Source organism: Vanessa atalanta, chromosome 14 (genome assembly GCF_905147765.1).
Source record: "Vanessa atalanta chromosome 14, ilVanAtal1.2, whole genome shotgun sequence".
Lineage (NCBI taxonomy): Eukaryota > Metazoa > Arthropoda > Insecta > Lepidoptera > Nymphalidae > Vanessa > Vanessa atalanta.
Window position 1 is genome coordinate 5,541,947 of NC_061884.1, and position 72,089 is coordinate 5,614,035.

Here is a 72,089-nt window from a genome sequence, read left to right on the forward strand (position 1 = left end):
CGTAGTTCCATTTGTAGCTGTTTCCTCCTCAGCATTAGTATTCATAGGAGTCAGTCGATTGAGAAAAGAATTTTCTCGCACCCGATCTTGACGGAACGGACACTGAGTGGTCCCATTTCCTCTCCCTTTATTTTCCCCCAACAACTTAATGGTAACGTAAAAAATGGGCTGATGTTTCATTATAATGTATTAACGTCATCCGTTCCCGGACCGCGTAATAACTTCTAAAACAAAAAGGAATGGTGCCTTAATTTTGGTAGTATTTCGAATTAAAATAAATATGTCAATGGAATAAATATTCAAAATAAATGTATAATAAATAAATAATACATGAGAACATGAAACTTTTTTGCAATACCTAATTGAAAATAATACTAAACCAATATACAATAAATAAATAAAACGTATACCGGAATATGCGATGCAATTTAGAATATCAAATTTTGATGTTTGTGTACTTGCTTAAGACCTTCAATTGTTTTAGGCACTTTATTGCTGTAATTTAAAATGTAATTCAGTGTAATGTGGTTCAGTATAAAGAACAATTATTTCGATGGTATAATTTCAGAGGAGTATCTTGAAACCATTAACATAATATAAGTACAAGTATCCTACTAAAAGATAAAACGAATTAAACGTATAAAACGTCAACAGTAAGTGAACATCGGTTTACCCACTTCACGTTGAACTAAAGCAAGAATGTTTCAAAAGCAAATCTCACAGTTGAATCCTGGAAACGTGTGCAGAACTCGCAAAGACAAATTTCCATTGACTTGATTAAACTTGTCAGGTTTGAACGAGAGATGCAATTTGCTAACCTGCAAATATTATCGAATGAGTTCGATTATCAGCTTCCGCAACCTATTTAGAGACGATGTCATCGAATTTGAATGTCAGAAGATCTTATTTCCTTTGAAATTGAATGTCGTAAATTGCCGATTTGAGCAGAACTTTTTGTTTTATTATAATTGATTGGATTTAAATGTTAATTTTTGATCCTAACATGTTATTACTACAAAGCCAATAGTAAAAAAGTATAAAAGATATATAGTATAAGCTTAATAATATAAACAAACAAAGATATTCGTTTAAAACAAAACTATTTCGATGTATTTTTATTTATCATGCTGCTACAGATGTTTTAATCTGGTACATCCTTGGCACGCGCTGGGAGATTACAAATTCAAATAACGCATGCGATACTCTACACTGGTGTATTCCCTATTAGAAACACGGCAACAACTGTGTTACGTTGTGATGAAATAATGGCAAAGTTATATTGAAACGGTGTGAACACAGAAGCTGTGTGTCGGTTGTTGGAAACACAAGTCGCCTTGAGTAAACTGGTATTCAGCCCAATTTTGGGGCTTACGTTTTCAAAGGTTTGCTTGCATAGAAACGACTCGGATTGTCATGCACGTATGAATTCGGAGCTAACAAATGACAACAACTGTTGTTAACTATATAAAATATTAAGCTTTGTACAATTCAGTGAACAAATAACTGTTTCTTGATGTTGATATTCATTTATATCATAAATCAATTGATCGAATTTTTAATTTGGTGATAGGGATTTGTGTGCGCCCGTGTGTGTGTAGGTATCACCCTAAGTAGTAGTAATACTTCTAAATACTTAGTATGAATGTGTTCTGGATTAAAGAATGAGTGAGTTAGTGTAACTACAGGCACAAGGGGCATAACATCTCAGTTCCCAAGGTGGTTGCGGCGAATTAGCGATGTAAGGAATGGTTAATTTTTTTAACAGTTCCAAGGTCTATCAGAATTGGAACCGCTTGTCATCAGGTGGCCCATACGCCAGTCCGGACTTATGACATATATAAAAGATTAATAATTAGAATTATCCTTGCTAATTAATGATATATTGATAATATATTTATATATATTGATAAAATACACTTAGGTCATACAATAATATTGGATTAAACATTTTGAATAAATATTATAACATCTTGACAATAGTAAATATTGATAGAATTACTTTTATTTTATTATTATTTTAATACAAATCATTACTTCAAATATCATACATATATTTATTTTTTTAAACTTTATACCATTAAAGATATTATACTGTATACATATGGTACCGTACTATAAAAAAACATCATCCCACTGCTGGGCTAAGGCCGCGGTTTTTCTTGCCGTGAAGGCTTAGAGATTTATTCACCACGTTGCTCTAATGCGATCTGCATGTACTGGAATTTCATTCAACACATGCAGTTTTTCTCACGATGTTTCTCCACACCGCCGAACACGAGATGGATTTAAACACAAATTAAGCACGTGAAAATTTAGGGGTTGTTACCGCGTTTGAAACCCCATTTTTCTATAAAGATTGACATGTTTTGGTCAACGGGAGACAATCAGTCAAATTGCCTTTACTAATAGAAGTAAATCAAATATATGTCATTGACAATTAGTCACTTGTTTAATTTGATCTAAATCAATATCAATTTACTATATTAACAAAGTACAAGCCGTATTATATAAAAGAAAACATCCAATAGCTCTCGACGTATATATATAAATATAAATAATACCCCCTACGTTTTATTACCCCCCTATATATTATACTGCTTAAAATCCTAACGAATAAATCGTTCAGCAAGCATTTTATATTAATAGTCAAAGTTTTAAAGTATGCTACAACTATAACAGACAGGTTTAAAACAATTGCTATCGTTAAAGCTAAATCAATAACTGCGTAAAAACAGACGTTATTTTATCGGTAAACTCCTTAGATTAAAATTGAACAGAAAATGACACGTACGTGTATATTGTTTGAAAATAATACACGACTTTTGTATTTAAAACAATTGCATTAAAATTTAGTTCTTCTATATTTATCTGATATAATTTTTTTACAAGTTCGATTTTTTTTCAAATCAATATTCGCTTACCCTTACGATGGAATAATATATAATTGACGACAATATATATATATCATATGAAATCTATGACAAAAACTTTTGTATCTAACACTCTAAAACGCTTTTCCAAATGCTGTTTGCCGGCTATCATAATATTGAAAATTATTTATGTACGGAGGCTGGACCCAACTGGATTCGGGATGCGCAGAACAGTTTAGCATAGCCTGAGAGAGGTCTATATCCAGCAGTCGACTACCATAACTAAATGACGAATTAAATGCCTAGTTGACGCAATACAGTGTTCAATTAGTGGATGTGATTAAGGATTAAAAAAAAAATTCAAAAAAAATTCAAAAACTGTTTTTTGTAATAATGACGACGAAGAGATATAGGTTTATGCCTATAAACTAGAAATTCCTTTAGTTCTCAATGTAAATAGTATGTATTAGCAATTCGCATTCAAAAGTCGGCATGACAAAAAACCACATAATAAGTAGAAATATAGATTTATTACATACCATACCCAATGATGATTACTCTTGAGAAAAAAAAACTTTTGTTTAATAATAGCAATTTCTGGAAAATGTGAATATACCATTTCTAAGGTGTTATCATCTGTGGTAAACCCAAACACGGACGTTCATCGGTGATTGCAGTCACGTTGCAATAACGAAGCAATTGAGTGACAGACCCTACACTGCAAGACCTATAATAATGTTACGTGCACCCCTCTGCGCGATTAGCACACCATTTTAGGTTTTTTGTTAATAGTAATAGGTGTCATATTTCAATATACATACCTTAGTCTGAATTTATTGCATTGTACACAATTCGCTATACTCATAAAAATGTACAATGTAGGCTTCAGTTTATTGCTATAAAGTCCCTTAAGTAATTCTCTGATAAAATTGACATCACATATTGCGACATTAGGAACTAGTTATTAAAAACTTTTTTGATTTAATTATTATAAATGAATATTTTTTATAACTTCCCTTATTTTTAAATTAGTCATCTCACGCGCACAAAACATCTTATAAGCACGAGCGTTACTCGTACTAATGCCTTTGCATTCGCTTTTGATTTTGTATTCGCTTTTCTTGCTTCATTATAATGTTTCGCGTCCTTACTTTTATTATGAAATCTGAATGCTTAATATTCTACTTTTTAATTCGTAGTCGCTCATAAATGATACAATAAGTACCCTTGGATATTAACAATGCTCTTTTGGATGTAAATACATACCTATTATATAAAATTTAAACAAGGAATAAACTATTCCTATGTTTATTTCCGTTTAATTTTATAAACCATGTAATACCAATACACCATCAATATCAATTTCTGAAATTCACGCAACAATATAATAGAATTTAATCGCTCGAATGACGCCGTAACTGGCCGTCTGAATATTGCATTTTCTAGAACACACGACGCCTATACCCATCTATTTGTCACCCATTTAATAAAAGCAATTGTTAAATGTTAATAAGTTATACTCGTATAGTGTAAGACTTTATATATTGTGTTACAAATTGAATATTTATATCTTTTTTTAGAACTGAGATGGCTCAGTGTTTAAGACACGAGGATCTTAAACAAGATTGCAGTTTAAGCTCGGGCAAGCACATGTGCTAATCTGTATACTCTCGTGCTCCACAGACAAGACAACCTGCATGTATCTGATGATATTCTGGCACATTTGTATCAACCACACCACATTAAGGGTTTGTGTATGAAATATATTTTCGAGAATCTGTATTTATTCTTAAATATAGTAACTAGTTCGGCCAATCTTAGCGTTTAATTAAATCAATTATCGCTTAAAATAAATCAAATAAAATACGCGTTCTAAACACTTTTAGCCTATCAAATATTTCAACAAAATTCGTGGTGAAGCCTGAAAATATTTCAATCGCTAGGAAAATGTATGATTAATACACTAAACGACCTCTAACGGTGGTTGAACTAATTAAAATTACGATATTAATGAGAAAATATTTTAAGAGAAGTTTTAATTTTTTTTTTGTTGTGAATAATTATTTTTTAATTGTAAAATATAAAATGATGCATAAAAATAATAAACTAATTCAAATGTCATAGAAACTTAAAATGTTCCAATATCTATTTATGCTTCGTATTATTATTGAAAAGTAGTAGGTATTTTATAATATTTCATTTAATTCATTATCGAGAACAAAACTCTACAAAGAAGTGCAAAACGATGGTAAAGTATTTTGAATATGCGTCACAGTAACCGCATTTAATTTAACAAACCTTAATACAAGAGCCAAAGTTGGTAACTAGTATTTTATAAAAAGCATATTATTTTTTAAAGTTATCTTCTGCATACTGGCAATGTATACTGGACGGCGTATTGCAATTTAAAACCACATTCATAGCTCTGCGGATAGTGTTGCCAGGCCCATTAGATTTCGGGGTGAAAGATTTTAACATCATATTACTACAAAAAGAAAAATATTTTTAGATTCGATAACATTTAAGAAAGACCTTTACATGAGCTTTACATTGCATATATATTATAGTACATTCGTGTTAATATTAATTTAAAATAACGTAATTATATGTGATGGAAACATTAATTTTATGGAATATTATTTTGGTGTCATTAACTATAAATATTTTATTTTTCTTTCAAAGCAAATTTAATGTTTATGCGTGTGTCAATGCAATAAAGTATATTTTTATCTCATTTCGATGATAGATAGGTGAAGTTAATTGTGATGGCATACACCGGTATACTCTTATTGCAAAAGATGGTATGTAAAATAATAGTTACAGTTTAAATCTGCAATATTCGTATGTTTTTTCTTTTTTTGCTTTGTCACGCATACATCACATAAAAATAATAATTTTATACGTATAAAATACATAAGGTAAACATTTTTATATTCTTCTGTAAAGAACCAATCTTTTGAATTAGTTCATTTCGAGCTTGTCCATGTAGAGATTAATATTTTACTAACAGCGTAAGGTTAGTCAAATTTGACCTTGAATTTCAACTCTCAATTCTTAAAAATTCTACTGCAATCAATCAAAATCAAAATATACTTTATTCAAGTAGGCTTTTACAAGCACTTTTGAATCGTCATTTAACAAACTATATTAAGCTACCACCGGTTCGGAATGTAGATTCTACCAAGAAGAACCGGCAAGAAACTCAGTAGTTACTCTTTATCAACATCTAAAAATACAGTCATGTTAGTTAAATACAATTATATATGTATGTTATATATCCTGCCTGGAAGTCAACAAGTATTAACTCCACACTTTTTTTCTATCTATGTAAACTTGTATCGAATAATATGCCTTCTTTACCAATGTATTTTTACAAATGATTTGAATTTATGAAACGGTAAAGTTAAAAATGTCAATATATGAATAATGTTCATATAATATGATAATGTTAAAAAAAAGTACGTAAATATATTCAAAACGTATTACAAAATGATAGCAGAGGTCTCGCAGTGAACGGACGTTTGAATGACAGCGCAAATGGCCGCTTCAATATGTGGCATTCGACCGGAATTTTTCCGCCCAATACTTTCAACGACCTATATTCCGTTCGACCCTTTAAAAAGTATCTTTTAATATTGAAATATTGCAATCGTATATTTATTTATGTTTATTAAGTTAAATCAGTTAATATTCACGTTTCGGAGGTTTTAAAATTATTTTATTTACTAAATTTGTTTTAATTTACTATGTCGCTGTTAATGTTATTCAAATAGATACAACATTCTTAAAAGATAAAATTTTATCAAAATCAAAAGAATACTTTTTATATTTGCACCACTTGTAGAAATAAAACCTTTTCAGGATTTTTAAAAAGTACTTCAATTTGACTAAATTTTCTTTACAGAATATACTTAGACTGTTTCAGTTCAAAGCGTAGACAGACAAGTTGAAGCAAAAACTGGTAAATTAAAGAAAAACACGAGACTGAACCTCTAAGGCCTAATTATTCTTTAATTAAAGGCAGCTTGCCCCAGATAGCTGTTGCAACTTGTTCCTAATTGTGGATTTTATGTTCTAACTAACTTTTATAGTGTACTTTTGTTACATTACAACCAAATATTTTTGAAAAAATCAAAAAAACTCATTATGAAACGTCACTGTGTATTATATAACAAGTTACTTCCTTGATGAAAAAAACGATCGCCTCTATGCCCTTTCACATATACATATGAATAATAGTAAGTAGTAGTAAATACAAACAATGGAAAAATATATTTGAAAAAAAAAAAACAAAAGTCGCGCAGAATTTCTTTGAAAAATATATCTCTCCGATCTAGTAGGTACATCTTTTGACAATGAATAAGTAAGTGTAACGCTTCTTGGATATTTTTTTTTACTTTGACTTTGTAAAACCAAAATTACGCAACGACTGTTTTCTCAATATTTAAATGACCACAGTGTAAATAAATATTTTAATTACCACTTGCTACAAATGACGGAGTAGATTAAAAAATAAATCTCGTGCAAAGAAAATAGCTTTTACGTCACTAGATTACGTAAGTAAACCCAATTTTGTTAGCGAAAATATAAGCGAATCACATTAATTAACCCTGTATCTGGTCTCTGATTAAGAGTGCAGTAGCGGAACGTAGTGTGGGGTCAACTTTAATTGGTCTGCTGTTGTATTTTAGATGTGCGATACGGCGCCCGAGGGTTAATGAATAGACTCTATGTGGACATGTGTTATTGAAGCTGTCCGATGTTTCGTTTCGTAATTACATGCTTACATTTATAAGATTTCGTATCGGCTAAATGCGCATTCAATGAGGTTTTAATGAGGACGAAGCAATTGTTGTTACAATTGGCCATTGTCAATTCCGTTTATTGAAAACAGTATCGCAAAAAAAAATCTAAATTACTTATCGTTTTAGGATGCATTAGAAGTATGATAGTTGTTATAGGATTATCGAGTTGATCCTAACTCACTTTGAATGTCCCATCCACACGTATCGTGTCACGTCCGAAGTGCGTTAGAAAAGTGCGTTTTCGAGGAAAACGTAGTCTATCCTGAAAGCAACGTCATGTCGACGTGAAAATCGTCACACCTAAAATACGCGAGCAAGATTAACTTTTCTCGTGTCTCTTCCGTTATAAACCAACCTGCTATTGAGGGAGTTTAAATTCAAGAATATTTTATTTTTAAATAGTTAAATTTTAATTGGACGTTCTCAACGTGAGAATTAATGACGAAAGCTAAAAAATTTCGTCTAAAAATGAAAAACGAATGAAAAAAAGACAGTAATTTGTGGGGTAAATGAAATTTTTACTGAAAACAGTCGAAACAAGTACCCACGGCTCTCGTCGGGTTGTGTATTTAACGCGGATGTGAAATTCACCGCATCCGGCCAAAAATAAATGAGCTTTCTTCCGCTTACTTAATTTACAGCCATGGCCGCAGCGGGCTCAGTCTGAATATATTAAAATTAATATTTTACACGTTTTAATGTCGTTTTCCGCAGGTACGATTTGTTAACACACAGTCCTGATTGCTAAGGAATATTCGCGCTACACTGCGACACCTTTGAAAAGCAGCGAAATTTGTTATAACGCTTAAAACAGTGTAAATAACATTAAAATATTGTGTTTCGTCTTCCCTTTGAAGTAAATTCTGTAGCTCATCTCGGAGATGTCTTACTTAACATTTTGCTTACAAATGCGTTAAATTTGAAACAAAATGTTGCTTTACATGGAATTTATCATCACCTCAGTACCTTATACATAATAAACAGGTATACATAAAAGAATAAATCATATCTTATTTACTTAAAAATAAATTCGCGGCACAGAAATACGTAGGCTGCTGGATGTCAGAATCTGGTATACGAAATTTAAATAATTATTACTATTTACTTTCAAAGGCACTGCGTTTGTTTTGTACATAAATTTTATCAGATTAAGTAGCTTTAAGTAATGCGTATAAATCATGATAATCGAAACATTTGCAGCCAACAATAATTTCTGATTCGTTAGCCAAATGTAATAACGACTATTAATTCGTATTGGAGCATTGGACGAGTGGTCTGCGCCCACGTGACGCTATCTACACTCTCAAATTAATGAAACATTTTAAAGCATTGAGCAATTACCTTGGACATGAAAAAACAAATCATTGAAACATTTTTTGAAATAAAATGTTTGTTAATTTGTTTATATCAATAACGAATTCTTTACCCTCAGTAGTAGTATGCATGAGTATATTTATACATAAATGGAATACCTATAATAAACTAAGGTGTTAACTATCGCTCTAGAAGGTTTTTCGGCTTTTAATTTAATCACCAACTTATAATTAATTAGTGTATCCCCAAATATTTTATTTAAGCAATACATTTAAGCCGAGATAGTTTAGTGGTTAGAACGCATGTATCTTGACCAATTATGATTGCGTGTTGAAACTCAGGCAAGCACCAATGAATTTTCATGTGCTTAATTTTTGTTTATAATTCAACTCGTACTTACCGGTGAAGGAAAATATCGTGTGAAAACATGCATGTGTCTAATTTCAATAAAATTCTGCCACATGTGTAGCAAACGCATAGGAGCAGCGTAGTGGAATAAGCTCCAAAACTTCTCTTTAAAAGCGAGAGGAGGTCTTAACCCAGCACTATGACATTTACAGGCTGTTACTTTTTAATAAATATAAGTATATTAATAATATAGAATTTGTCAAGTTAAAATTCATATTTACTTTCATGATTTCACAACTCATTAACGTCTTTGATTAGAATTGGAAACCATCGGTTAGTTTTTAAGTTAATTCACTTCGAGCGCTGAGTGAGTAAAGTTGTGCAAGCCTTGTACAAAGTAAACTGTTGAGGGCTGAGATTGAGGAACTAAAAAAGTGTATCAGTATTTAATTAAATTAAACATCTCTATAATTAGGTATAGTGTATATCAATGAAATCCTCCAAAATGGCTATGCAAATTTCAATGTGTTTTTGTGTATGTTTGAGTCCCTTAACGAATTACATTGAGTTTAAATTAGTCTCGGCTGGTGGCGCTACGAAAGGTTTCGAGGACATTTTTAGCAAAAAAAAAATTAAATTCCACCGTGGTTGTGCATTTGGTAGGTATTTATTTATAAGAATATTTTTAGTTATTAAAACAGAAATGTAAAAAGCCAATGAATATCGTCGAAGTATTTCAAAATTCACTACATTATCCAAAATCAGAATTCAATATCTGCGAATAGCAGAACGAAGCATTTAAAGCAGCGGTATTAAAATCAATGAACTATTACATAACAATGCTCCAATTAACGTTATCTGCCGTGCCGATGGGATATTGCTCGTAAATTAATGAGTGCCGTTGTAAGACAAATGTTCAGCTACCGGACACGAGCATAAAAGGCACATACAAGAACTAGATGTGACAATGACTATTTCTTTTATTTCATTAGAATATTTTATATATATATATATATATATAAAATCCCGTGCAACTCACTCAGAACAGTAGGCCTTGTAGGTAGGTATTGTGCTTACGTATAACGAACTAACCACAAAAAACGATTATGAAAAGTGATTAAGAAAGTGCTATACGATATTAACCATAGTAAATAATTTATCGTTTAAACGAGCTGTGCCCGCGACTTCGTGCGCGTTTGAATTCAACAAAAAGTTATTATTGTAGGCTAAGTTACTCCTTATTACATCAGCTATCTGCCAGTGAAAGTCCCGTCAAAATTGGTTCAGCCGTTCCAGAGAATAGCTGAAACAAACAGACAGACAGACAAAAAATTAAAAAAAAAAAGTTATTTTGGTATATGTACCGTGTATACATACAAATGCATTTAGTTAAAAAATAGTTATTTAAATATTACAAACAGACACTCCAATTTTATTATGTGTATATAGATATAGAAGACACTTGCTTCAAACTAACGTTTCACACTAATAAGGTTTTACAAATTTCACGAGAAATATCTATACAGGTGACAGAAATAAAAAATATTGCGTTGCGGTATTGCAGATACCAGAGAGAAGATATAAATATACTACGAATCACTTATTCTAGCGCCAAACAGCAATACTTAATACTGTTGTGTTCAAACCAGATGAAGATTGATCCTGTGTATCTGCAGGCATATGGGACATAACAGTATTTAAAACGGGATATTTCGACATTATCTACGAATGTCTTGTTCACGAGACTGAGAGTCTGAGCTGCACTGAGTCTCGTGAACAAGACATTCGTAGATAATGTCGAAATATCGAGCTCCAACAAATAAAAATAAAAAACATGGTAAATATCCCGTTTTAAATACTGTTGGTAATAAAAATAACCATGTTAATTTAAAATCTTATATGGGACCTACCTGTTCACACTTAGTTCCCAAGGTTGGTAGCGCGGCTCACTGAATGTAAGAAATTGTTAATATTTATTTTAGTGCAAATGTATATGTAGTTACCAACAGGTGAGTCAAGATTCAGTTAAATAATTAACACACAAAACATTTCAATAATTTATTATTAATTCTATACTAGAAATATTAATCTTTTCCAGCTAAAATCAATTTCTGTATATATGAAAAGGAACAAGTTTTAATTAAGGCAAATATCTCGCACGGAATTGCAATGTGGATTTCCTGTCAGTATTTAGTTGATTATAATAAAAATCATCTTTTGTTATAACACTATTAAAGATTTTAATAATCAATTTTGAAGCTTAGATTTAATAAGCGACCTACATTACGGAATGACGTCTACAGTTTGAGAAGTTAGTTACTCAAGTACAATGTTAAATTTGATGAAAATTTTTATACTCTTTTTTTATGATATCGGTAAGCGGACGAGCAAATGGGCCACCTGATGGCTTGGAAGTGGTCACCACCGCCCATAGACAATGGTGTTGTAAAAATATTAACCATTCCTTACATCACCAATGCGCCACCAACCTTGGAAACTAATATGTTACGTCCCTTGTGCCTGTAGTTACACTGGCTCACTCACGCTCAAATCAGAACACAGCAATACTGAGTACTGCTGTTTGGCGGTAAAATATCTGATGAGTGGGTGGTACCTACCCAGACGGGCTTGCACAAAGCCCTACTACCAAGTAAAGTATGTATAGCATAAAATGTACACGTCAAGTAATAATAAAAATCTTTGAGAAGCATATTTTCTTTTTTTAAATACACCTAGTATTAAAAATATATACCCGTGTACCTGATGGGATATCTCATCGGAAAACATTGAAACGTTGGTATTTTACTTATGTCCACTTTTTTACTTGTTCCTACCTTAAAAGTTAAGACGAACTTGCATATAAATACTCTCCTAAATTTCACCCTCTTGCGTGATAAATTTTTAGAAACGCTTTAACAACTGTATTTTAGTCATAAACATAAGCCTAAATAACGATTTCTCAAGCTTTTATTCCATGCTTTATTCTCTTAAGTGATTAATTTTCAAAAACCTTTAACAACTGTTTTTAACTTATTAAAATAAGTCTAAATGTCGATATCTATATTTATAAAATCAAATACCCCATTTAGACCCTTTTGGAAGATTCGTTTTGAAAAATCGAAAAATCTTTTAGCGCTCACCAACGTCCCATAGGGATTCTTGTACAAAATTTCACACTCCTAGGCCAACCGTCTTAGGCAATCCGTTGTATGTAAGTTAGGTATTTTTAAATTTCATTAGGTAAGTATAGAAATAAATTTATTGCAATTTTTTTTTATTGTTTTGTGTCATTTATTTTCATTCATACTGGATAGACAAAGAATACTAACTTCTTCCCCCCCCCTTCACACGCGGATAAAGCTGCGGGCAGTAACTAGTATACAGTAAATAATTTTAATGCAAAAACATTCAATTACAAAAAAAATGGTCCGAAATTAAAGAAATAATGTTATTTAGATAATTGAAGTACATAATAAGAATGATCATTTCTTATATTTCTGTAGCATAAATATATGTGTGTATACATGAGCAGTAATGTTTCAATCTGTATCCATTTAACGGATACGAAAGAAAATCCAATTAAAATTGTTCCTATACTATTTCTTTAGCTAAATATAATAAAATGATGTGCACTTATAATGTTGAGATAAAAATATTTAATAAGAAGATCTGAGGGAATAATCTCTGGTATTCCGTATTCGCTATGGTCTCTTCCTAAAATTCGTCGTCCCCCTCGCCCCTCGTCATTAGGAGTGGGCACGCAAAGGGAAATTATCCTCACTTAACCCTCCTGGAGGCGTTAACTGGCACCTCGCAGGAGAGTACTTGGCGGCGATTACTTTATTATACGAATTGGAACAATTTTTCTTTTGGAAATATTCATTTAAATGCCACTCGCTACAAATGGTCGTCGCTTTTATCAAGGAAACGCTTCAGATTACTTTGTTTAAATATTCTACTTATAAATTTTAAACATAATTACGTTGTGAATATACTTTATAAATTATTTTCCTATTTTCAATCATAACCCTATAGTCGTCCTAGAGTCGTCTCGAAACGAGACAGAAAAATGTCAGTTGGAGTTTAAACGTTTAAGTTAAGAAAGCAGCTTGTTTTTGAGATTAAAATTTTATCCAACGAATCTATAGACGATATAGTTATAAATAAAAAAAACCGAAAACACTCAGTGGGCAGAACAGGCAAAAACAATTCTTTGATTGAAGGTGTTTCCATTATTGATTTGTCTTTAATATCGTTATAAAAATATGACTTTTATATTTAATCGATCAACAAACAAAAAAATTATACGTAAATTAAAAAAGTGTTATCTTCGAAATAAGTAAGAAAAAATAATCGTAGCGTAAGCACTCAAGACGGTTAGGGTTGGCGACAAACCAATTTGTTATTTTGAGGTGTTCGTTTGGAAAATGATTCGCAGAGTTCGTAAATAAAGGGGACTAAATTAAAGAGTTATATATTAACATCGATATAGCTTTTGAATATAAGGAAGACCATTACTTCAACATTAAAGCTTGTTCCACACCTCTGTTCCACTTGGTTTTGGTGCCACAAGATGGACATGTAGCAGGATCTCATTCGACATGCAGAGATTTACTCACAGTATTATCTTTAGCATAGGAAAAATCTTAAACACAGATCAAGCACATGAAAAAACAGTAGCCTGATTTAATGCTTGTTTGCAATTGATATTTTATTAAGATCCACGTGTCCATTTCCGTTTTTTAATGAATTTAGTTTTTTTTTATTTATATTAATTTCTTGGGTTTGATTACAATCACTTATACATTCATTAAATTATTAAATAGCAACGTATTGCCTAAGTAGAGTAGAAGTAGAGATTACTTAAAAGTAATAATAACACAATAATACATGCAAATAAAAATTCATAAAATAGTGCAGAAACAAAATACCTACAAAATACTCTTAACTATTTATCGTTCAAGTGAATAAACATACTTTCTAATGTTGTGAATGGAATCTGCGTTAATATCAACAAATGAACACTGGATCCAGAGCTTACACAGTCTTGGGACAGGGTTAAATAGCGCTTACAATTAGAACAGCTATACGTAGAGGTGGAAAAAGAGGTGTTCTCGAAGATCACGGATATCTTTTAAATGCCAACTAATCATAGAAATCTAGACGTAGCTAGTCATACATACGAGTAATTAGATGTTGTCCATAGTTTTATATAAAAACAGTAGATCCTACCGTCCTCTAAATTTAATCAAATTTATCAATTCGTCACGTTAGATGGTCTTTGAATTGTAAAAAAAAATCACTGGCGCTTAAGTTCAGTTAGCACTTATAGATTTTATAAAGTATCGATATAAAAATATCAATGATATTAACTGGGTTGTTCTGTATTACCGCATAATGAGTAAACACTGGAGTTGAGAGGCTGAAATCAGCATACCGACCAACAATCCCATTGACTGCGGTTTCGTCATCATGCCTCTGTTAATATTTGTACGAGCGATCGATTGAAATGTACGAACAATAACTATTAGTATTGAGTTAAAACATGTGTTTTGGGTATTGACACTTTAATCCTTGACACAAGAACAAATCTCCGTTTATACCTTCTTGTATATACACATACATAGATGGAAAACAATTCGGAAAGATTGGTAAAAGAACCAATTGTTATCCACTGCTGGAGAAAACCTCTCTCAAAGTGTTCCGCGCCAGTTCGGTCGCGCCATCTTCTTCAGATCATCCAATTCATAAAGTTTCTAATTAAAACTGAATTATTCCTCAATAACATTTCTATAAAATCTTATACAGTAATAACAATGCATTATTTGTTCCAGTCGTTTTGACAAATGAAAGGATAGTGTAGCTTTTACGACCATAATGCTTCATAGCGTATTAGTTAAATATATATACGGCTGAATTTCATCTGACACATGCAAGTGTCTGCCGAGAACGAAATGAATATAACCAGAAATTAAATGTAAATGTTAAGTAATGATTACCCGAATTGAAAACTGTAGTCATATTATTAATGATTGTAAAAATAGCTGTCTGATATACGTGTAAAGCAAATATATTCCCCAATTATAAAAGCCTAATTGTATGGCATTGAAGTTTAATAATCGAAACCAGTATACAAGCCAGCTGTCAATAATCTGCGGTTTCCTTATAATAACAAAACAAATATTTGCATAAGCGATTGATTGAAATTCGTGTAATCCGTAATCATATACAAATTGTATTATTCTAGAAATTTCTAGAGTTTATACGTTCGTTGAGATTTAAAAGTTACACTAGTCAGTCTCTACTGTAATTTTATTTCTATTAAAAATTGTTAGACATGACAATACATGAATTGCGTGCCGTTTGCGACCAGCAATCCCCATTCTGCGGTTACGTCATTATGCCAGTGTTAATATTTGCATATGCCATCAGTTGTTATGTAACGTGCTATGACGTCGCGCTATTCCGTGATTATGAGGTATGCCGTAATTTGGGAAATTGGTATTTCGTTTCGAGGGACCATTCACTAGCAACGATTATGTTGTAAAATTAATTTTAGTAATTATATGGGGTAACTCTGAGGTAGCTGTTAAAAATTTTTAAAGAGAATAAAAACATCGGATCAAAACCCGCTTTTCATTTTATAGAAAAGAAAAATTAAAAGTTCAGGCATAAAATAAAATAAAACGATTAGTGCTCAAAGCATTTTATGAGATATACTCTTATACATTAGAAGTGTAATATGAAGTATGAAACAACAATACTACGTTCAAGCGGCTTTATTTCCCAAAGTGATACAACATTCCTTCGATCCACTTTCGCCTCAAGAGGACATCTACGGATCTTTATACCTTCGCATTTTTACTCATTCGTCACGCGTTGCGTCTCAGTACCTCACTCACGTACGACGCCTTAGAAACTTTTATTACTTTACGTTCAGTAATTGTGCTTTCCAATATAAACTATTCCAAAATAAAACACCGTAACAAAACATGTGATTCTTAGAATTATGTGTGTCCATTACTTAAATGCAGATTGCGTATTAGACAACGTATTTTTAAGAAATTTAAATACTAAAAACACAATTAAATTGATTTCATTTCATTACGGAATTTTAACTTCGTTTTCGCTTAAGTAAAAATGATATTCATTCCTCAGTGGTCAATCAAGAAAAAGGTTTTATAAATATAAAAAAAAATTATACCTTGATCTATATTAAAATCTTATAAATAAATTCCATCTATTGTATTTCATATTGTATTCGAAGTTTGTTTTCGTCTAATGAATACTAATTTTAATTGCCGAGGAAGAACCGTAATTAAAGAAAATACTTTGAAAGTAATAGTTAAATAACCTTCGAGGCAGTGGAGCAAATGGCTGGGACTCATCTTAGGAACAATAACATAACCGAAATTTGAAATAATAGCAAGAGTTCCCGCAGCCGTCTGTCTAGAGCGTTATAGATATACGTTGTATAATAACAGCGAGTCAACGGTTCGGTTGAGCGACGGCATACTCTTTCGAATAAGATGGCAAGTAATTTTGTGAAAACGCGGTTCTAAAATAAATTATTCATTGGCGACGAAACGCCTGAAGCCGTATTCATTTCATTTCTCAATCTGAATTCTACTTTTCTCTTGCGCCTTTTTCTTTATCGAGCCTTTTCGATAAATTTTAGATAAGTGCACAAATTAAACTCTGTTCTGTAAGTGGATTTCGTTTCGAGATTTTTATTGTCCTTTATAATAAATTTACACATGACTAAACTTGACGTTGAATTTTCGGTTAAGGGCTATAATAGCGTTATTGTTATTAATTTCGGAGCTGTATAATTCAAGACTTGACGAGCGCGATATAAAGTTAAGTACCGCGAAGATTTATGACGTGAATTAGCTCTGAGCCATTAAAAGCGACCTAAATTAGTCACCTAAAACACAAATATATTCGAATCGGATTTATATATTTGAGGCAAACTTTGGTTTGTGTTATCAGCAGACCGTAATAACTAGCGATCGGTTCTCGAACCAAAGTTGCTCATAGCGTCACGAAATATGAAGGCTTGAATGGTGGATCAGGATAAGATAACAGTATGAGAAATGTAAATCGCTGTTTTGAATAGCTTTTATGTGCCGACGGCTATAGAAACATATTGTTCGATTCAGAAGTCATATATAATATATTGATGCGACTTTCAAAATAACATAATATCAAATCGTTACATTTGAATATTATATAATTCTAAGACAGTACGATTAAATAACGTAAACTTACTAAGAATTGCTGAACGATAATGTTATGTTAAAGAAAATTATTTTAGAGAAAACTTGGGTAGTATCGAGCCTTATATAAAAAATTAAATAAAGAATCGTCTTGTTCTTAATAAAATATTTTCGAATTCCCATATGGAATTTATTCCATTGATTTCGATTTGTATATGTAAACATTCAGACACTCAGTATTCAATATCTAGATGGATGAATGTGAGGAAATATATTTGTATATAAAAAATATTTTTTATCGTAATATATAACTTGGAATATAAGTAGGTACCGATTTCAGACCATTAACTATAAACATGATGATTAAAATTCGATTCAGATTTTTATATTTATAATTAGAACTGCAATACCTACCTTTACCTTTAAGTATATTTTCTATAAGTTTAAAGCACGACCCACATTCGAATGTACTACTTATATGATGTTTAATGAACCGCAGTACTTCATTAAACATAATATTATATAAACATATATAATCTAGATCAAATTTTGCTCCATCCATGGGCCACCAATCACAGCATGAATGATTTCAAACATACTTTAATATTTTTAGCTACACCCATCTAAACTAGCTTAAATAACCAAAATTTAAAATAATGACTTTATTTGTTTTTGTACTATACAATGAATTTTTAGTCTAATCAAAATAGACTGAAGCTTTGTTTTAAAATAATGGTCACTATAATGCTTTATTTAAAAATATCAACATACAATAGAGTCGTAGTAGCCTAGATGTTAAAAGACGTGAATCTTAACAAACCCGGTCAAGCACCACTGAATTTTCATGGGCTTACCTTATAAATATAAGGTGCTCGGCTGTGAAGGAAAATATCGTGAGGAAGCCCACATGTGGCCGACGAGAGGTCACGAGTATCCACTAACTCGCATTGGAACAGCCAAGAAGAGTAAACTCCATAGTCCTTAGCCCAGTAGTGGGATATTTACAAGCTTTTATTTTTACTAATATCATAAATATATGAAACTACTGACACTTTTTTTCATATACCAGCTTGTTCGATGTCATTATTTCACTTTCTTTTGCCATCGACCAAAAATATTTACTTCGATTACGTATACATAATGAGTTGTATAGCTCAGTATTATGTCCTCCCAACTAAGTATTGGAAACGGTCACATAACTGACTAACCATCTGTGCAGGATATTTTATATGATATTGGCCATGTTTGTGGCCAAACAAAAGTTCCGCTCATAATGATGGAACTTCGAAATACGAAAAGTATTATCAAAATTCCATATTTTATAAATTCATGAATTCAAAATAGACCAAAGTATGGAGCAAGTAGCACGTGTATGTTAATCGAAAATCGCTGGTTCGAAATGAGGTTCTACTGAGTTTCATGTGCTTAATTTGCTGTCGACAATTTATCACGTGTTGTGAAAGAAAATCTCTTGAGAAAATCTACATGTATCATGTTGTATTCTGCTATCATTATCTACCATCGTGCATTTTTCCCAGCAGTGTGATATTATGTAAATTTGATTAGAAATAAACGTGATTGTTCACGATGTTCTTCATATACTGTTACTTTATATCTAATTAAAAAGGCATTCGTTGAGGTTATAAAAACAATTATCAAGTAATGATACAATTAGTATACTTCTTAATTTTCATTATTATAGTATTGCGAGATGAAATATATGGCTTAATACATATTTGTGAACTTAAATCATTTACATTGAAATGGATAAACATTTTAGAAACAGTAAGTATTCTAAAAAAAAAATAACTATAAAATATTTTTATATGGTAACACTCAAACTTATTCGCTATAAACATCGTGTCTCATAACGTCACCCGCGTAACAACTCGTCTTCCAGGATAACTTCGTTAGCTCAAAATGAACCTCCAATAGCCAAAGTTAAATTAGGGTGAAACAAAATGGCACCGAGAAGATAACGGCCTATAGTGTTTATACTCCCCTTTACAACGCAATTTTAAATAATAGCTCATAAGCAAATTGTTATACGAAATAAGATTGAAGTGTTTTGTTTACCGACTTTACGATTATAATTACATATTTGATACACGTATTATATTACGCATAATTGTAATCATAATTAATATTGTAAAAGCCTTGTTATCTATACATATAATAAAATTGGAGTGTATGTTTGTAATATTGTTACAGTTGAGTTATATTAAAAATAACACTTCTCGTTCGTTCGTTGCTCTGTGCAAGCTCATCTGTGTAAGCAGCACATCATATATTCTACCAGCAAGCATTAATACTTAGTAATTTTGTATTATGTAAGCTACGTGAAACAGTATAACTACAGGCAAAGGCGTATAACATTTGAGTTCCTAAGGTTGATAGCACATTGGTTATCTAAGAAATGGTTAAAATTTCATACGGCGCCAATGTTGGCCATTTGCCCAATCACCAACCAACGCCTTGAAAAAGAAATAGTAATAATAATGAATTTAATGAAAATCCTATTGCTATATATACTATAAGCACATACTTATTAAACTATAGCACAGTCGCTAAAGAAAACTAAACGGTACGTTCAAATTGAAGTGACAAATGATTGTTCTATCAAACCCATATTTTGTGGACCATTTCACGTGTAATGAAGTAAGTGCTAACAACAATTAATCATAGTATTATTATGTAGGTATAAACTTTGTCGCGTGACTTGCGTGTCAACCACGTTTACCGTCGCTATCGAACAAACCCACTAGCATTGGGTAATGTTAAAAACTTGCAGCTCTCGAAAAATATTAAATACAAAAATACCATTGATTATGCAGCTGATTGTACCGAGTATTGTATACGGGTCCAGGGTATAAAAACACATGAGTGGCATTCACGCAATACGTTGTGACGTGCTACGTTTAAAAAATGACTAATTAGGCCGTGTTACAAAAAATAAATATGCAGTCGTTGTGTTCTGGTTTTGTTTTGTTATGAATGTTGCTCTAAAATGAAAACTTGCTGTCATAAAGCACTGCTAATTTTTAATGCGAAAGTCATCTTTTTAATAATTCACGATTGATAACTTTTTATTTTTTTTTATTTTAATTAATAATTAATTAGATTTCTGTTCATGTCACGTATTTCGGGTATTTCACTGTATTATGTAAATTCGATTTTCAAAAAAGGCAAATCCTGTCTCGATAGAGTGAGTGAGTGATATAAATAAATATACAATTTATTTCATAGTCTTACCAATGTTCTTTATATTAATGACTACCGTACGTACACATTAATTTACAATAATAAAATTTATCTTGAAAAAAAAGTGATCATAAAGAAAATTTATCATTTTCATTTTATAAAAAATAAAATTTAAGTAAATTTACAACCCATTAGTGTACGTTGAGTGTACTCATTATTTCTTTCACGGTAAGTCACTTTGAAATTTATAACTAAGCGATACTATTCTACTGTAAAAGTAGAACTAGGTTATTATATTTATAAAACTGTAGATGGATTCAAAGAAATCAATATATTAAGTGTCAGGGCTCTTGTTTCGGATCGCCGCAAATAAATATCCCCGGGTGGGACTAATTGGTTCCCGTTGGGTTCGACAGGCGTCCGGACGGGACTATGCGGTGCGCCGCATAATTTATTCGAGTTTACCCACTGACTTATTTACAGACCTTATTAATTGTATCCAAGTATTATTGGCGATTGCAAATAAAAGAATGGCTTCAAAATCTTAGTGGAGTAATAGTTTGTTTGACACTTGTATTTATTTCATTTGGCTTAATAAAAGTTAGGCACGTGCTGATTGAATAATCCATTCATTTTTTAATCACTGGAAATTGAAATTTAATTATATAAGTGACTAATGTTATCTTACCAATAACGAATGTTTTGAATTTTTATTTTTTTATCAGTGGAATAGGCGTTTTTCTTCCATCTCACCTGATGGAAAGTGTAATTAAAGAGAAGTTTGTGTTTTAAAGAATCTGTTACATGTTCCACTGCCGCACAAGTACCTTCTCTCTTTCGTAGGTAGATTAAAAATTATCACATAGTATTATAGCGGGTTTTTAGATACATATATGTCTATATATATATATTGGTAGAAGAATCATAATTGATTGAAGCTCATGGTGTTTTCTTCAAAACCAAACAGGCGATAAATTGTTTACATTAATCGCCTAATTTATTTATATATATTTATATTAGGCGGGCAGACCAGCAAATGGCCTACCTGAGGTTATGGGGTCACAAACGCCTATAGAAATTGCCGCTGTAAGAAATATGAAATATTACCTCAACTAAAATGTTATACTTTTGTGCGTATAGTTACATAAGCTCACTGGCCTTTCAAGCACAATAATACTAAGTAGTGCTGTTTAGCGGTAGATTAGATAATGAGTAAGTACCGAGTAAAATTGAAATAATCAGTGGCCATCGATGTGTTATATCCACTGAGTTACTTCGGTGTCTCAGTAATATTTATTGCTTTAAGTTGTAAAAATTAAACACTTAAATCTATATTTAAATTTCGAATTCGATTTATAGTACTATTTTATTTTGGTCTAACAGTTTACTTATCAATATTTAACTAAATCTTCAGTACCTAAGACTAATTGGTTAGCGTTCGATTTGATAAGCGTCTGGATGGGACGTTGCGGTTCACCGCACTTATTGATTTCACCGTTACTAATTAGAGGTTGATAGGTTGATTAAACGTAATCAACATTTTTATCTAACAATATCTGTTTCCATTGACAGAACAGCCTTAACTTTATACAGAGTTATTTAACATGTTCTATTTTATTGAAAGCTGATATCTTCAAAACGAATAAGGTGGACATCTATACACATATTATAAACGCGAAAATAACACTGTCTGCTATCTTTTCACGTTTAATCCGCTGAACTGATTTAGATGAAATTTCGTATTGTTTGAGTTCCGGGAAAGAAAATAGGCAACATTTTTTGATTCATCCCTCGAGAGGATGATCGGGTGTCACGGTTTGTGCACTATTTATATAAAACTTTACCAATAAGGTTTTGTAAATGAAAGCCGCGGGTTCAGCTAGTGTTGTATGTGTGCCGATTAAAATATTATCAAATTTTAAGTAGGTATTATAGAAATTGAACGTGTGATTTGTATTAAAATTGTGGGTTTGACGTATACGTATGACGTGCTCATTTAATTTATGTATGCGTGACCTGTTGGCACGTTGTAAAAGTAGCTACGTATGATAAGCTTAAATTAAACTAAATGTACTGAATTAAATGTAATTAAAACAAATATATAATATAAATATTGTAACCGATCTTATTGTAAATATATACGCATCGCGCACACATTAGTATTTTTTCTTATAAACAAATTAAAATTTAATTTTAAATTAAACTTTATACACTGTAAGTATTACAAGGTATAAAATTACACACTATACACTACTGACACTACAGTACTTATTCAATTTTAATTCACTCGAATCAAAGTTTCTTAGATTTTAAATGTAATTTACACAACGCCTTTCTACAGTAAGCCCCACAACGGTACGCCAACTCGTAAAACATTAAATTGATCTTAAATAATTCCTCTCGTAGCAAATTTTAGATCCGTTTTTCACTTCTTTACCAACGTTTTTGCCCATTTGGATTCCGGACGGTATCCAACTGAGCCTGTTATCCTTAACTTTGCGTTCTCGCTGAAAAACTCCGGCTATTACCGTAAATATCAATTTGTATGAAACTAGAGGGTGGAGTCGTATGCCCGTCTGCAGCGTACACAAATTGAAATAGCAACTTATAAAAATATATAGCTTATATTACATTTAAGAAGAAATCATTTATCTCTTTGCTTTTCTTAAATTCATCTCTTAATATATAATCATAATATAGTTGTATAATGTGATTTTTAAATCTGACTTTCTACAACATATAGTTTCTGTCAAAAATATTCGATACAGCTCCTGTGAAGCTCCACGAATCAAACGGTGAAGGGTCACTATCTTCAACGCTCGTCTGTCTGTCACCAGACTTTTACAAAACAGCAAAAACCAAAGCCCAAAAAAATGTCTTCACCCTCTGAATCTTAAAACTGAAAATTTAACACTCATTTACAAACTAATATTCAGTTTTAACTCAATCAGATGATCAATACGTAAATATATACTAATCTTTATTTTATACCGTAAGAACTCACTAAAGTATTCGTACACCCAAGCAAAAAAATAGGTTATAAATACAGTAAGTTGTTAAGCCTAGCAGTTCTTGCTGTCCAATGAATTTTATCTTAGTCTGTCACTAAAGCTATCTAAGCATTTAATGTAAGTTGAACGATATCAAAGAGTATAAACTTATGAACACGATACATGCAATCTGCATTTCTAATTTAAAATTCCATTTCAAATGATAGTACATTTACTTGTACGCCGTGATTATTTTAATTGCGCAGCCATCGTAAATATAGTACAGATAATACTACACTTTTACGTAAACAAAGTGTACTCGGTAATTTTGTATGGGAAACGTTAAAACATGTAATACTTTTTAAAGCTGACGTATGTTACATTTTTGATGTATGGGGTAATATTTTTAAAGTTAAAGGATTAACATTTTGCAGTTCCCTTACATTTTAAACGTACCGCTAGAATTGTGATCTTTGCGCGGTCAACTTTTCCACTTAATTTAAGTTCTATACTTAAATTGTTCATAATGGCGCAAAGTTGGGGACTCCAAAAAGAATTAACAATGCTTGTTTTGAAAGGTCTTTTCCTTTCGTTTTTTTATTCATTTCGAACAAAGCTTTTGTATTACTGAGACGTTATAGAATTTTTAAAATGGAAACGATAAACTCGACCCATTTATATAAAAATGAAACGATTTAGTTTTTAATTTAAGTAAAGTAATTTTTACTCTTAGTAAATTTTCCTTTTATTAATGTTATCCGCCACAACTAAGACGTCAATAGATTGTAGCATTAAATTTAATAAGGGTAGCGACGAGAGTAATTTCAATAGTATAATAAAGCAGGATTGCCATGTTTAATTATGAAGTTAATTAGGTTGGTTGATGAAAATTTTTAATCTTCACTTGAGTTAATTTCCTTGGAATCTTAAGATCCATTTTCTTCTTACTGACAAATTTAATTGAAGCGCAAATTCTTAGAAATTATTCAAATTACATTTTATATTGTATTAAGCGTACGTTAAAATTAATATATTTTGTACTGTACGTGTCAATTTAAAATTAATTGTGGTATATGTGCGGTGTAACGAGAATAATTATTCCACTTTCAATAAAATTACTGGTTGATGATAAAAAAAATATTAAATTATCTAGAGAATTGCTTAAAATATTTATGCTTAAAATATATTTGTACAACCTTTTTCATCCAAAGCCTTATATTACAGGGGCAAAATATTTTTTTAAATGTTTGACAAGAAATCAGAAGGTTTGATGGTAAATTCCGATGAGCAGAGCTAAGATTATCAGTTGTTCCTTTAATAATTATACTAACTCACTCAGCCTTTAAACTGTAAAACGGCTATATAAAGTTGACGTTTGGCAAAAGTAGCGCTTTAAATGGTACCTACCAAGACGGTCTTAAATAAATCCCAAAACAAGTAATATACCAAGTAATCTAATTCATCATCAGTTATCGTCACGTATTTTACCGCAAAATAGCAAACCGTATTTAGAATTTTTGTGTTCCGTGTGGAACTGTGATTGGCCCAGTATAATTATAGACACAAGTGCATTGACGATATAAGGAATACGGTCTAAGGATCCTGGCGATGGTAACCAGGCAGCCAATTTGCCAGTCCTATTACTTATACTATTAAAATTATAGGATAGTTTAAAAAAGGCCTTTAGAAGCACAAAATTAAAGACATACTATATTTACTTATAATAAATATATTAACTAAAGTAAGTTATGGCAACGCTTTAAGGCTCATCTTTTACAAAAATACCTATTTGTGAAAGTCTATTTGATTAGATTTGTCCAGGTGTGAAATTTATTTGCAATGAATCGTGTTCGTTTGAGGCTAATTAAATTGAGGTCAACATTTTTTACAATAATATCTGTTTATTTATCTGTGTTTATCTTTCTCTCTCTCTCTCTCTCTCTTATTATTCTCCTTTCTCTTTCTCTCCCTTCCTCTTTGAGTGTAAGTATCAGTGTAAGCTATAAGAATCCTCTACTTAAACAAAATAATGTGGAAATATTTTTTTAACTAATAATATTCTAGGCTTTATTTGGTCAGTATATAATGTGACATTATATCAGCATAATGTTTAGTAAATGCAGTGGATCTTGCATTTAGCATATAAACGAGCAATTCCACGCTTCATGGATTTTCAGGTAAGCCTGGTACATTAGGCTACAAGATGTATACAATTATAGTTCTTAAATATATAGACGTAAAGACTACAATATGATATACCATAAATCCTAAAGGTAAGTACCTCACGATCATGTCTACAAAATATCCTTTAAGCTAAGCTTAACTAAAGCCTACTATAATCATATCGTATAAGTTGTATGCGGAAAGCGACCCTTTAAAATCTTTGATTCTTATAAACAGCCAGACAGAAAAAATATTTATATAAGTTATATATTTAAATAAAATTACTAAAAAAAAGCGTTAAATATATTCTATTAATAAAATAGATCAGTTTTATTTTCTCAATCAGGTACATCTGAAAAATAATATTGTTATTTCGCCTTGCATGAAAGTTTTCTGGATTTTTCTACAGATCTTTTTGAAATCTACAGTTTTCCAATACAAAGTTTTAGTGAATCTTTAATAGTTTTTCCATTCTACACAAAATAATTCAGGGTTGCTATTTATACGAATAGTGTGCACACGTATCTGATTTTCATCCGGCACATGCAGGTTTTCTCACGATGTTTTCAATGACCGCTGAGGACGAGACGAAAATTTTAATTACAAATTAATTACAAAAAAAATTGATCAAGTTTGACCCACAATTATCGGTTAATATTTACTTATTAAATTAACTAATGTGCCATCTCCGCTTTGAATATCAACTAATATTAATATAAATAAACTTAATGAGCCGAGATGGCCCAGTGGTTAGAACGCGTGCATCTTAACCGATGATTTCGGGTTCAAACCCAGGCAGGCACCACTGAATTTTCATGTGCTTAATTTGTGTTTATAATTCATCTCGTGTTCGGCGGTGAAGGAAAACATCGTGAGGAAACCTGCATGTGTCTAATTTCAACGAAATTCTGCCACATGTGTATTCCGCCAACCCGCATTGGAGCAGCGTGGTGGAATATGCTCCAAACCTTCTCCTCAAAGGGAGAGGAGGCCTTTAGCCCAGCAGTGGGAAAATTTACAGGCTGCTAATGCTAAACTTAATATATTGAACAAATAGTATGTTATATGGAACTTAAAAATACAACGTTGAGAGAATATACATTCGAAATTAACAAATTACCTTAAACTTTTCTTACACCCATCTCACAGCATCAACACTTCACAACGGCAACGCAATAAAAAAATATATCGACTGTTCAAAAACGGGTTATTACACGAAATTAATTCAACTGGGGCTCATATTAATTCAGTGTAACGACATCTTTATGAGCTGTGACTCAATGTAGGACGTGGATACGAAGAATAAATCTGTCACCAGCGTTAACGCCCGGTTACAAATTGTAATTTACCGTCACGTGTTCACGAATCGTTAGCGTTTGAATTGTTAGACTATTAGATATTAAATGACGTTAACACTATCTATTTCGGATTATAATTAACTGTTATATTAAATATAAAACGAAAACATTTATTTCCGCATTGCATTGCTAGTCTTTGTCTTTTATTATTTACGCATTTTTTTTTTAAATATTGTTCTTTAGGTCTTACTTTAAACAACATTTTATTGATCTGAATTAGCCGCATAGCATAATTTTCTTGGTCGCACCGCCAAAAAGTGGAATTCTCTACTAGCACACGTGTTCCACTCCTTCCTCGTGTAACCTAGGGTACCTTCAAATGTGGCGTGAAGAGGCGAAGGCGAGCCAACATAGCGATGGCATCTAGTGCAGTTCATTCTCCTTGACTGTACTGGCCGTCTACGCATTTGGACTCCACTACCACTTACCATCACATGCAATGGCGTCATATGCCGACCGGGAAAATATGTATAAAAAGTATTCGTTTTTTAAATTTAATTTTAATTCTTTTATTAACTTCTAATTATAAGTATTGTTGTAAATGCTCATATTAATGGATCACACTAAACTACTGTTCTGGTCATTGGTTTTTTTGTGCCTAATTCATTGGCGTTTCTTAAATCAATAAATTAATTATATAGTATATTATTATTTATACCTGCGACCTCCTTTACTTAAATTTCAGAAATAAACGCGTACATTATACGTAGTACATTGTGTACAAGTGCCTTTATGTCATGCGTCGTAGTCTATAAATTTCTGTTGTTATTATTTTCGACATTGCCCTGCGACGAGTCTGAATTATAACGGGATAAATTTATACTTTAAAATATTTGTCAATTAGTCCCTTAATTATTTAATCACTCGAACTGGAGTTGAATTTATATTACAAGTAATATTAAAATATGCCGAGTCTAATATTATATTCACTGAAATGAAATGGAATAATATAACGTCGCAACTGACATACGACTGGTATACTATTGTTTAAGTAGATTTTAAATATATATTTTTTCTGACGGTATCACTTTATTGATAATCGTATATTCAATATACGAAGTTAGAATCTTAGAAGCAGACTTTACTTTTTAATCATCGCATCGATTCGAAACTTTGCAAGTATTATTATTTTGAAGATGTATCCAGAAGGTGAATAATGGAACTCAATATATAATAACTACTTGTAAATACCCGGCAAGATCGGGCCTGGACAAATCCATTACAAAAATTGATTAATGACGAGTAAAACATATTAATCAATAAAGTATGATAATATTTTATAAAAATATAAAATTAAAAGTTAAATTCTATGAACTATAAGAAATATCTAAACCACCTTTACCCACTTTATTTGCAACCAAATTTACCCACTTTAAGAATAAGTTCTACAAAAACAAACACAATTAAGAATGTTAAAAGTTAAAAGGGTACTTCATTGAAAATAGGAAAAGGTATACTTTATTGTAAATCAAAAGAAAAAATAAATACAATTATTAACAAAATATAATTAATGTACAATGAAAAGCTCTAAAGCCTTTTTACTACGAGAACGAGAAGCCTTACACAAATATACAGTTCGTAATCGTTATAAAATAATAAATGCTATAAGTTTATATAGTATAGTATTATTATAATTAACAATTAAAACTTGATGTGTCTAAATTCAGCATCTGGGATCCAATTGCTAACCAATTGTGAAGTGTCATTTCGTCTAAATTGAAAGATAGAAGGAAATTGGTCGTCTTGAATCAAACGACCACTACACTTTGATTGTAGTTTGTCAACTTCAATATTTAACTTGGACCTTGCAGTTTCAAAGTTTCTTCTTTCAAGAACACGACGGTTTTGTCAATTGTTCGTATTTTATTAAACTTCTTTTAAAATCACGATAGATACGGTTGTTTAATGTCACATAAAATATTCATATGATTTGATGAAACTGATTTACTTGAAACATAAGATATATCACACTGGTCAAAAATTCATACAAGACTTTTATATGAATACCTATTTACTTTTTTATTTGATTTGCATTACATATATGATATATTTAATAATTACTTTTCGCTCATTTCATTAACTTACAGTAGTTTTCCATTACTATTTTTAATTTAAAGCATCTATTAAAATACAGTATTAAATAGTGTGTTCTCTTAATTTAAATAACAGAACTAGCCAATACAAGTAAACTATAAAACGTCTGGCATTCACAGAATTCCAATTTAAACTACAGTTATGTTTAAACGATAATATAATCGTCTGTACTAATAACCTTTATATGTCTGACTACATTAACAGTTCTATACTTCAGGAAACAAAATGTATACATATTTTAATTGATGAGATATGAACCGGCGAAAGTTTATGTGTTTTAGTATTTACAATTTTCACTTCAGATAATAGCAGGAGGCAATCAACGATACACAACGACTATCAAGTCTCGTACGATATTACTCCATACATTGTATTGTATCGAAGACTAGACCACTAGTAATTCTCTTGACATTATGGCATCAGAACTTCTCCCCCATTCGTTTTGAAATCGATGCAAAAGTGAAACCGGCGCGGTCCCGTGCGACATCTAATGAGCTCTCCAGGGAACCGACGCTTCCAATTTTCAGGACATTCACAGTTTGAAATTGTGAAAGAACTGATTTAAATCTGCATTGCAAAAATAGTAAGGTTTTAATTATGTTAACAAGCATTTTAACGATTCATTATTTTTATTATTTTTTTTGTTTCACACCTACTTACAACATTTTAAAAGATTTTGAGCTCGGCTGGTAGACTGGCTTGGCTAGGGTTAAGTTATATATACATACATATTGTGAAATATATATTATTGTGCATTAAAGTGCATATATAATATGTATATAAATATAAACATCACTGTTTTGAATTTTTATTTTATAATATTTAATAAATTAGTGCCATTCCATTTAACTCAAATATTAACGCGTCATTACTATAAAAATTCTAAATAAAAAACCAAAATCTATATGTAATAAAAATAATAAAATTGTATAAGTCGAGTTGAATGGTGGCGGGAACGAGCAGTATTTCCCCGTCGAATTGCAATTTCGATTCTCTGAGCGAAAAATGAGCCAGCCCTCCTGTCACCAGTGGAGCCAATAAGACGGGGAGTTAAATCAATAGTAAAATATTAGTAAGTTAATGCTTAGTTTATTACGATTTAAGAGAGACAAGCTATGACAATGTCAATATATTTGTGTACAAAAAATATATTCATACCTTGATTTTTCACATATTTTCTATAATTTCTAAAAATATTGACTATCTTGAACCTTTACGAAACTTCATTTCGAGGGTTAATTGTACTTTAAGCTATATTAAGCTACATTTGAATAGAAAATAATTGTACGTACAAAAAGGCTTCTGCCATAATTGAAAATAAGAATAATATCAGAATAGTCATTGGATTAGGGCTCGGTAAGTTACAAATGTTAAAAAATTTAGACTGTTTTATCACATAAATTTAAAAGTTTCTTTCTGAACAAGAACACACAAATATAAATGATTTATTAAATATACATTTTAATATATTTATCACTTCGATTCAATATTAAAATGATAATATCATGGGGTATGACTTACTTCCTCCACCGCGTTTAATCTTAATAGAGACTAGAGCAATACTGAGAACAGAAGGTATAACCTTACCTTACAGACCTATGGACAGTAATGTGTGCACAACACACGTGCGATAGACGCACATCTATTCTCTCACTCTCAAGACCGATAAGACCGCCATGCGAATCGATCAAAGAGTTCAGGCGCACAATAAATAGCTTTACTTGCTTTCTGAGTGAGTAAACAATACCAACTTCCAAACTCAAAGCTAATATTGAATTTTTTTGGTAGCAAAACTGGGACATACGGGACAGATCTAATTTGTTTTGGACTGGTGTTAATCACTTAGAACATGGATGTAATTCAATACAGTGTGGGTTCCTCCTTCATAACTTTTCCCACTGTAACATATGATGCTTTATTTTGATCATAAATAACGTAAAAAAAATTATGTACCTTTTCCTTTAAAAAAATACATAAATATTACTTACAAAGATATCAAGGGCTAAGATGGACCAGTGATAAAACAAGTTGGTAACCAAACAGGATAGGTTAAAGTTCTTCAAGCTCCAAAAATTTTGAAAAAAATACGGCAGTGAATGAAAACCATAATGATAAAATCTGACCTTTTTGGAAGAAAATATCTGATGGAATACACCAAACGTTTTCGTTGATGGTGGATAAAGGCCAGACGAGGAACATTTACGAGCTGCTCTTGGAAAAGCATATAAATAATACACGATTATGCTTCGATGACATAAATTTTGACAAATAAGATTTAAGGAAATTGAAATTTAATAAGATATATGACGACATTAGTAATTTGCCACAGTATTATATTTAAGTTAATCGATAAACCAAGGAAGCAATAATTTATAATGAATATCAAACATATTTATTATATTACAAATCAGATTATGATATCTTAATAAAGATTTTAATCACCATTCCGATATAAATATCATCAAAGTCAGCACGCTGAAAGGCTGTCAAGACTCAATGAGTTCACTGATCCATATTCACAGAGATAGACAACAATGATCTCTATAAATAGTGATCCAGGAAATTTCAATCCTTTATTTACCAAGTCGATATCAATGCTGATATTACTCTGCTATTGTATTCTTAGAAATTCATTCCGATCTCCCTTTGTTTTATAGTAAGGGAGCATTTAAACAAAAGAGTATAGATTTTCATCTAGCCTGTATTGTGATAAAAATAAACAAGTAACTCTCGCCTCTTATCTCGTCCCATCGGGTATTAATATTATATATGGGGCTATTATCAAAACTCACGATTCAGACTACATGCCGAGGCGAGAAAATAACAGTAACAATTATAGTATATCTTCTTGCGTACTGTTTGCCTTCTAAACAAGGAGGGAGTTGTTTTGTTAACATGTAAACTGAAATCACTCTAATATAAGTTTTCGCCACCTCAGTAAACAAAATGCTAATAAAAATGAATTATAAAATACTACGCTTGAATCTGAGTCATACACGCGGTGTATGCAGTTTTATTTTCAAATTTTAAATTATTTATTGCGAGCTTGGGTAACAGAAAATTTTAATGAAATGCGCAACTGAAACTGTATTTTAGTTCCAATTTTAATTATTCCATTATTATCTAAAGTTCTTTGTAAAATATATTCCTTAAATTAAAAAATATATATATATATATTTATTTAAATAAAATATCTATTTATACATGCAGTAACAGCCTACTAATTTCCAATTTCTGGGCTGAAGAAAACTTATTCATATAGTATCTTATTATGTATCTTCAGAAACAGATTCATTCTCCCTAGGATTAACGTATAATAGAGTTTCGTTTCCTCACCATATTTCCCTTCACCATCGAGCAAGAAACTAAATAAACAAAAATGAGTTTAAAACTGGATAATACTTTTTCGTGTATGAACCGCAATCTTTAGTTATGGTTTTCACTTGTATAAACAAATTAAATGTTTCTTTGCAATATGGTATTTTACGGGCAAACAATCAAACGGGAACATAATAGTAATTATGTTCCCGTTTGAAGGGTTAGTGACATAAAATCTTAGTTCGCGCTTTATGTAAGGAATGATTAATATTTCTTACAACGCCGATGTCTATGGACGGTGGTGATCTAACTAACCATCATAAGCCCCATTTGCCCGTCGGCCTACCTATATCATAAAAGAGTTATATCTTAAAAATGAAATCTCTGCATAGCCATATCTAAAATTCCGGTCCATTCTAAAAAGAGGTCAGTCGTTGTAAATTCATTCCGGAATTCAATAAAAAATTCACGTATGAATGAAAAAAGCGAGAAACAAAACGTACTCGTGTCCCAACGGGGTCAAAATATACACGAAATCAATTCCGTATTCTATATACGAGATCAGAGAATGAATCGGCACTCCATTTCCCCAGGGTCTTCGTTTCCTATCGCGGAAACGCTCACCTCCGCAATCATTTATAATCAGAAATGAAAATTGCGAGATATAATTGAAAAAAAGTTTAACGCAAATGAGGATTCTCTCATTCGTGTATGCAAACATGGAATTAATGTATATGTTAATAAGTTAAATAATCCAGGAAAAGGTTAATAACGAGATCCGAATACTGATCTGCAAGATTATAGTAAAATTTCGTAATTGATATTAAAAATTAATTTAGCCTTATGTCAAATCACCTTGCTTATTTATTCTGGCATTGTCCGCGTGACCATTATATTTAAACTGAAATTTTAACATTACAATCTAAACTGAAAAATTAGGTGCATTCTCTGTAATGTCTTACTGTAACAGCTACCAAACCAATACACATATAGCCTTTTCCAATCGAAGATGATATAAAAACCTTCTTAACCTTAAATATCCTATTCCATATGATTTTCTCATATATCAGCTGTATTATATAAACAGTTCTTGATTAATATATTTTTATTTATATCGAATCAAATCAAATCAAATCAAAAATCAAAAACCAAAATATACTTTATCCAAGGCTTTTACAAGCACTTTTGAAACGTCATTTAACAAAGTATTGCTACCACCTATATAAGCTACCACCGGTTCGGAATGTAGATTCTACCGAGAAGAACCGGCAAGAAACTTAGTAGTTACTCTTTTTCAACATCTAAAAAAACCGTCATAATGCTCTAAAATTTACTGAACTTCTTTTATCCACATTAATGTTACGAGCCGAGATGGCCCAGTGGCTAGAACGCGTGCATCTTAACCGATGATTTCGGGTTCAAACCCAGGCAGGCACCACTGAAATTTCATGTGCTTAATTTGTGCTTATAATTCATCTCGTGCTCGGCGGTGAAGGAAAACATCGTGAGGAAACCTGCATGTGTCTAATTTCAACGAACTTCTGCCACATGTGTATTCCGCCAACCCGCATTGGAGCAGCGTGGTGGAATATGCTCCAAACCTTCTCCTCAAAGGGAGAGGAGGCCTTTATCCCAGCAGTGAGACATTTACGGGCTGCTAATGTAATGTATGTTACTTTCACAAATCTGATAACATTCAAAAAGGCATATTTACGCAAATCAATAAGGATTATCATTGATTATTCAATATCTCGACCAATGATGTCTACTCAATTTGATTACAAACGTTGTTCATTTGTCTTTTGTCATTTTGTGTTTGGAATAAACCGTTCAGAAAAGATTTTAAGTACTTAATAATATAAGTACATATAATTATATAGATGCGCTTCACAGATTCATATACTTAAAATTTAGATTATTGACTTGACTAAGCGTGAGTTTCATGTTGTTGCATATAATAAATACTTAACACTCAAAATCTTTCAGAATAAATTTAAGTGTAGTTCGGAAACATGCATTACATAAACACAAACATTTATATAATTACATTACATAACATCAAACAAACGCATGGTCGATATAAATATTTTTTATAAGTGGACATCGAAATCGTCGCCGTGAGCAGGATACAGCAACTATTACCACCACTAGTCCCACTAGTCACCAATGTAAAATACGTACGTCGCAGCTAACTGGTTAAATTAGCCATTCAATGAAACGCCCAGTCACTTTACTTATCGTTACTGTTCAACCTGAACGGCATTAGCCAAATCATCTTTCGTTCATAGAATAGTTTAATTTGCTTCAGATTATCCTTTATTTGTATTTTTTTTTAACTGCTTGTAAAATGTGACTGTAACAGCTCTTAAACTCTATGTGATCTATTCCGTCTTACCCCTAGAGTGATATTTAAGATACCCTTTTAGGAAATGGTAATTTAAATAAAAGTCAAGTAAATTAGCAGCTTGTAAATATTCCACTGCTAGGTCAAAGCCTCCTCTTCCTCTTTTGAGAATGTAAAGGGAAAAATTAAACTTTAACAATTACGAATTTTATTTCTATATAAGAACAGTAAAAACATTAGAAAAAAAAATTATAATAGAGGTAGGCTGACGAGCAAATCGGCCACCTGAAGGTAAGTGGTCACAACAGCCCATAGACAATGGCGCTATAAGAAATATTAGCCATTCCTTACATCACCAATACGCCACCAACGTTTATTCCCTTGTGTCTGTAGTTACACTGGGTCACTCACCATTCAAACCGGAACACAACAATACTGAGTACTGCTGTTTGGCGGTAGAATATCTGATGAGTGGGTGGTACCTACCCGGACGGACTTGCCTAAAAGCCCTTCCACCAAATAAAATCTTAACTAGAATTATTTCATATACAAATCCTACATCGTTGCCTTATTAAGTACGTATGTATACATTTATCTTATGTATTGTTTTCAATATTGGATATCCACGAACGTACATGGGAGTACGTTTCGCATTCAAATTCACAGTTTCGAATTTATTAATTCGGGACAGCCATAGAAATAGTAAATAATGGCATGGACATTGGCAATATCAGACATTTGGATATTGTTAGCGTCATGTCCCAAGCGCTTGTAATTATACTGCACGTTCGTCCTTCACACAAGAATATAATTCAGACCATATTCCGAGAGAAGGAATTGTTACTGATATTATACGAATACTAGCAATTATTAAATGAATTCCTAGTCATAAAAGTTGAAAGATCGCACTTATGTCATAAAATCAAATTACGCACACATAAATTCAATTAAGTTTGACTGAGGTTGAGATCTTCGGTTAAGATTTTCGTAACTTAATTCCATTTTCTGACCACTGGGCCATCGCGACTTTCGGTTATTTCGCACGATACGAACTAAAATCCTTCTTTTATGAAGGAAGTAGGCTACATTTTCAGAAACGATTTCCCAAGATATACTTTTATTGCAAACAAAGGTGATTCATTTTCATACACTAAAACTTAATAGTATCGGGCCTATCTCCGAACGAGGTCTATTCATTCTTTATCTTTTACTACCAAATTTCGTCAGCATAAAAAGCGCTTTCTTGCCATTTGGCGCTGTTTTCATCCTTTTTTTACCTCAAAACCGTAGCTATAACACCTCTCTAGGGTGCGGTAATATTTGCATTTAGAGCGAACGACTGATATTCTGACCTTATCAGAGGAAGATTGTATTTAGGGGACGAATTCTGATGACGTAAGTAGAGTGAATCACTTGAAATGGGAATAAGACTCCAACTTCCAATTAAATGTATCACTTCGCAAACAATTATCATAATTAAATAAAAATTTTAATCATATGTGAACGAAACTGTATTAAAAATAGGTTTTTTTTATTTAACGATGAATTACTCCTCCTTTATTGATTGGTCGCGTTTAAATAGATTGAAAAAGCACTATTAAGATTATATTATTCAAATAAATTACGACAAGGATAAAACTTTGTTTCTATAGTTGTTTGCAGAAGTAATAAACAAAGAGGTTTAAATAAGTATCTAATATTATATATTTTTTTTAATTTAAAATTACTGTTTTATTACACAGCATATACGTTTTATTATACTATATATTATATTATATTATATTATACACTTATGAATAGACATATACATTAACAGTAATTCCGTCCATACCTATTATGCTTTTTAAATTACCTAAACCATAAATAAAAACATAATGTAAAAATTTAAACCAAAAATTATATCAGTATAAAGTATAATTAAGCAATGAAAAAACGTGAACGACACTAAAAAAAAATTAAATTAAATTTCCACATAACATAAGAGATAAGTAACAAAAATCTGAGGGCAAATTTTCTAGCAAAAATAACACGCATTCAAATTAACCACGAAACAGGATGCTCGTTACGTGGGGGAACAGAAAACAAAAACATAACAGGTGAGGAAATTTGGAGGGAACAATAATCATTTCTCGATTAAATTTTTATCTCGCAATGCGTTATTCTATTTCAATTTGATCGTATTATAAACTTAAAAACGAACGTTAAGTAAATTAGTTTCGAATTCTAAATTTAAATATACGACATTATCTAAAAAGTTTTAAATTAAATAAAGTAATTTAATTTAATAAAAACCGACAGAAACCATCACTACTTTTCAAGAATCAACATATGAACTAAATACAATTACTTGAAAATGAACCCATTGGCTCCATGCTTTTTATAATACTTATATCATATGTAGAAAGTACTACAAATGTGAATTATACAATAGAATTCAATACAATTATAATGATGACGCTCTCCATCTAACTGCACGCGGTCTATTACAGCGTAAAAGTGTGTGTATGCAAAACACAAGTGTACTCTCTGTTCCTTCGCTCTCATAATATGATGGAAAGGCTTCAGTTGCTTTCAGATTCACGAGAGTGTAAACACTGCCTACTTCCAAAATCTGGGCTGCTATAGAGAATCTCTTGACAGAAAATCCAATAACTTTTTTATACGTGCGACCGGGATTGAAGCGAGCACCTCAATATTTAAAGCCTTATAAACTCACCAGCCTACACCAAAAAAATTCTTAATTTGTATAAGATATACTAGCAGTTAGCCTTGATATTCAAATATTCATGCATCAAACTTTATGATAATGTTATGTTTATACTTATTCCACTCTGTTAAATATTACTAACATATGTAGCATAAGATCCCGAAGAATAACAGTTTCTATGAAGGAAACAACAAAAAGTATTTAATTTAAATACAAACATTATGAAATAATCTAGCTCTATTATATAACAGTCGAAAGACAATATTTTTCCTATACATCAAGACTGATAAAAATATCTCACATATAATGTACGCATGCAAAATTATTTATTAAATAAGTAAATTCCACATCTAATCATATTACTAAAAAAAAAACGTACACATCCGTCTATCATTCAAAACAATATAAATATTATATTGTTACCGATTGTAATCTGCATAGCTAAACATTTATACAAGCGGAATTTGAAGGAGGTCATAAAAATTTAGTACCTTATTACCATAGAAAAGAGTAGTCATAACGTTTAAATTTATGGCATAGTATTGTTTCAAATATCAGACGTAAATCAGTCGATAGACGATTTATAGTGTTGTTATTGTTAGACGTTTGAAAACGTGTTTTAAAAAAATATCTGACTCTTTGAATTAGGTCATTTACGATAATAAACGCTGATTTGTGAGGTCAAAAATAATCTATCAAATTCAGACAATCCTCACCTCAGTAATGAATCTAATTTGAACCGTATGTACAATTTAAATATATAAATACATAGAACATTACTGACACCTAATGTTTAAGCGACACCATACATTACAATAGTTTTAAATATATAGACGTATTCTGTTCCACTTGAACGTACTTTATATTCGTTTAAGACGATATTTTTATCCAAAAAGTTGCAGATTCGAGAAATTTGCTTAACATGTCGTAAACGGGCTTACGTCTGGCATACGAAATCTGTAAGTGGTAATAGTGTATTTCGTATTCCAACCTCACCTCTAAGAAGTATTGCGAAGAATTTCTTATATGCATCTCACTAGTGATCACTTATCGTATATAAACGTGACAGTTTTAACGATATAACAACGACTTGACTATTTATTGATAATCAGTGTTTAGTATTTTATGTATTATCTCCCATAGATTCATTGGAAGCAACCAATTCGCATGTCATCAACAAATAGGTACCTACTTAGGTAGACGTTCAAATGGTCAAAAATCTTATATTTTTTCAAAGGATATTCTATATGACCGATCTTATAATACGAGGTTTCAAGAAAAGGTCACTATAACAAGATTGTATAGTATCCTGTTCTATTTGATTGTATTTTACCTTTCTTCTACAATAATTAAGTTGTATTTTATTAAATTAGCCTATGTTCAATTACTCAATTAGTTTAGAGCAACCCTTTTTCTCAAAATTAGCAGACAAAAGTGGTAGTGGACTGGTCAGGGATATCGAATAATAATTAATGAGAATTGGAGCACAGGAGTCCTTGAGAGTTACGCATAAAAAACAAAGACCTAGAATAGATATCACGGTTTATTCAAGTTCTCTGTAAGGCGATAGTGACCTTTCAGATTCGTAGACCTTTAAAAAAGGTGAAAAACTGGCATTGTTGACACTATCTCCAGTCCAGCATGCGATTGACTAAATAATCAAATTATTTTAAGAAAGATATTACTTTCTCGCTGGATTTTACAAATCAATAATAACATATTTTTCTTTTCCAATAATTCAACCCTACATAAAGATATCTATGTTATGAAGAATTTTATCTACCAAAACCATTGTGTTTCCTTTTTTAAATAAAGTTTTTTTTTAAATGAACTCGTCAATAGATTATAAGAAGAAATTAAACGCTAATAAAAACCAAACAATCTTTAAGCGTATTTATAAAAGAAATATTATGTGAATACATTTTAATGAATTCATGAAAATGTAATACATATTAAAATGACGGGATAGCGCATTAAAAACCGCGGTGAAAATTTATTATAATCATTTCATTTTCATAACGAATCGCGATAATTTTCATTATTGTTGTATCGTTTAATTTTTATTCATTAACGACCTCAATAGGTCTGTGATTCGAGTCAATTATTAAATTCTACCGCAGTAGTAATTATTCATTGGAAAATAGGTATAATTATTCTATATGTACATATTAATCAATTAGTTTTATTTAGGAAAATAATAATAACTAAAAATAATAACAGTAAAACGAAGGAATAATCTGCCAAGATGTTTTTCTTTGAAATGTATCTGATGTATCCAAAACTGAAAATGGTTTGGGAATTGCTACTACAAAGATTTGACCATAATTCAACTATATAGTTTGTCTTTTTTTGCTCACACTGCTTGACGACCTGCAATCCTCTGGAGACGGCTTCAAACTTCTTTCATTACGCTACTCCAAAGTGGGATGGTGGATACACATGCTGTAAATTCACATGTGGCATAATATTGGAATACTTGGTGAATTTATTTTTCTTCTTTTTTATGCTTAGGTGGCAAAACGAACGGGAGGCTTACCTGATGGATAGTGACTACCACCGCCCATGGACATCTGAAACACCGGGGCTTGCAGATGGGTTGCCGGCCTTTAAGAAATGTGTACGCTCTTTTCTTGAAGGTTCCCAAGTCGGTGTTATCTTTTCGGAAAAAACAGCGAACTAGTAGTAACTTATAGTAACTTTTCAACAGGTGAGCATACTTGTCATATGCTACCTATACCATAAAAAAAAAAACATCCAACATGTAAGTTTTTACTATGTTTTAAACATATAAATACTCAGTTATTTTTGAATTAAAGCCTGTTTAAAATCCTCATCATCTTGTTGACCGACTTCAAAAAAGGAGGAGGTTGAGAAAAAAAAGTCGATTTTTTTTTTATTAAAATTGAAGTGCATTAAAAACATTTACCATTGCATTAATAAATTTTAGAAAGTTACATGGCTGGAACTTCTATTTTAATAAATGTAACTGAAAATGCTCTGCATTTGAATTATCCAAAGACGTCCCATTTTCAAAAGAATAGCGCTGCATTCGTGACACTGTGCCTCAATGAAAAAAAAAAATTGTACATAAAATATAACTTAGCTTGTAGCTTTAGTTCATTAAAATGTATGTTTATTAATTTTAACCAGAAAGTATTTTAATTGAAAGTTAATTTTAAAAAATTATCTTTAACTAGATACATCTTTACTATTAAATTAAAACCTAATTACGTAAATTACTAATATATAAACTTAAGTGGCATAATATAATTTGATCTACACAAAGAGAATTATAAAACTTTACGCTCAAAATGTATAAGCTAATTAGAATACCTCATTTTGTTTAAGAATTAACTTACCATTATTTTATATAATGTGAATATTTGTGTACAAGTAAGTGTATACATATATAGATATATAGTATACTGAAATTGTCATGTTATTTATATTATATTTAAATGATGGAAAATAATAACTACTGAGTTTCTAGCTTTACTTTTAGTATTAGTAGTACTGTAATGTGACGATTTAAAAATACTTTTATGAGTCTACTTAAACAGAGAATATTTTGATTTTCATTACATAATAATTAATCATGTTCTAAATGTGATTAACCAATTGCATCCATTTGACAGTTACAAATGGTTCCAAATAACCATGCCACCGAGAAGAACTAACAAGAAACACAGTAGTTACTCTTTTCCACCGATTGTTTTTTTAATTAAGCACGAAGCTTATGCTAGGGTTGGGAACAACCCTCTGAGTGCGTGCGTGGGTTTAAATCGGGGGAATCACTGAAGGGTTCCAGCAACTTGATGGTAGAATTGTACACGCCGATCTTCGAAGTGTGGATAAAAAGTGTCATGGTTATCTGACCACTTCCAGCTAAAAAACGAATGTTTTAGCAAATATCATTGTAAGATTGGACCGTGGTGACAATTATATAGATGTCTAGTGGCATGAACCGGTTACCACAGGATGGAAAATTTATATCAGATTCCAATCACCTTTTCTCCAGAATAAAACTTCACTGTGAAACGACTGAAATGACGGAAATACAGTGGGCATTCTTAAACAATCCATTAGCCTCTCCGATCTCGGATATAATAAGTAATAAGCAATAAGTCGGATTTTTAAAACCATGAGTTAAACCTAATTTTAAGACCTTTGTTTTAAAGGATAAAAATCCGACCTATTTAGATTGCTCCCAGAAGCAGAATAAAAATTTCGTAGTACATTGGCTTTTGAGCTCAACCGTATTTAAAACAAAATTATTGGTGGTAAGCTATTTTGTATGGTTGATAATGATTATTATCTGTTAAAACATCATGATTTTTACAAACAAATAATACACAAATATTCCTGATAAAGAAAGAAATATCATTGAATATTATTTAGGCATATGAAAATAAGAACAAAAATATTTTAATTTCATGGAGGACTTAATTCTATTTATAGACGATGGTTGACTCCGTTAATTAAGGTATAAAAAATATTTAATTTAAGCACTTTACATTTACAACAGTAATGTTTTACGTGTTCTCAACAATTTTTGATTTGAGTTGAGCTTTAATTAAACTATTAAATTACACGACTAGCGTTTTGTGACGTCTTCTTTATATCGTATTATAGCTAATTAGCATATATTTATAGCATTACATCATTATAAATATCTTGTTCGGCTTAACAAGCGTTGTCTGCAACGCTTTTGATTTCGAATAAATAAATAATATCGAATATATTCCGTTCGATAATAGGATTTAGTCCAATTTGTTCTAAGATTTGATTAGTGACAAAAGCGTTAGAAATAACACTTGGGTATTGTTTCTAATTTTAAAATGTTAATATATTTACTGATATCTAATTTATCAGAAAATTCCTCTTTATGGTGAAGAGACCGAAGTTTTAAAGTTGGCAGAATAACACTCCTGTGTCTCAAACTGGTCGTATTGGTTTGCCGTTCCATCAGTGAGACAGTACACCTGTTTGTGCTGTGTAAAATGTCATCGCGCATAGTATATTGTCTATGTATTATTAAAATAAAAAAGGGTTTTCCTATTTTAAGACATATAACCTTTACTTTTTGTGTGTAACTTCTATTAGTTCGTATCATATAAGTAAGTAAATATTACTTATTTAGTGTAATAAAATTATAAATAAAACTGAAACATTTCACAACAATGAAACGATGAATGTAGACTAAATGAAAGTACAACCGCATTCCCCATCGTGGGTAAATTACGGAATTGCGAATTTGATTCAATACATAAAAACTAGAAGTGTTAATATTAATATTAAATTTAAATTGAAAAAAAAAACTTATTATTATTTTTGTCGTTTAGCATTAATTAGTTTATGATGTTCGTATATTTTCTAAGAATTTATTCAATTATTAGATATTTATTTTAATTTGATGGCTACATGATTACATGTTAAGCTTAGATTAAATGATATTAATAAATTGATTACTAAAAAAAAGGTATTATAATATTAAGATTCGTAACACTTCCAGTGTTTCTTTATAGCTAGTTTTATCCCATCACGATTCTCTCGGACGTCTGCTTGTCTCAATTCAATACGGCTCATATGCAAATTGTGTTGAATTGTTGATTGTCGTCTGGATCGGCAAATAATCGACCAGAGACTTCCTCGATGCTTTCCGAACAAGCTACTTTGTATCTAGCAACGATTCAATACATTAACTGATAGCAAATTAACATAAACATTTGTGATAAACTTTAAGTAAAAAAAGACATGTGTCTGTAAATTAAGGCAAATTGTTTAATACATCATTATGGTCTTGAACTTGATTTTGACGCGAATTTGGTCATCCTTATCTTCTCAAATCATGTTACAGTGTAAACAAAGTCGGATTAGTTAATAATGTACATTAGACTTAATACCTTATTTACTAAACAGTGATATAACACGATTCTAATTACTAAAATATAAACTATTTAAACATTTACAAGACCTCATTCGTAATTAGATATTTAATTAAATATTAACTCAGATTATTCGTGTTTAGCAACTTGTACGTTTACCTTATTATTTAATTTACAGAAAAGCAGTATTATCTAAATGGATTTACCCTTCTAATCAAAATAGCGTGTGTATTACGAAGAGTATTATGCAACATCTTAAGTCCCTACATGCTTGTTCACGACACGTATCTCTTATGAAAAGGATCAAAATTTTGAATAGGTCCAAGTTACATGAAATAATTATCGCCGTATCTATTCACAAGGCGAATATAACAAAAGATATTCTAAAAAAATAAAAAAATACACGTCTTATTATCTATTATTATTACTAATAATATATAATTGTGAAATACAATCCTAATCTACCCTTAAATTGAAACTCTTCAAGTTTAGCCTAAGTCCCAGCAAAAGCCCAGCATTGGGACATTTACTGGTTATTACTCAACCATTACTTTTATTAATGTAATAAAAAAAACTAAACTCTTTCTTACTATTTTTGTTCATAAAATAAAGCGATCAGGCGTCATTCAATAGTTCTTATAACACTATTAACACTTTGAAAAGTAGACTTTACTGAGAAAAGCCAATTCAGTTGGTTCTTTTCAAGACAGACGGAACACTCTATATTAATTTCATACCGCCATTCTCGTGCAGTTTATTAATAATATTTTTCTTGAACACACTTCATCGAATACCGTTACTTTATTTGTTGGATATGTGTTGCGTTTCAATAAATTCTATACATTAAATATTATATTTGAAAATGATTAAAAATATACAATATTTAGTGTCATACGAAGTGTTATCAAACTGGGTCGAATCTAGACATTCGATTTTAATAAAATAAAATCAACTTATCCTTGAAAATGTCTATCATAAAAGTGTGTAATTTTTATAGTTGTTATAAATAAGTTTTTAGTTACGGAACGTCATATGTATATGATATATAGATTACGATCCTTTTCACAGAAATCAGCTATTTTTCATCTGGGCAGATTACTATAATGCCCTCTAAAGATTTATATTCACAACTCCTTTTCTCTCGTAATTCAATGGAAAAGCAACACTACATGAAATAGTTCAGGAGCAACTTTATGTACTTTCTAAAGAACGGGAGTGTAAACCGGGCTACTTAGAATTCCTTGGCAGAAAAACCCAATATTTTTTCAATGGTATCACGCGGGATTTGGACCCAGAACCTTACAACTAGATACTAGACCAACGAGGTAGTCATTTTCATACTACGTATATCTATTGATAAAGTCTCACTAAAAAAACGCCTCATTTTAAATTGAAAAATAAGGCACTTATATATTTTCTTCATTAGTAACGTAAGCATTATTCTTATAACTTACTCCACACTATGAAGGGTATTCAGCTTAAAACGAGCTTAAGCTTCCTGCATTGTTGTTTATCTCATTACTCTTAATAGAATTCAAAAGCATTAACGTCTTTAGGGAAATTATTAATTTTGAACGTTTATCTAGCGTCAATCAATTTAAATGTATGAATTTCATCAATGTAAAACAAATTAATAATAATATATTTTATAAAAAATATATTTTTTGTGGTAAAATGAGAGTTGGATTAACAAAAAAGTAAAATGTGAGAAGTCGTTTTGTAATCCTGTAAAATAGCCTACACATATTTATGTTCATTTCATCAATATACAATTAATATAAATGCAAAAATCGTTAAGTTGTTGCCTTAATCACGTTCCATATGAGCGACAAGTATTGATTTATAGTATAACAATTAATTGTGTCGTGAAAAAGAAAATATTACCATAAATAATTTATTTCTAATTTTATTTATCTTAACCAAAGATCGCGGCTTCAAAACCTGGCAAGGACATTCGTTAATCATCATGAAGACCCCTTAATGTTTCAAATTAAATCAAATAACGCGTAATGGAACAGCTATAAGCAATCTTATTTTTAAGAAAAGAGAAAGCGCTTTCTCGACAGTAGGATAATTACGAGTTGCGATTGAAAAAAAGAAGTTTCACTTTCCCCCAATTTGATTTTCACCTAACGAAGCGGACGAGTAATAGCTATCACCATTCTACGTACAAAAAGTAAATTCCTAATGTGACTTACTTACATTTCAGACTATTTTGTACGAAGAAGCGTTTTACGATAAATTCATGTGCCGATTTAATTGACTCCTCAAGCGCATCCGACAAAACTTAGTTCATAATTGGAGACCAAGTGGAGCGCTAACGAGGTCCGCGCATGCCAAAACACGAGTCGAATTTTGTAGAAATTTGAGTGAATGCAAACATGGATCGTGATATAAGGAAGGTATTAAGCACCGGCTTAGAAATGTTTTCTTAGGAAAATAACGACGTATTTTTAGAAAAATCTCAATTTTCTGAACGTTTTATTATGTGGTATTTACTCCTGAATAGTAAATAATATTGACCAATATAGCGCGAGTTCAAGCGACTGGGAGCCCCGTAAGAAAAATAGATTTTATATTGAAAATCAATGCAAGCCATCGGACCTAAAACTTTACATCCCTTGTTTCTGATGGTTGTTTCTGATATTGACTCACCGAAATTATGTTCATAATAATAAGTTTAAAATCTACCAACCGTACACGACGAGAAAAATTGCCCTTTAAAAATTACGAAACAAGAAAATATTGTTGTCCAAAATTATATTATTCAACAACTTATACATTTTTGCTTAACATTTAAATATAGTTATTTTCAGGCGGTGATTTGAACCATCTCGCTTTAAGGATTGTTTATCCACCAGTACATTAGAAGGAATTATGACATCATAGTTGGACATACAAAGCTTATAACCAGATCACCAAGATGGATCAAGACTCTTCTAACAATACTTAGTTATTTTTTTATAATGGAGGAAGTCGGACCATTTGGATCTCCTGATGGTAAGAGGTCACCAAATGCGAAAAGTCATATCAGATCATATCACCATAAACAAAAGTGCTGTAAGAAATATAAATCATTCCTTACAACGCCAATGCACCATCTACCTTGGGAACTAAAGATTCTATGTCCCTTCACTTATCCTTCAAACCAAAACATAACAATAAGAAGTATTACAGTTTGACGATATCTGATGAGTGGATATTACCTACCCAGACGGGCTTTGTGCATATCCCTCGGACTAGTATTTATATTATTTTGCCTAATTTTAATACATAGTTTAAGTGTTATGAAAGGATGAATAGATTTACTTAAACACAACACCTGCTGAAATCATAAACTCTCCTCGTTTCGCCGGCTTGGACTAAAAAAGCAGTTATTTTTTTACAACAGTACTAAATTTATTTTTGTATTTAAAATCATATAACATTTAAATAATCTCAATTTGTATTAGTAAAACATACAACATAAATATAATTAATCGAATATAATTGTATATATAAAAAGAAAATAAATTACTAAAATAAATAACAATTTAATATCCACTTTTCTCTCAAGTCCCTTTGCTTTAAAACTTATCCGATCGGATATTTTTTCCACTTGCAGTCGGCAAAATATTTAATAGGCTTAGTAAGGCCGGCACGTAGAAAAAGAAAAAAATAGTATTGCATTCATCCGCAGCTGGAGCTTAGCCTAGTTAACTTTGAGTGGTTTAACTATAATCTAGTTTAAGTCGAGATCAACCTGGATCACCTTTATTTTTTATTTCAATTTTCCTTTGCCTCTCTCCAGTTATTAGCCTTTCTAGAAAAAAATACTTATACTACGCGATTTCAAGTATGCTAATGTTCTAGAGCTATGTAGGTAAAACAATCTTATTTTTAAATTAATAAGCAAATTATACTTATAAGCATTTAAACATAAAACGAATTAATTTCCCTGTGACAGATGCATTGATTCAATAGTGGCGGCAACATAGTTTAATACTTTTAACGTTAGACCCTTAGTTTTCGTTATAATACAATAATGTTCAGTGATTCTTGTAAAATAATAAATATAAATGTAATAAACATATAATAATAATGTAATTATACTATTATGCAATATTAAGTACACAAGCCGCCCCCCCCCCCCCCCCGTAACCTTCCAGATTCAATATTATAAATAACCCTCGATAACTTATCTTTGTAGAATTAAAACAGTCAATGATAATGCATTGCATACATCTACAATCTATACAATTAAATTGTTTACAGTAAATAATACAATATCATAAATAAGACTAATCTTTTAATACAACGAAACGTCATTTATATATACGAAAAAAAAAAAACAGAAAAAGACCTAAAATTAATCCTTATTAAACACCTATTTTAAATAGATCTAGTGAGTTTTTAACATTAAGATCCCAAGTGTTCCTGTTTTGCTCAATACTCACTTAGACATGAACATATTTAAAGATTATGAAATTATTATTTTTTCAAAAATGTTACTTAATTTTGATAAACTTAAAATATTTCTGATTTTTTTATTAGTTTAGATATGATAATAATGGACGAGTGTTCATAAACTTGTTATACATAAATACAAAGCTTCATAAGGAGAAATGATATTTTATACTTTTATAAAATAATGTCGCCAAAATAACCATAGGCCCTCAGTTTTCTTAATATAAATTGAAAATACTTTGATAATATTTACTGCATGCATGACTATGTAAATGATAAATCAATTTTGCAACTATAGTTGAATACGTAAATAATTTAGCGGCAACCAATGGAGATAGAGCGATATTATTTTAGTTGATATATTATAAAAAAATGCAACAAAATTCGCGTGTATTGTTATTGCTTTTTATTTGGAATATATAAATATATATCTGATACCGATTTCACTTTAACAAATCGTATAACCTTCCTTTAGTTTTCCAACAAGAACCATTACCATCACACACCACGAAGATTGATTCTATGGAACTGATTGCGTTGTGGATATAAATAAATACTAGTGAAATTTGGAAATATTTACAATCACGTGCCTTAGAATGGACGGAAAGCCGTTAGATCTGCGCTTGACCTCTTTCCGCTCATGTTTTATTTCCAATCCCAAAGGACTATAAGTGTTAGAGAATAATTATGTGCACTATAATATGTTCCGCGCTTATGACTACTTTCCCTTGAGAATAGTAGCCGAGGCCGAAATTGGTCAGGAGAACATCCAGCAACACACACACACACACTACAACATTTATACTTCACATACATGCATAGTGTTTTAAAAGTTTAATTAAGGTACCTAATCTTTTGGCCACAATTCTATACTTCACAAATACAAAACTCAGTGTTAAACAATACACCTAAAAGTCTAACTGGATATTCAAGTTCATTCTGTTTGTTTGCATATTTGTATATTTACGCCTTAAATCAAACTTTCATAAAACTTATTTAAGAAATTAATTTTAAAAACGTCATAAGCAGCTTTAGCGAATAGACAGACTTATAAAACTATAATTATTGTCTGTTGCTTAATTACAGTATTCAATACTGAAACAAAACAAAAAATCTTGTATAACGTAAAAAGTAATTATATTATTTGAAGACAAAAAAACAAATAGGTTCTGCAAAGTTAGCCTTCATTAAGACGTTAAGCGAAGTCGAAACTCGGGCCAGGAAATTGAGCAATTTTGGGCATTATGTAGCGTGCGCCTTCTGATAGCATTTACGAGCAAAAACAAATGATTTTCAATCAAATAATGTAACAAAGGAACATTAATGATCTCTTATTTTATCATGTAGGTCGTTTTTCTTAATAATTCTTTTTTCCTTTCGATATTTTTCTAATAACAACCTTGTTTCTGGATCGTCAGATTTGGAAAACATACTGATATTACAATTCAGCAAATTATATTAATACTGGTTATATATACAAGGTTCATCAAAGGATTGAATGGATCATGAGATCGAACTCACCGCCAAGTTTCATTACAATCAATAGAATTGTTTGTACTGTTTGTCTGTCTTCGAATGTTTGTGACCATGTGAGTTCTACAGGACTTTGTCGGTTGAGTTCATGTTTACACAATACCATTGACTCGTCCTGATAAATGATATTGGCTGTGCTACGACCGGGTAGGCCTTTAAAATTATATAAATAAATTTATTGTGATAATTTAGAATTTAGATGCTATGATTCCTATCTCCGGAATCAAACTTGCAAAGTACATTAACGAATAAGATCCCTCATGTAAATTATACGTACTTCAAACGATATTGGCAATTTAGAGAGACATTAGGCATACCGTACAATGCTAATATACTATAATAACAAATCATATAAGCAACAAAACAATGATCAAGCTCTCTTCATAAATTAAACTACTCGAGATCAGAACGAGACCCACATCAGTGAAACTTTGAACAGCGAGCCAAGCCAAACGTTTTTGTTGATCAAATAATGCTAGTAAAGGTCTCATAATGTCAGCCCTTTGTTTCTTGTCTAGTTTTAATTTTTTGTTTGAATTCAAATAAACCAAATAGTACCTAATAAGGATTGTATGATTTGTTGGGTAAAATATGTCTCAATAAATAAAATGATGAGAGTTTTTTTCTATAATACTTATGGCTCTATTCGTATGCTTTTCTTATAGATACTTTACGAATATAAATCCAACAGTCTGGCATGTGTAGTCATTCGGTATGTAGGCATTACTTGATAGTAATTTCTGCACGCCCTTCTTCGTAAAACAGCAATACTTAGTATTGTTGTGTGCCGGTTTGAAGGATATGAGAATAGGGATATGTAAACAAGAGTAACTCCAAACGCAAGGCATATAACATCTTAGTTCTCAAGGTTGATGTCTTAGTTCTCAAGGTTGATGTCTCATTTGTTTTAATTACATCAATACATATTACAGAAGTAATGTCTTTGGGCAGGGCTGATTTAACATCAGATGGCTTATTTTTAGTCCACTTACCTTTACAATATAAAACAACGAAATATAAATGTACAGTAATGTGTCTTTTTTCTATATTTTTATTTTTTAAAGTTTTTACTTGCGCCACTTGATACTACGCCAGAAGCATCAAGCAAGAGCCAATAACAACTTTTTTTTTACATTAACAGCCTTTAAATCCCCACTGTTGGGCCTCTTCTCCCTTTGAGGAGAAGGTTTGGAGCACAATCCACCACGTTGTTTCAGTGCGGGTTGGTGGAATACACATGTGGCAGAATTACGTTGAAATTAGACACATGCAGGTTTCCTCACGATGTTTTCCTTCACCGGCGAGCACTAGATAAAATATAAACACAAATTAAGCACATTAGAATTCAATGGTGCTTGCCTGGGCGTGAACCCGAAATCATTGGTTAAGGTACACGCGTTCTAATCGCTTTAAATTCGATATGACACGTGCATGAAGTAATTAAATAAAATAAAATAATCAATATTTTTATCCTAATTAATATTACAAGGTGAGTTTGTAACAATCACGATTTAATTACTCAATCGATCATCATTAACATTAAGTTTTATAGGCTCATTCGCGGAAACAGACAAAACCCCACCGCCCCCACCTAAACACATCATGTCATGCAGACGAAGACGTGGGTAGACTATATAAAATACAAGAATTAATTTATACAAATCCCGTCATGTTACTTAAAAGTATATACCAAAAATTTGCGAAAGTATTTTTCATTAGATGTCCAAAAATAACTTTATTATAATGATTGTATCAAATTCCAGTAGCCATCATTATTTGAATACGAGTAATGTATTAATTTGGATAATAGAGACTTAATTAATTATAATATTCTTATGAAAATATAAATAAGGGGACAGATAGCAAGACGGTGTTGAACAAAATTTCAATTATATCAGCGGAGCGCAAAGCAACGCTCCCCCGCCTCTAGAGTTTCTGTTTACATTTTGTTAAGGGAATGAGAATTTAAAACGGAATTTCTCAGCTGCAAATGTAATGTAAATCGTTGCGACATCTGTTTTAGGCTGTACTTTCTTAACGAATTGTAATCACGCAACCATATCATTAAGTATTAAGCGAAATGATATACATGCTTCAGGTCTAAGCTAGTCTTGTTCAGTATTCAAATATTAAAGTAAATTAAAATTAAGTTTTCAGAATACTGGAATTGTTACTTCACTATACACACAATCAGTCAGCATATTATGATTTTAACTATAAAATAAGTACTGGCTTCAAATGAGTTGAATAAGAATATACTTGAACGTTTATTCTGTAATACCTACTTATAACTCTATTAGTTTACACGGTGCACGCTAATAAAGCTCCCAGTCGGCGGGAAATTACTCACATTTGCAACAATCATCATCATATATTAGCTAATTTACACAAGCTCAATAAATTATACATCCAAACCTTCATTGTAAACTACTTCGTCCACGGCGAAAACCGTTTGGTTCGGATAAAAATTAACGTCAGTACGTTCCAAATTCAATTTTATAATTCTGTAATATATTTAATTTAAACTGTGAACTGATTGCAGCCATCCATGCGTTTTCTTTATAAATGAACTATTCTGTGAATAAATCACGAAACTAACCACAGCACACGATTGTGAAATGTTAGAAAATAAGGTACGAGATGGACTATAGTCATTATAACATTTTAAAGATACATCCATCGATATAAGATATTATTGTAAGTCGATTTTTTCATGCGTATGAGACACGTAGTGAGTACTTGCAGAATGAGCTGACGGGCGTTTAGTTATAAAAGTCATTGTGTTTTTTTGACGTTTTACATATGTATCTAAATTTTAAAACTTTAATGATATAACGAGTCTATATTATAAATGTTAATTTTACGAAGACCAGATTCAATGTTTTTCTAAAGGAATTTCAAGTAAACAAAAATGTATATACTACTTTTACGTGAAAAATTGGTTTCAATTAAAGGGGACAACGAAAGTGATGACGGGAGCATTTCGAACGCTGGTCGTTCGGAGGTCGTTAAAAGTTTTACCGAAAGCTGTTACATTTTTTGTTCCCAAACTAAATCTAAAACTTGTTACGTTCCTTTGTACATTTTATAATATATAAATAAAACATCTTATTTATGCCGTCATACCTTATTTTTGTGTAGAAAATCTATTATATTAATATTTTGTTTATTGCTTTTTACAGGAAGGTCGACTAGCAAATGGTAATAGTTCATCACTATTCACTTCCCATAGAACTTAACACTGTAAATAATATTAACCATCCCTTAAATCAACATCAACCTTGGAAAATAAGATGCCATAAGCCTTGTGACGGGTCTGCAAAAGGCCTACCAACAAATTACATACTCTTTAATAGAAACTGTCGCGTTTATTATTTATGTTCACACAATATATATTTAATAACGACGACCTTATTATACGTCTGATCAAAAAACAAATTAAGTACTTTCCTCTAAAAACACAATTACTTGTCAGATATTAAGCCCGGATGATATTTAAGTAAACGTAACGTACATTTAATTATAGAACAAGACGTAATTGTAAAAAATAGTAAACGTTATTTCAGTAAAATAACTTACAGAGAATCCATTAAAGTATTTTAAAAGTTGAAATGTAATAAAGTAAATTACGTTTCACAACGCGAGCTAAGATATTTCAGTGGTTTTAAATTCGCCATAGATGTACATAAAGTCCAAACTTTTTACAAGATTAAAAGATTTCATACATTATTCACGGTGCTAAAAGAATTTTATTCCAAAGAGATATTAAGGCTTGTGATACCTCCTACCAATTACTTTAACTAATTAATTGCTTGTTTTCCTCTAACGTAACATCAGCATACTTTTTGCTTAATGAACCAAGTAATAAAGTACGATCACTTGTTAGTCAGGGTTGAAACAATTGTGAAAATCAAAAGCTTCTATACCAACAACTTTCAATTTTTCTATCATATATACTTATATCGTCTAATTATTTTAGATCATATTAAGAAATTTATTATATAAATAGTGATATTTTTATATTAATTAATTTTTAACTAAATATATTAAAATCGTTGTTCAACCCTATATCGCATGGCAATATCTAAATGAGTCGTTTCTCGTGAGTCCCACTGTTTTTCCACCGTTTTAACGTAAAAATCCAGATAATTCGCCCTATTTGGCAGTATCGTTGAATGGAATTTGCCTTTCCTTGCCAATTCTATATTGAAGCTACAAATATGTTAATTCAGTGAGTGATAGCGCATAAGAATTGAATACCCTATAAATACTAGAGGCTTAATAAAATAGGTATTGATTGAAGAATAGTGAGATGCAATCAATAAATGGCGAAATATATATATTAAATAACTTTAACACCATAAGTCTTGGCCTTATAACAGATTGATCGTGATTACTATATTATAGTCTTCTATAAGACATTACGTTTAATACACAAATTAAAAATAGTTCAAGTAAAAGCATGCAAATATTCCACTGCTCAACTAGAACCATTTTTCTTTTAGAAGAGGTTTTGAAGCATGTTCCACTATACTTTAATGCTGGTTAGTGGATACTGGATTCACATGTGGCAGATTTTCATCCGAAACATATAGGTTCCCTGACGTCATTTGCCGTCACAACCAAGCCTGAAATTAAATATAAACACAAATTAAGCGTCTGAAAAGTCACTGATTCATGAACTTAAACCCGCAATTATCGGTTTTGATTCATGTATTTGTACTACTCGGCCATCATGGCTCTTAGGATTATTCGGGATATATTTCAGGGACACATTCAACTCGCGTAAAAACATAAAAATGCGGTAACATCAAATTTGGTACAAATTACAGACTTTTCCTCCTCACCTTTTATCGCCGTTGTAAAATAAATTTGTAACAAGGTCTCGCCCAAGGACAAATGCAAACCGCCATGAAATTAACAAAGCTACACGGCTCTCGTTTCACCGGACAGCGTTTAACGGTTGATGACAGCCCACGGGCAATGCTTCCAAACAAAGGACTACTGTAAACTGGACCGCAAGGGAGCGGAGGTGTGGTCCAAGCATTAATATACGGGTGCGCAAAGGTGAGTGACCGGCGATATTTGCCCAGACAGCGGTTTTAATATATTCCACAAGTTCATCTCCTAACTTAAGATTAAATTAAGATAAATGTAATAATATTAATGTCACAAAGTTTTTATTTGTTTGTAAAATAATTCAAATGCTTTTTTTGGAATCGTATCTTTTTAAATATCAAATAAAAGATATTTTATTTCAGTGTAGCATTGCAGACACAGATAAGTGTATAAACGCAGATTTTTTTATTGTACTAGCTGTATCCACGTGGCATTCAATTTTAAAGAGAGTCTTGCTTTACAAATACCATTATTTCAGACTGAAATATTATTATTATTTGAAAATATTACAGTATATAAAATTTGCAGATAGCTTTCTAACGGCTAGCTTCTTTCCTTTTAATAATATTAGTATAGAAACATATTTTGCAAATTTAATAAAAATATATAAGTCACCATTTTAAGGTGGTCTACGTAATATGTCATTTTCTTTTTTATATACGTCAACATATCTTTGCTGTTTATAAGCCTATTTTGATAATACTTTTTTATTAAAAATAATATATTAGAAGGGTTATGTAAACTACATTTCGAGGATATAAACTACACCCCTATGAGTGAAATATGGGTGGTGAGCTATTCGTGGGGATTCGTCACATGTTGTATGTATAAATCTAAGCCGTATATTTTTTTTTCAGTATATTAACATAATTTTAAAATATCAATTTCATAAAAATATTCAAAAATTAACTAAAAATATTCAAAATAAAACTATAATAATAAAAAAAATTTCAAAATAAAAGTAAAATATTGCAAACTTATTAATTTTACGAATAACTCATTCAAAAACCAAAAATTTGAAACTCACAAATTTTTTTTTGGCTAATATCCACATTCTATTAGCAGAGCTGTCTTGGTTAACATTTTTTTTTTATATATTTCTCGCTCTCGCTAGCGCCTATTCATTGAACCACTCTAAGACCACAACGATGAGGCCACACCTGGTGGAATTTTACCGCGGTCACGAGAAAGTTTTAAGGGTAAAAGCTGTATTTGTTAGGGAAATTAATATTTAATTATGTATAAATACTTTTCCCTAAACTACCCTTTAATGTCAGAATTCGTTGGCTTCGAAACGATTTCACCTATTATGTTTTAATGTTTGATAACTCAGTTTATCAAATTATATAAATTTGTAATTTAGGAAAATCTACCTTAATATTTTTTTACAGAAAATTGTGCATACCCATAATAAAAACGAAAGTCAAGTTAAAGTCCAAGTCTTTATATTATATGACATTGATTGTACTACCGAAAGAAACGGTGAGAAAATCTCTGCATTTTCAGTATCATAATACTTTGATATAAAAAACTAACTTATTCGAGCGCTTTGTTTAAGTATGAAAACGACAAAAATAATAGTTTAAAACCATTTTAAATGTCAACAAAAAAAAAATAGCATCTGCTTTTGTCTGTCTATCCGTCGCACTGCAAACTGTTTCAGCGCTACGATTTAAATTAAAAAGTTCATTTTGTACAAATAACAGTTTTAACTTTAAATTGCGTTTAATTTAGGTCAGCTGAAACATTCATTTATTACAGTGTCATAATGGCGATTAAATTACACGGATGAGAAGCGACACGTCGAGTCGCCTCGTAAATACATCAGTGGTACACCGCAGCTCAGAAACTTATGCGCCACAATACACAATAAATTATAATGTACAACAAAATTACATATATATCGAAATTAATAAAAGCAGCCTTGCTTGCAGCAAGAGCCAGAGCCAAACTATTACGTAAAGATCAATTTAAATGTTTTTGTATAATTAGTTATCAGTCCCGGCTTCGCAATTCCTATATTCCTTAAATAATGATCTTCATATAAAGCATACGTGCAAAGACCCATACATGCACCATACAAACATTTATTTTTTTTATAAGAAATTTTATATTAGTTGCCACGGAAAGAAAGAAAATCGACGAAATATATTCATAGTTAACTTATGACTTGTTGTTTTATTATAAGTCCTTTATTTCAAATGTAGGTTAAATATCCTTTTTCATAAATTTAAATTGTTATAAAAGGTAAAAATAAAAAAAAATACTTTGAGTTGGATATTCTATTTCAATTAGTCTTTTTACTACCGACATTATATTTTTTATGTTGAAATAAAAGAATACGCAGATCATAATGATGGCAGGTTCATATCCAGATAATTATATATATCATGTTCTGCGGTAAAGGATGACATGTATAAAATTAAATTCAGTATACCGACCAACCCGCAATTGGGCAGCGTGGTGGAATAAGATCCAACCCTAAAACATACATCCTAAGAAGTCTTTGCTCGACAATAGGATATTTATGGACATTAGTTATGTTACTGTTATTATACATTGTATTTATATAAATTTTTATATGTTTAATTAAACAGAACTACTAAATCGTAATATAAATGTATATAGAAAACAAAACATATGAGTAAGCCATTGACAACGTAAAGCGCAAAACAGTAGTTGACTTTAGAATGGCATCAGAATTCATGAACGGGTACACTGCAATGCATAATTCAAATATGCAACAATAAAATTTTGTCATATTTTCTGCTTAAGGGTACTAAATAAATTTTATTATTTTTCACTTTATAAAAGCGAAAATTTTACGCCAAAATTAAAAACAATTTTCGTGAGAGCAATTATATTAAATAATATATTTAACGTCTATAATTTAAATTCGGTATACGTATTAAATGAAATGAATAAATAAAGCAATTACGGCATCAAATTAAACAAATATCGTGACGAACAGCACGAAACTTCGTATTGATTTTGTGACGTTACATATTTATCGCTACTTTTCTTATTGCGCTGAGGATAAAATATGGGCAGCGAGGGAATTAAGTTTCAATAATTCTTTACGACCTGTGCAGCGGAGTATACTTAAGCTCACAGTATTATTGGCAAAGCAGGTGCCAACATAGCCTTTCAATATGGCCCCATTGTGCCGTTATTGGTAATCGGTATACGTTTTGCACGATGAGGTATCGTATTTATTACTAGTGTACTAAACTCTATTATTTGCGGCCTTTGTGATATACATAGATAGACTATGTGACTAAGATATGGTCTGATAACGAATATATAAGTAATATTATCATTTTAATTCGCACTATATATGAATTATGATGTTGTAATAAAAATACTTAAATATATTCAAAGAGAACTTTTATTTAATACTGGATTTAAAATTTCTAAAATTAACAGTTTCAAATTTTACAATAAAACTAAAATCTCTTGGGCAATTGCGCACGTATAAAGTTTTCCAATAATTAATTATAAATATACCTATATTTAGTTTTAACTGTCGAAAGGCTAAGACAAAGTTTAATTGCTACAATATTTAAGATTAAATTGATACATAAAAGTAACTAAGATTGAAAAAAAAAACAATTCGACGTACAAAATTGAATCACAAACAGAATAAACACACAATTCCATACAAGAAACAATGAACAAAAATTTACGCTTTGTTTCGAAATACGGCCAAAGCCGTATGCATACAATATAAAATATGTAATATGTAGCCCAACCAGCTATGTTTGCATGACCTAACGACTACGCTAGCGCTTTCAAATAAATTTTTATAACACCTTGCTTTTTCCTTTAGTGTTTAGCTTTTAAGCCAGCTTTATGTTGAATCCTGAGAATCTAGGACCCTTAGCGTAGGATTTATTTTATTCGTAAAGTAAATAAACAATAAACACACGCGTTAAGTTTTTATGCTGTTCATACACCGATATATTTTTTAAGTATTTCAATATGAAAGATAATTAAGGATGCTATAAAACGAATGTTATATGGAAATTTAATTATTAAATTATGTTAATGATGCAATAATGGAGAATAATTACGTATTATTCATGGTTGTTATATATTTATTAAATAAACGCGCTTACAGCACTATCAATATGGATTTCACTTCAATATTGATTTTATTATAAGCCGAGATGGTTCAGTGGTTAGAACGCGTGCATCTTAACCGATGATTTCGGGTTCAAGTCCAGGCAAGCATCAGTGAATTTTCATGTTCTTAATTTGTGTTTATAATTTATCTCGTGCTCGGTGGTGAGACGGTACTGAGACGTAACCTAGTAGTCAACTTTTACCGTAAGAAAAAGTTAAGAAAATCTTACAGTTGCGGCAATGTTTTGGCGGTACCTTTTTGTTAAGACGATGGTGACCACTTATTAATCATTTTATTTAGTATATTCCACATTATGTAAATAACAAATGACATAAGAGTAACAGAGTAAAAATTAATACAGTGCGCAAAATACTTTGATGAAATAGATTTGGAAAGCAAAACGGGAAAGTGCGGTTGTAATTAACAAAAAAAAATATTTTAAATAATGACTCTCACCTGATATCATTTTCACGTCTGCTTGCCGATCGAGTCTGATATAAAAATAGACCTGCTATTAAGTCAAATATAATGGTCTTATTTGCAACAGAAACCTTAATAACTTAATCGTAGATATATTTCAATAAAATAGTTATTGCGTTATATTTACAATATACATTAAAAACTCTTCGTTAATTTAATCGAGAAATCTTATCGAAAATGGAAATATTTTTCATACTTGACAAAGATTTTTTAATTAAATTTTCGCTACTTTCTTTGAAAATATTTTTACTTTAAACTGATCGTTATTCATAGAATAAACGTTAAGTCAACGTTAAATAGGTTGACTTTTACTCTCGATAAAATGGAGTAAGGAGGGGAAAAAAACTGTCCTTAAAAATATTACAAATCAATTTATACTTTGTTTTTGGAATTATTTAAGAATTATACAAACAAACCACTTCAATTTACAAAGTGATTTTTGTTTTTATTGTTTAACTTTTTTTTATTTTTAAACATTTTCATTTGTATCAGGTGTGAGTAAAGTTTTTACTTTTCTCATAGTGAATTTTTTCGTTCACCTGTTTAAGTCTTTCTGTAATGGAATATATTATTAGCATAGGTATGCTTGGATGGCTAAATATGTACGTGCGTACACATATAATGCGTGGGTGTAATGTAGAAACTATCTATTTTAAATGTTAAAGCATATACCTGCTTAAAAATCTAAATATTCACAATATATTTTACATATATCTTCGTTTGAATTTGATAGACCAACGCTAACCTTGCCGGTTTGTCTCTATTTTTATAAATCTAAAAGAAAATATAACTTGATATATGCTAGGTAACTTTTTTATATTATTTTAAAATAAATCACAAAACCGACACTCAAAAGTATAACCAAGTGTAACCACATAAAAGTAAAATCACTCGGGACAATGATATAAAATTTTAAATAGAATATTTTGTAGGCAATGATTCTCAGAAAGTACATAAAGCCTGGTCCTACTAGATACTGCGACTGAACTCTCTCTCTCTGATCATGTTGGATTAAATTATCATCAGACCATTATGTGAAGTGGGACTAGAGACCGCACCGTAATCATTCTCCGTTCTCCAGTCAGAGGAGATTATCCAGAACAATATTAGCACCATTACTTCTTTTTTTTTATAATATCGGTAGGTGGACGAGCAAATGGGCTACCTGATGGTAAGTGGTCACCACTGTAAGAAATATTAAACATTCCTTACATCACCAATGCGCCACCAACCTTGGGAACTAAGATGTTACCTCCCTTGTTCCTGTAGTTACACTAGCTCACTCACCCTTCAAACCGGAACAAAACAATACTGAGTACTGCTGTTTGGCGGTAGAATAGCGTAGTAGCGGTCTGATGAGTGGGTGGTACCTACCCAGACGGGCTTGCACAAAGCCCTACCTCCAAGTAAAACATCTAACATCTTATAATAATACAACTTAACTTTTAACATATTTTACTCAACACTAATAAACTGTAAAAGCGAAATTAATTTACCCGCACGTGTCTTGAAACGAGTTTAGTAAAAGTCGTAAAGTAGTGACAGTATAAGGATTTTAATTGCTGTTTCATGCTCCTTGAGGTAATTGAGTTGTCCCGGGACAATACGAGTAGCAAGACATTAGCATTCAGAAAACCATTGCAAATACGAGCATGGTCTTAGTAATTACAACTTATAATATTATCATCAATACCGGATCTTTAATGTTTATTGCAAGACTCACTTATACGCAGATCTTTAATGAAGCAATTTAAGAGTCAATTCAAGCAATTAAAACGATAATTAAAAATCATCTCGGAATAATGGATTGTTTAAGTGTGGAATTAAAGTGTATCCATAAAGTTTAATGTTGAATTTTAATTTATAATAATTGGACTACGTACTCGTTATAAAATATAAATTTGATTATTTAAGTATAGCTTGATTATTATTTATTATGTATAAATACTGTGCCTATAGGAACAAATCATTACTAGAAGTTACCACCGCGACCATTTATTTCACAAATTTATGTTTATTATACAAAATATGAATAAACCAAAGCTAGATCTGAAATTATAGGACTATTAAAAAGTTTTATTATCATTTGTGTTATCCGCTTTCGCACTTCCTTTATAGAAGGCAGTTACTGAAACGTCGGTAATTATAGGCAGGAGGGCGAACAAATAATTCTGAATGATTAAGTTTTTGTGACGTCATACTGTTCTATATTTAAAAATATAATAAGTTTTGAATGCTTTGATATATTTTTATTATTATTATCTACAGTGTTTTTTTTTAAATTATTTATGACTCTGTAACGCATACTGTGTTGTTTGTTATAAAGTTATCTATCTACTTCATGATGTTAGGATATACTCGACTAGAGAACTGCTAATAAATTCAATTAAGTTCTATTATATAACCGACTTACCTATATAAAAAAGTGATCAACTAACTCTGTATGATAAATTATAGCGTTGAGCAAAATCGATTTTATAACAAATAATCATATTAGAAAAGTAAAGTATGTTTTTAATATAAACGGATATTAGTTTATAAATTTATTTTCATATGATATTTGTTGTCTCAAATATAATATACTACAAATATTTATCAATTAAGGACGTCAATTTTCGTGAAATATTCATATAAAATTTATAAATACTTAAACCAGCACGTTTACTTGTGTCTCGCACGTAGAGTCCACTTACTAACTTGTATACATTCCACGGGAAGTTTATTGGACACCATACTTACACAATCGTCGTATGCTAATAACTAAAAAAATAAACAGTAATAGTAGTAACTTCTCTCCATTTTGAGAAGGTCTGTACCTTACTCCACTACGCTGCTCCAGTACTGTTTGGTGGATAATTATATTTGGTTTCGACACGATGAATTATGAACACAAATTATGCACATGAATTCAGTGGTATTTACGACGGGTTGAACTCGGAATAATCGGTTAAGAGTGACTTGTATTCATATGAGAATTATTTGCTTTGAAGACTTAAATGACTATATACAAGCCAAAGTTAAAAACAGCTACTGAATAAATCATGACCACGTGGAATTTTGGCAAGAACTACGTTTCCCGTCCATCGCAATACCGATAATCTCAGCGAATAACAAATCAGTATAGTCAGAGTATAATCAACATCAGGGGATGTTTGAAAACAATTTGTTAAAACAATTTGTTACAATAATGGAAGCTAATATTTTAAAATATCGAATTAATTTACTCGTGATATCAATAATGAGCACAAACAAAGCTATGTTTCTCCCTTACCGCAGGAATGCTTGCTGTTTGATCAACAAGAAACTCGACGAACTATGTACCGAGTCCACGCTAAGCAGAGGACAAAAATAAAATATGGACCACAAAGCGTTCTTGCGGTCGCTTTGTATCGCTTTCAATCTACGTTATGAAAGCGTGTAACCAGCGGCCTTTCAAAGCAATATCGCTGAAAGCGTAATAAGTATTAAGTAGTCGGATCGATGAATGTGTTTCCACACAAATCATTGTAAAGGGTTCCTGCATGTAGGATTTTATAATATACAAATAATATTAGCATATAGGTATCTTAATTAGTTATATTTTTATTACTATAATGCAGTATACTATTCAATAGTGTTTGTTAATATAATATATACATATACAATACTTGTTCTTACAGATCAATTTAACAATTTTAAGCAGTAGTCTTTCAAGGTTTATTTTAATTGCTTTTGTTTTTATTTTGTTATTTTTCTATGACTACTATTTATTTACAATATGAAAACGGATTATAATATTTTGTGTTCTAAAACTAATTACCACTGAAATTCCCATATCATCTTACTTTACTACTACTAGCTATAATTTGTAAGATACGTAATTAATCCTAAATTATACCTCGCCTGATTTTTCGATGCATAAAATAAAAATCGACAAAATTCTCATAAAGTTTAATTTTTTTTCAAAAATATCGGACTTCAAAAATTTGCCCGACAGTATACTTAACCAGAATAATATTATTATTGCGTTGAAGAAAACTTTACAAAAACAACGTACATAATTATACAATTATTATCATTTACATGTTACCAGTACCAAATTGTTTACTTTTGAAGTTGGTATCAGGCTAAGCAAGACAAGCTAAACTTATTAAGATCGACTTTTTTTTCTTACTTTAATTGGCACTGTCTCCTCGCATTTAATCTATTGAAAGTTTATCAAATCAACTTAAATTAAATTTGAAAATGGAATGTGTTCTTTTTAACATACAATATTAAAAATAAACTCGTTAAAAACAGTGACATCTTTCTCATTACAATTTCAATTGTTATAACATAAAACGTCATTGCAAAGTTTAATCGTAAAAGTTGAAATAAATATAGTTTGTTTGTTAGCCACGAGAGAAAAAGTTTCTGAATAGTAACTGAGTTCATACCTAGTTTGTTAGTTACTGCCACTCACATACAATATCACCGTTTACCTGACGTGCAACTATTTTTGTACAACAATTTATCAAACCACATATAATCCTATGTATTTATAACATCATATAAAAACCGTGACATATGGGTCTTGTGCATTAACAGAACAGACCGGATGTTTTTTTTTTATGATATAGATAGGCGAACGAGCAAATGGACCACCTGATGGTAAGTTATCACCACCGCCCATATGCTATTATACCATAGGTACCATCTGTATTATACCATCTTAACCATTCCTTACATCACTAATGGACCACGAACCTTGGAAACTAGGATGTTATGTCCCTTGTGCCTGTAGTTACACTGGCTCCCTCACCCTTAAAATCGAATAAACAATACTGAGTACTACTGTTTGGCAGTATAATATTTGAAGAGTGGATGGTGCTTGCCCAAACGGGCTTACAGAAAGCCCTATCACCGTGTAAAATTTCACTAAGTGTCCCACAACTAGACGAAGGTCTCTCCTAAGATTATTTTTAGACTTGAAGCGTATACCATCGTGTTGTTCTGTCCTGGTTGATGTTCATATGAGGCAGAATTTATTGCATTTATCCTTCTCGAAATGAATGATAAACGTAAATTATCCACGTACAAATACGATTGAGTTTGCATGTAAAATCTATACATACTATATACTGAACGTAATGGTTCAGTACCTTGAGATCCGTAAATCACACTTTTATAGACAGAAATAAACTTTTCAATTTTAAATACCTATACTCAGGAAGAATAGCAACTAAAATGTGTTTAATATTACATTATACATAGCTGAAAATATAAACTTGAAAACAATATACCCGAAGAAATCCCGAGGAAACTGCTATTACGTTTTCCTCCGAGGTTTAGTGAATACCTACGCTGTGAGTAAGAATTCATAAAAAATAATGAGCATCATCAAAGCGGGCTCTCCCTTTGTACTCAGATTGTCTTGCGGCCATTTAGACTAACACGTGTCAAGACTGACAGAGGCTTACAAAGTAAATTAAACCACTCTTTGTAGTTTAGAACATAGTTATAAATACATTTAATTACTTTAATTTTTAAATACAATTCATAACGATAATATTTTAAGCCAATATATACAACCAGCTTTGTCCCGGTTTGGAATTAACGCTGAAAGATTTAAATAAGTGTGTTTATTATATCATCATAATAATCCTTTTCACTCATTTAAGCCACTTTTTATAATACTGCAAAAAAAGGTTGCACTTTTACGCTAAGCTTCTTGATTTGGCTCGCATATAATCAAGCATTTCTCTGGAAAGATTAATCAGTGATGACCTGACTAACCTAATCTTCAAAAAATCAAGTAGTATAAAACTGACACCTAATATGTGTCCAGCGTGCCCAATGATTATTAGATATTTCTCATTAATTATATAAAATATATTGTTTGTAAAATAATTACTTTTTATTTTAATATTATATATATTCTGTTCTATATTTATTAAAATAATTTATTACTTTTAATACTATTAAGTGCATAAATATATATAAATATGAATTAAAAATAGTTACTGTATATAGCTTGACCGCGTGGAATGGTAGCAGGAATGCTAGCAGCATTTCCCCGTTGAATCGCAATTCCGATCCTCTGGGCTAAAAACGAAGCAGCCCTCCTGTCACCAGTGTTATACTTTTGATGAAGCTTTTTGCATTACCACTCCAAGGGTCAAGTGTTTCGACAGCAAATGGGACAGAAAAGTAATTTAACGTAAGACACGAATATTTAGATCTTTTTTTGCTTCAGCTTTTTCCACAGCGGCACCGGCTCTTAACACTGCTATTTTTTGATATTCTTAATTAATATTATCATCAACGGCCTTTCTACGGCCTAAACTTTCTATTGTCTTTCTTTCTAACGTCCGATTGTCAGTTGGATCCACATAATATGGTCTGCCGCCTGAAGTGTTAATCATTGATGGTATTTTGTATGCGCTTCATACACGGAATTTCGTACTGGACTAATGAACGTACGATACGATAGTAGAAAAAAAAATAGGTGTTTTTTGGACCATTTTTTACGCTACCTACAAAGCTGCTGTGAGATCGGACTGATCTGTAAAGCCATGTATTCAGACGAACGTGTCACTATTTATACGTATGTCACACGATATATTCAAAGGAATGTATTAATTATGTGAATTTATTAATTATTTGTTATTATATAAATTATACTGTGAGTGTAAATACAAATTTCAAAGAAAAGAAACAATCCATTTTTTTTTAGTCCAACATGGAAGACAATATTCCATACCTTAGGTAGGATAAGGGTTGTAATATAAATATGGCATATGAACAGTACTTTCAGAAACGTTATCTTTAATAATATAATATCTGTCCGTCGGTCGGTTGCTCTTTCAGGGACAAGCCTCTGAACCGAACGTTTTTGAAATTAAATTAAACTTTTACTAATATAAAATACATACATCTACATTTAATCAAATATAATAATATTTATTTATAAAATTGAAGAAAAGTTTATTAATTTTTCTTAGAACAATATATTTATTATAATTTGTATTTGGGAGTTAATATCAGTCCTAAGGTGTGGCAAAATTATTTGAATATAAATAGATTATATTAATATATTTTGGTCCTCTTTTCTATTTAACAATGTTGGCATAAATTGTATGAAGATATAGATTTTATTACAAACAGTAAATAATATATCTTTTAATACATAAGATGCCTTGGAATTCTCGTAAATATTTCATAAAAAAATCGTTTCGAAAACAAACGCTGGAAGGCTACACAATAAAAATTGTTGCGAACATTTAATGATATTTTACCTAACGCTGAGTTAAAACTTTTAAGACGCGTTTTCTCGTTATGAATTTTCCGAGGGAAGAGGGCGTGGGACATCAAAGTGAATTAACGAATGTTGTCTAGGGGCGTCCGTTTGTAAGCCGCTTTGAAGTTTGACTACCTGCTGAACTCCTGTGAAATGTGCTAAAGCATAGGATATTTTATTTTGATACCACTTAAAGTTAAGGGCCGCTTGAAATTTAAATAATTAAAAATATGCGTTAGATCTTTAAACCTTTTTTTTTAAACTATATAGTTTAAGTAACAATAATAAAACCAAGTATATACCATTTTTCAATTGAGCTTATATTAGGTAAAGAAAAAATACTTTTTTATGTTATAGGTAGGCGGACGGGTAAATGGTTAAGTACTGCTGTTTGGCAATAGGAAAACTAATATGATGAGGTTAGATGTCAAATAAAATAGTCTGTAAATGCTCCATCGCTGAGCTAAGCAGATGGTGTTTTTTTTTAAGATAAATGCTAGAGCTTATCCAGCCACAATTCTCTAATGTAAATTTATGGATACACATGTAATAAAAATCCTTCAAATACATGGCCTTCATCAAGTTCCCTATGCGCAAGATAAAAAAAATTATAAACGTGAAAATTTTGTGTGACATGGCTTGAAGCTGATCTTGAGTTTAGATTCACGAGTAACAGCTACTGGACCATCCCGGCTTTTATATCAAAAATATTTTTTCGTAGAAATATAGTTGTAACATAATTATAATGTATGTGCATTTATGTTAAAAAAAAAATCTAAAATATATAGTATAATGTTCATTGTGTGTACCCAAAATGTGCTGAAATGGAATATTAACATCACAATAGAGCCTTTGAAAATGAAAGATATTCTGATCGCGACCCCTTAGCTTACGTACTACTTAGGTAACGTTTAAGCTGGATCCGTAAGATAACGTCCGATGGTACAAGCTCTCTAAATGCAAATCACACCGCAACAAAATTCGTAACAAAGCGTTGAACTTCTCCCATCAATAGAGAAAAAGCTCTGAAGAAATTACACTTAAGGGTATTTTAAATTTCAAACCGTTCTTGAAAAACGCTTTAAAATTCCATTATCTAAGGATGAAACGTTAAGTATTGCGGGACATATAGATCTCTTTTGAATTACTAACATAGAACTACACTATTTTTTACTGTCAAAAAGTAATAATACAAGTTATCACAAGGATTTGAATACTAAAATAAGGAATTTATAAGAGGCGAGATGGCCCACTGGTTAGAATGCGTGCATCTTAACCGATACTTGCGAGTTTAAGCCAAGTCAAGCATCACTGAATTTTCATATGCTTAATTTGTATTTATAATTTCATCTCGTGCTCGGCGGTGAAAGAAAACATTGACAGAAAACCTGCATCTGTCTAATTTCAACGGAATTCTGCCACATGTGAATCCAACAACCCACATTGGAGCAGCGTGGTGGTATATGTTCTTAACCTTCTCCTCAAAGGGAGAGGTGGTCTTAGCCCAGAAATGGAAAATTTACAGGCTGTACATGTTGTATGTTGATAAATTCCTATAGGAAACGCTAAAACAAATGCAGATCAAAATTTAAAAACACTGTTCAAATTTTGACCGAGAGGAATGGCGGAAAGAATGCGAGCAGCATTCCTTGTTAAACCGCAATTCCGATTTCCTGGATAAAAAATTAACCACCATTCCTATATTCTTACTATGGAAATGTATATTGCAATACAAAAATACCTTTATAGATTGAATAAGTTCAATCGATTACACAGCTTTTATAAAACGTTTAAGTAATAATGTTTTATCAAAAATTACATTTAATATAAGAAATTAACTAATTTACAAATTAATCTTATTTCATAACATAAAATTAGGAGAAATAAGATTAATTGATATATTAGTTTATGCTTTCAAAACCGGTGGTAAACATATGTCGTATCGGAACAGTTAATTTTATTTAAATATGACTACAGACTTTGTTCACGTATTTATTACGTGAAATCGATAAATAAAATTTTTAAAAGATTTTTAATCATGTTTTCAAAATCAAAAATCAAAATATACTTTATTCAAGTAGGCTTTTACAAGCACTTTTGAATCGTCATTTAACAAACTATGTATATTAAGTGTAGCTACCGAAGATAAGAAGAGAAGAACCGGCAAGAAACTCAGTAGTTACTCTTTTGTCAACATCTAAAAATACAGTCATGTTAGTTAAATACAATCATATATGTATGTAATATATCCTGCCTGGAAGTCAACGGGCAAGTTAAAAGTTATGTTAGATGAAAAAAAAATGATACGATATTATATACTATATGATATGATAAAAAAAAGTTGCCTACTTTTTTTTAATCATCCCTGGGTGACGGTTTGTTTGCTATAGGTAGTTTTTATAAATTTTGCTCGGTTAAAACCTCGGTTTCAGCTATTATACTATATATTATAGTTGGGTTTCTGTGTCAGTCTGCCATCCGATTTTAAATTAAATAAATAAAATTTTAAACTTAATTACACTGCATAAGTAATCTTATTATAGAAAATCCTCACTTTAAAGGTTAGTCAATAATAACTTCATATCATGATATACAATCAACGTACAAAAATAACTAACATTTTGACGTTTAAGAAACGATTATCAATAATTAAAGTATTACAATTTTCACTGAAATAGGTGACCTACATCATTTACATCCGTTTTTAAATGTACCTAATTATGCTTTCAATTTCATTCAAATACGGAATAAAAAGTGGACTTAAAAAGAATGTCATGAAAAATGAGGTCATACTTTTGAAATTCGTTCCGAAATATTTCTATTGAATAGCTGAAACACCATATTTGAGATTTGTGAAACAGTTTTTATTTCTAAAATACCCCCTTGCGCTTAATTTTTGTGAGTATGTGAACTCAAAGTAATATCGTATGAATTTGAGTTCTAATAAACTCAAAATAATAAATGCTTACAACCTATTATTTGATTTATTATTAACAAATTAAGCTCGATACTTATTTTAAAAAAAGATTCTAGAAGAAGAAAGCTCTAATTTTTATAAATTCAAAGGTGTAAATAAGACGTTTAAGGTATAAGTAAGAAGAAATTACTTTTTTTTAAATATAGTTAGGCGAAATATTAAATGGGCCACCTGATGACAATGGCGGTATATGAAATGTTAACTATTCCTTACATCGTTAATTCGGGACCTAAACAACCTAAAACCTAGTAAACTAAGATGGTATGTCCCATGTGCCTGTAGTTACACTGGCTCATTCTCCCTTCAAGCCGGAGTACAACAATACAAATTGCTGTTTGACGGTAGAATATTTGATAAATAGGTGGTACCTGAAAATAATATAATATCACCAAGCTAATTTTTTTTCTACTTTGTCAGTGCTTTATAAAACTGAAGATTGTATATTATTATTACAACACTAAATTACTTTTAAATCTATTTAAATGCTACGTTTTTCTATGATATGTAATCAAACAATATGTTAATCTTAATCAAATAGACGTCATTATCTGTTTCGAGATAAAATATAATAAAATATTTTTTGTCAATCATTTATCTTTAAAATATGTGTGTGTTTTATAATTTTAATCATGTTATTGGTACAACGTATTCTGCGTCTAGCTCCCAAGGCAGACCACGAAGAAATTTCAGAGAATGCCCGCCGGGAAAGTTTTCTGGATAGCGTAACACCAACCGCCCCGAATGCAAATCCAAACAGTTGGTCTCTATCACAAGGTAATCGCGATTTAATTGAAATGAAGTCTAATATAAGTAGTATCACAAATAAGGTTCAATCAATTTAATTTTTAAATATTCTCAATGACAATTTGATGTGATATCTATTAAGAAAATTGACCAATAAACTTAACATACATTACGATTACTAAAACAACGTCTATATAATTTTATATCATTGCGCGAAACAAACAAATAAGATCGATTGCAAAATTCAATACAATTTTATTTAACAAACTTATATTTTCCTCCTAAATCCTTATCTCTTGGACCAGATAGTGCCGCGGGCACAACATACGCGTGGGCTCCACTAGTCTTCATTTTTCTTCTTTATGCTTTGTAAACAATATCGGAACGTCCTCAGTGGTGCAAACTTGTGTTTGTATAAAAATCAGAGTCAACTGCCCTCCTCGCAATGTTTATGTTACCCATAAGGCGTTTATCTTTGAGTATTGTAAGTTTTCTTTTGTTACATTTACATTTTTATGACCTCCGAGTCAATACTAACATACAAGAGTATCCAATCTTATTTTATATTTTTAAAAGTACAATGTTGATACAAAATAGGATTTATTTAAAACACTTTGGACATGATCATATAAAAGGATTCAATTAAAATTGTAAAACTTATCTTAAAATCCGAGGTTATCCAATAGATAGGACACGTGAACCAGCAAAGACTACACCGATAGGCCAGTCTTCACCTGCTGACTTTTTTTTTATGTAATAGTTAGGCGAACCGGCAAATGGACCACCTGATGTTAAGTGGGCACCACCGCCAATATGTCTATTGGCGCTGTTAGAAATATTAACCATTCCTTACTTCGCCAATTCGCCACCAACCTTGAAAAAACTAAAATGTTATGTCCCTTGTGCCTGTAGTTACACTGGCTTACTCACGCTTCAAACCGGACCACTACAATACTAAGCATTGCTACTTGGCGGCAGAATATCTATGAATATGTGGTATCTACCCAGACGGGCTTGCACAAAACCCTACCTCCTAGAAGTTTATGTTTATAGTTTATCTTGTTGCTATCTGGTAGCATATCATGAAGAAACCCCATGTAGTGGATAAATATCTGCACAATCATATCCACCTACATTGGAGAAGGGTGATGGAACACCGTCCAAACTATTTTCTCAAAACGAGAGGACGCTTATGCGCAGCAGCCAGCTGCAGCATCTGTTACTAAAATTAATTCATGACATAATTATTAGAAGCTTTGGCAGATTGTGCTATAATACGTTTAGAAAAAACTCTTTGATCAATCAAATAAACAGAAGCAGAACAAACGACTATGTTATGTTAAGTTTGAAAACTTATAAGCTTATTTTCATAAATATATAAAGTAATATATTTTATATTTTTTATGTAACTTTATAATTCATTTTTACGATTTCTTTTATTATTATTTATGTGATAACTTTTTAACTAGATTAAAAGAAAACAAAAACATTAAGCATAAACAATATTTTGAAGGCATTGTTTAAGAAGATTATTTCATTTTCCTTTCAGAATATAATACATATATTTTCAAAAATAAATGTTATAAAGAGAACCGTTCCATGATATTAAAGGTATTGGAGTAGAAAATTCTTAGGAGATAACGAGCTCCTTATACCTATGAATGTGTCATCTTATTACACAGATATTACTATATATAATATTATTGAATGTACATATAAATATAAAAAATAAATATATATAGTGAGATTAAACACACAATTGTATTTATTTTCATACTTGTTGATATTCTTCATTGATGATTAATAATTTGTATGAATAATTAACAATAATTAAAATAATGGCTATAAATATTTTAAATAAAATTATGTTGTTGAAATGTCTCAAGATTTCGTAATATAACAAGACTAAAACGGTAGTATGAAACAAGTTCAAATTCTAATTACATACGCCAAATCATTTAATCATTTTTGCTAATCTACAAGCAAACAAACACCATTATATTAATTTAT